This window comes from Salvelinus namaycush, chromosome 1 (genome assembly GCF_016432855.1).
Source record: "Salvelinus namaycush isolate Seneca chromosome 1, SaNama_1.0, whole genome shotgun sequence".
Lineage (NCBI taxonomy): Eukaryota > Metazoa > Chordata > Actinopteri > Salmoniformes > Salmonidae > Salvelinus > Salvelinus namaycush.
The window spans coordinates 51,849,543-51,921,631 of record NC_052307.1 but is presented as its reverse complement, the minus strand read 5'-3'; positions in this window follow the sequence as shown (position 1 = coordinate 51,921,631).

Here is a 72,089-nt window from a genome sequence, read left to right as displayed (position 1 = left end):
TGTAAACCCGGATAAAGCGGCGATAAAAGTTGGTAAATCCCAGGAAACGTTGCAGCTGCACTCTGGACAACCCATACCGCTCTCACCTTTCAGAGATCCATCTGTACATTACCTTCAGCGATGAAGTAACCAAGGCAGGGGATGGTGGAGCGATGGAATTCGCATTTCTCGGCTTTCACAAAAAGCAGGTTCTCCAGGAGGCGCTGGAGAACCTGTCAGACGTGGAGTACGTGTTCTTGGGCTGAGTGGGAGAAAACAAGGATGTCGTCGAGGTAGACGAAGATGAACCAGTTAAAGATGTCGCGGAGAACGTCATTAACCAGGGCTTGGAACACAGCATGCCATTTGCCGTTGGTAAGGCCAAATGACATGTCCAGATATTCGTAGTGACTCCGTGTTAAAGGCAGTCTTCCACGCATCCCCTTACCGTAACTGCACCAGGTGGTAGGCGTTCCACATTTCCAACTTGGAGAAAACAGTGGCAACCTTGAGCGGCTCGAAGGCCGAGGCGATGAGTGGTAGCTTGGTAGTTCTTCACCGTGATGTCATTGAGGCCCCGGTAGTCGATGCACAGGCGCAGGGTTTTGTCCTTCTTCTCCACAAAGAAGAACCCTGCGCCGGAGGCAGAAAGATAATCATAGGGTTGGTGCGGAGGAAACGAAGTGGCCCGGGCCTTACTGAAAACTTCCCAGAGGTCCTGGTACTCCGCAGGAATGGAGGAGAGATCCGGGGCAACTTCCAAGACAATAGAAAGACGTCCCACGGCAGGCTGTGCTGACTTAAGGCAATGGGTGTGGCAGAACGGGCTCCAGTCCATGATAATAGCAGCAGTCCAGTCTATGAGGTGATTGTGTCGCTGGAACCAAGAGAATCCCTATACCACGGGAACCTGAGGAGACGTAATTAGCATGAATTGGGTTGCTTTGCTGTGGTTCCCTGACACTCGTAGGTTGATGGGAGTTGTATTGTGGGTGACCCGGCATGTCCAGCGCTCTAACATCCATGGAAATGGAAAGGGGCTGAGTTGTGATGCCTAGCTCAGACGCCAGGGTAGCGTCCATAAAACTCTCATCGGCCCCAGAGTCGATGAGTACTCTGAGAGATTTTGACTGGTTCCCCAACAGCAGGATGGCATGGAAAGTGGTGCGTGTAAGGGGAGAGGAAAAGTTCTCCGGATGGTCCACCAGAGTACTCATGTCTACCGGTGAGGCTGATCTTTTAGTAGACAGGACACGAAATGACCAGCAGTCCCGCAATACAGGCAACTCTTCGTGTGAAGCAGGTGTAGACGTTCGGCTTGGGACAGCCTCGCTCTTCCTAGTTGCATCGACTCAGAAAGAGGTGAATCTGCAGACTTCGGAGACTCTTGGGGGAACGCTGGTAGCTACGAGTCCTCTCGGCCATGGAGACGTCGGGGACTTCCAGGGTGCCTCTGAGGCGAGGTGGAATTGGACCTCCTCTCCTTCCAACGCTCCCATAGCTGCCCATTGACCCGGAGGGTCAAGGCAATGAGCGAGTCGACATCCGTTGGTAGTTCCCGGGCTGCTAGCTTGTCCTTCACTTCCTCCAATAATCCGTGCAGGAACGTGTTGAACAGCGATTCCGGGTTCCAGACACTCTGAGCTGCCAACGTGCGGTAATCCGCCACATAGTCTGCCACACTACGGGAGTCTTGCCAAAGCTGGTGTAACTTCCGGGCAGCCTCTCTCCCAGACAATGGAGAATCAAAAAGCTTCTGCCACGAACTCCTCCAGATCGAAGCATACGGCCGACTGTTGTTCCCACACGGCCGTAGCTCAGGCGAAAGCCCTCCCGGACATCAGCGTGATTTTAGTTTATAAAATTTCTAACAACCAGATTTTTTTTGTCATTATGGAGTATTGTGTGTAGATTGATGAGGGCAAACATTATATTTAATCAATTTTAGAATAAGGCTGTAACGTAACAAAATGCACTGTACATTTTCAAGTAATATCAACCCACTTTCAATACCCACACATTACCTGCACTCATTGAAATGCATGCGTGAACACAGGCACAAACAGTACATACAAATGCACACAAACAGCATACACACACACTTTTACTTGTACTGTAAATAGTTCATGTTTGATATAGAGGTATGAGGTAACTTTATTGATGGCCATTTCATGCATTTATGTAACCTGCCTTCGGACAAATATAATCACTCACACACACACACAGGTCTCATAAGTTACTGCAAATGTTTGTGGGCTACACATCCCCCCACTTCTCTCCCATGCCACACACACACTTGGCTTTAATACACTAACTAGCAAGTCAGTCTACTTGTGTCTCATCACACAAACACAGACACTCACAGATAGACAGACACAGACAAGCACACTGTACACATTAAACACTCACAGCCAACTAAACTTGAATGGCAAGCACTTACCATTGGTGAGTTAATTAATTGTCACGATCGTCATAATGATTGGACCAAGGCGCAGCGTGCGTAGAATTCCACATGTTTAATAAAGAATAAACTCACCAAATACAACAGAAGAAAAATTAAACGTGACGTTCTGGGCTGCTCACAGGCAGCTAGACAAAAACATAGTCAATATCCCACAAAGCACAAAGGGGAAATGGCTGCCTAAATATGATCCCCAATCAGAGACAACGATAAACAGCTGCCTCTGATTGGGAACCATACCAGGCCAACATAGATATATAATTACCCAGATGACCCACCCTAGTCACACCCTGACCTAACCAACATAGAGAATAACAGGCTCTCTATGGTCAGGGCGTGACATTAATCTGGTCACGTCTCTTGACCATCTCCTCTGGGGTAAACAGCAAATAACAGGGCCATCCTTCGTTGGACTTGCAAGCGCACCTGAACTTGCGGGCCTTTTCAATTTCTTGTCCAGCATCACTGACATATTCCCCCTCGACCAGCTGAAGCACCGTAATTGACGGATCCACCATTAATGGGTGGTCTTCCTCAGTTACCTCCTCAAGTGTCTTGGCATCGACTTCGGCGAGCTCATCTGAGTCGGTGTCTGTGCTGTCTGCGGAGACACCGGTGTAGCCTTGATTTGATTTATTAGGATGCCAATGGCGACATCTAGTCTTCCTTGGGTCCGACATATAACGAAAAATACATTACAGACAAAAAGCTTTACGATTTACATCCATTTAAAAACATTAACATGCTGTGTGTGTGTGCAGACTCTCTCTGGCTCAGGTGTCAAAAAGTAGTCACAAACTGAATACTGAATCCATCGATGCAGTATAAACTAAGCTAGCTAGCTAGCTAAGGTGTAGGCAGTAGTGACAGAGTGACTGTTTATGATGGGTTTTTGACAGATCTGACAGTTGATTTAGTATACTGATTTCTAATATATAGTCAATGTATCTCTCTTTCATAAGCACTCATACACTACACAGTCAGTAAAATCAATGGAATACACTCAATCAATATGGTCTTGTTGGGTTTGTGATTACAGTGAGACACTCAGTCAGCAGTTCCTAAATCTACCACACATGATAGATCTACCACACATGTATGTATGCTTCAACATGGGTTCAGTGACACCAATGTTATTATTTATTATTTAGGCGTCATCCTTCTACACACCAGGCACACGTGAGGCAGGGACATAAATATTTCTGATTAATGTAGGCTCTGGAGTTGATTGGCCAGACACAATGGGGAGCAGTTGTGAGGTTGGTTCAGGGGATTTCCATAATCTAAAGGCTAATTATATTGTTGTTGTGGATGTCTGTCTCTCAGACGGCTCGATATGTGTGACGGAGACTAAGCGCTAAGCTATTGACTACGGAGGGAGAAGGTTAGCCCCATCAATCTGAACTATCTGCAGGCCTGGAGAGGAGAGAGCAAGAGAGCGAGGAAGACAGAGAAAGAGAGAGACATACCATGCAGCGAGCCTGACCACTGTACATGGGGCTGAAACACTTGCTGACTCAGCACTCCAAACCAAGGCAAAGAGCAGACAACAGTCTGAACTTAAAGGTTAGAGTTCACCCCCCCCCCCCCCCCCCCACACACACACACACACACACTGACCCAACTGCCCTCATGATTTATGCTGGGTGCTCTCCAAGTGGCATCTCTAACTGGTTGGTCAACCTGGTGCCTGTCCCTTTCTCTGTTGCTCTGGCAGCCTCACTGTTAAAACAGGCCTGCAGTCCAGCTTGGCCCCAGTTCATAGCACAGCCCCATTAAACCCACTCACGCTGCTCTGTACTCTGTCTGTCTACTTGCCAGCAGCTAAATGGGCTCCAAGTCAAACACTGCAAGGCCTTGAACACTGCGTGGTACTGATGTGCCTCACAGTGTGTAGAGGTTTAGATTAATAAATAAACCAGGTCCTTCCAGGGTTCTATCTGGATGTATTTAGAGGTTCAAGGGGGGTTGTTTGAAAAAGAGTAACATCAAATCCTGCCTAGATGAGTTTAGGAGGGTTGGCTAGATGGGCTGAGCTTCGCCTCTGTACGTTATTCTGTTCACACCACAATCCCAAACATTTACAATAAGTGGTACGATTTCCAATTAGGGTTTCACATTTCCCAAAATCTCATTGTCATGTTCAGAATGTGTCTGCGCCCTGACATAGTACAGCAGGGAGTAACTGACTGAATAGCACACTACTTTTTCACATCCTACTTTTCTGAAAGCATCCGGAAGCCTATACTCCCAATCCTGCTCCAAAACGTGCTCCCCACCTTTGCTCAGTGTGAAATTTGAAACAATTTCATCAAAGTGAAAAGGAAAAACCTCCCTCAGACTCCAGGGGAGGGCAAAATGCTGTTTTATGGGAGAAAGGAGAACCATGCAGGCTTGAAGAGCAAACAGCTCCTCTGTAAATGGCTTCTCACCAGAGAGAAGGGAACAGATTTAGTTCCCCTGCTCACCAATCCCTCTCAGTCTTACTGAGGAGGAGCGTTCTTCAGACGGAAGTTAATTAAATTATCGTTATCACTTCATCTCAGACGTGACTAAGCGTTCCAAATCATCCGTCCAGGGTGCTGGAGAGGTTTTTGGAAGACTGGAGGAGTGTTTGTTTTGGTCTAGATATCAGTGAGGGTCTCTCTCTCTCTCTCTCTCTGTGTGTGCGTGTGCGCGCTTGTGCATCCTTGCATAACTGTATGTGTCAGTCAGGTTGGAATTTGTTAAGAAGTGTCTAGAGACATCATTGAAGTGTGTGTGTGTGTGTGTGTGTGTGTGTGTGTGTGTGTGTGTGTGTGTGTGTGTGTGTGTGTGTGTGTGTGCCTGATGATTGGGTGACAGGTGACTCAAGGGGGATGTGTCTTCTTTGCCCAGGTGCTACAGGGCTTCAAGGTTGACAAGACAGGATTAGTATTCTAGAAATCTGTACTTCAAAAAACCCTCAAAGGTCTGACTGAGTCCCTGAGTGGCAACAGAGTCCCTGAGAGGCAACAGAAATGCCTCATAAACAGATTATTATTACTAACTATCCAGGGGCCTGCTCCAATGCTTTAACGTCCTCCCTTCTTCCTATTCTCTTGTCTCCTTTCCTTAATTTTCAATGATCTGAAAGCACAGGATAGGTGAAAGCAAATAGGTTCAGTGACACCAATGTTATTGCGGGCACCTACCTTTGTGTAGGGGGTTATTGCGGGCACCTACCTACATCAATGTGTAGGGACAGGGGGAAATAAAGAAAAGATGCTGATTTAGACTGTTGAGATACGCTCCTAAAGTTAGATAGTGGAGAAGTTCCCATATAATGCCCTTTCTTTACCTCCTTTTCCTTCATCAGCACACAGAGATAAAAGTATAGGGATATATTTGGGACTGGGCAGTTCTCTAGTGGTAAGGGTTTATAGGTTAATTTGATACTAAGTCATAGCTCACTGAAATGAAAACCTCAGTTTGCAGTGAGTTGTTGTTTGTATTCCACAGTGCCTTGATGTTTTAAACCACATTTGGAGTTTGTTTTCTCCCAAGTTTTCTCTAAAATGTTAATCGTGTCAAGAGACAGTCGGTCAGGGAGTTAGGTGGTCAAATATATAAAAATTAAAAGTACAAATATTGTTATTTTTCTTTGACTTCTATTCCATTGAGATGTACAGTACATGCATGTTGGAGAGCAACATACCTTAGTAGAGACAGCAGGTAGATCAGGGGTAGGCAAGCCTGGTCCTGGGGTGCTGCAGGCACTTCATGTTTTTGATTGAACCAACCTGGAAGACTAGGTGGGTTGAATTTAGGCAATCACTGAACTGATCAATTTGCTCAGTTGTTGGCCAGGTGTGGTGCCTAGTTGGAACAAAATCCTGCAATACCTGTGGCACCCGAGGAACAGGGTTGCCTACCCCTGACGTAAGTCATAAATTATTGTTAAGAGTGCTGTAGATCTCAATGAATAAAATATTGTTCCTATTATACTCCTACTGTATAACTCATCTTAAAGTTAGAATCTGCTGTTTAAACAATAACAAAGCGGTGACCCTGCCTCTGTTTTGGTAAAAAGCTGAGGGGTGGGCCTGGAGAAATGTAACCACTCTCAAATTCATAGACAGAGCTATGCAGGGACTGGTCATCCATGTTTTGAGGCTATACAGTGTTTACATTTACAAACATTGGAGTAAGACAAGCTGATATTTTGGGTTCTGATGGGGAATGACAGTTTATAAGTTACATTCTTCAAGAATCAAGGGCTATATATTATGAATTTGTAAATCCAAAAATGGATGTAACAAGTATTCATACCATTTGACTTAATCCACAGTTTGTTGTGTTACACCCCAAAATCAAAATGGATTAAATAAAATAAAAATCTCGTCTACACACAATACCCATTGTGAAAAAGTGAAAACATGTTTTTCTAAATTTTAGCAGATTTTTTGAAAATGAAATACAGAAATATCTAATTTACGTAAGTATTCATATCCCTGAGTCAATAATTTGTAGAAACACCTTTGGCAGTGATTACAGCTGTGAGTCTTTCTGGGTAAGATTCTAGGAGCTTTCTACACCTGGATTGTGCAACATATGGCTATTATTCTTTTCAAAATTCTTCAAGCTCTTTTAAATTGGTTGTTGACCATTGCTAGACAACCATTTTCTGGTCTTGACAAAGATTTTCAAGCAGATTTAAACTATAATCTTTGTAGTGACTGGGTGTATTGACAGAGTGGCTTGCGAAAGTATTCACACCCTTTGGCATTTTTCCTATTTTGTTGCCTTACATCCTGGAATTAAAAAAATGTGGGGGTTTGTATAATTTGATTTACACAACATGCCTACCACTTTGAAGATGCTAAATATTTTTTTATTGTGAAACAAACAAGAAATAAGACAAAAAAACTGAAAACTTGAGCATGCATAACTATTCACCCCCCCAAAGTCAATACTTCATAGAGCCACCTTTTGTAGCAATTACAGCTGCAAGTCTCTTGGGTTATGTCTCTATAAGCTTGGCACATCTAGCCACTGGGATTTTTGCCCATTCTTCAAGGCAAAACTGCTCCAGCTCCTTCAAGTTGGATGGGTTCCGCTGGCGTACAGCAATCTTTAAGTCATACCACAGATTCTCAATTGGAGTGAGGTCCGGGCTTTGACTAGGCCATTCCAAGACATTTAAATTATCCCCCTAAACCCATTGAGTCTTGCTTTATCAGTATGTTTAGGGTCATTGTCCTGCTGGAAGGTGAACCTCCGTCCCAGTCACAAATCTCTGGAAGACTGAAACAGGTTGCCCTCAATAATTTCCCTGTATTTAGCGCCATCCATCATTCCTTCAATTCTGACCAGTTTCCCAGTCCCTGCCAATGAAAACCATCCCCACTGCATGATGCTGCCACCACCATGCTTCACTGTGAGGATGGTGTTCTCAGGGAGATGAGAGGTGTTGGGTTTGCGCCAGACATTGCGTTTTCCTTGATGGCCAAAAAGCAACATTTTAGTCTCATCTAACCAGAGTACCTTCTTTCATATGTTTGGGGAGACTCCCAGACTGCCTTTTGGCAAACACCAAACTTGTTTGCTTATTTTGTTCTTTAAGCAATGTCTTTTTTCTGGCCACTCTTCCGTAAAGCCCAGCTCTGTGGAGTGTACGGCTTAGAGTGGTCCTATGGACAGATACTCCAATCTCCGCTGTGGAACTTTGCAGCTCCTTCAGGGTTATCTTTGGTCTCTTTGTTGCCTCTCTGATTAATGCCCTCCTTGCCTGGTCCGTGCATTTTGGTGGGCGGCCCTTTCTTGGCAGGTTTGTTGTTTTTAATAATGGATTTAATGGTGCTCCGTGGGATGTTTAAAGTTTTGGATATTTTTTATAACCCAACCCTGATCTGTACTTCTCCACACCTTTGTCTCTGACCTGTTTGGAGAGCTCCTTGCTGCTTGCTTGGTGGTGCCCCTTGCTTAGTGGTGTTGCAGACTCTAGGGCCTTTCAGAACAGGTGTGTATATATACTGAGATCATGTGACACTTAGATTGCACAGAGATGGACTTTATTTAACTAATTATGTGACTTCTGAAGGTAATTGGTTGCACCAGATCTTATTTAGGGGCTTCATAGCAAAGGGGGTGAATACATATGCATGTACCACTTTTCCGTTTTTTATTTTTATTTATAAGTAATTTTGCCATTTCACTTCACCAATTTGGACTATTTAAAATGCCAAGGGGGTGAATACTTTTGCAAGGCACTGTACACCATCCAAAGTGTAATTAATAACTTCAACATGCTCAAAGGGATATTCAATGTCTGCTTTAAATTTGTACCCATCTACCAAAAGGTGCCTTCTATGCGAGGCTTGAAAACCTCCCTGGTCTTTGTGGTTGAATCTGTGTTTGAAATTCACTGTTCGACCAAAGGAGTTTACAGATTATAATGTTTTACAGGCATGTGACTCTGTAGGAGCATTTCTCTTCATATACAATTTGACAAGTGATAATATTGTCACCCATTGTCAATTTAATATTGTCTTTAAGCTAACTCTATTATTATGTGTGTGAAATTATACTGAACTCATAAAAACATAAACGCAACATGCAACAATTTCAAAGATTTTACTGAGTTACTGTTCATTTAAGAAAATCAGTCAACTGGAATAAATTAATTAGGCCCGAATCTACGGATTTCACATGACTGGGAAAACAGATATGTATATGTTGGTCAAAGACACCTTAAAACAAAGTTAGGCGCGTGGATCAGAAAATCAGTCAGCATCTGGTGTGACAACCATTTGCCTCATGCAGCGCGACACATCTTGTCACGCCCTGACCTTAGAGATCCTTTTTATCTAGTTTTGTCTCTTTTATGTCAGGGTGTGATTTGGGGTGGGCATTCTATGTTTTGTTTTTCTATGATTTTCTATTTCTATGTTTTGGCCGGGTATGGTTCTCAATCAGGGACAGTGTTGTGCGGTAAAGCACACAGTGTCTCCGGTGCGCATGCACAGCCCGGTGCGCTCGGAGCCAGCTCTCCGTAAGGACCACGCTAGAGTGGGCATCCAGCCAGGGCAGGCTGTGGCAGCTCAGCGCGCTTGGTCTCCGGTGCGCCGTTTCGGCCCAGGGTATCCTGCGCCGGCTCTGCGCACTGTGTCTCCGGTGCGCTGTGACTGCTCAGTGCGTCCTATGCCTGCGCTCCGCCCGTGCCGGGCTAAAGTGGGCATTCAACCAAGAGGAGAGGTGCAAGTGGTAAGCACAGGATCTCCAGTGCTCCCCCACAGCCTAGTTCGACCTGTGCCTGCGCTCTGGAGGTGCCGGGCTAAAGTGGGCATTCAACCGGGAAGAGTGGTGCCAGGGATACGCACCAGATCTCCAGTGCTCCCCCACAGCCCGGTTCATCCAGTGCCTCCTCCAAGGACCAGGCCTCCAGTAGGTCTCCCCAGCCTGGTTCATCCTGTGCCTCCTCCATGGACCAGACCTCCAGTAGGTCTCCCCAGCCTGGTTCATCCCGTGCCTCCTCCACGGACCAGGCGTCCAGCGACGGTCCCCAGTCCGGAGCCTCCAGCGACGGTCTCCAGTCCGGAGCCTCCAGCGACGGTCTCCTGTCCGGAGCCTCCAGCGACGGTCTCCTGTCCGGAGCCTCCAGCGACGGTCTCCAGTCCGGAGCCTCCAGCGACGGTCTCTTGTCCGGAGCCTCCAGCGACGGTCCCCAGTCCGGGGCCCGCAACGAGGGTGCCCAGTCCGGGGCCCGCAACGAGGGTGCCCAGTCCGGGGCCCGCAACGAGGGTGCCCAGTCCGGGGCCCGCAACGAGGGTGCCCAGTCCGGGGCCCGCTACGAGGGTCCCCCGTCCGGGGCCCGCAACGAAGGTCCCCAGTCCGGGGCCCGCTACGAGGGTCCCCAGTCCGGGGCCCGCAACGAGGGTGCCCAGTCCGGGGCCAGCAACGAGGGTGCCCAGTCCGAGGCCCGCAACGAGGGTGCCCAGTCCGGGGCCCGCAACGAGGGTGCCCAGTCCGGGGCCAGCAACGAGGGTCCCCAGTCCGGGGCCCGCTACGAGGGTCCCACGTCCGGGGCACGCAACGAGGGTCCCCAGTCCGGGGCCCGCAACGAGGGTCCCCTCACCAGAGGTGCCACCAAGTGGGGTGAGCCAGTGGTGGAGCGGGGTCTGCGTCCCGCACCTGAGCCGTCACCGCGGATGGATGCCCACCCAGACCCTCCCTTATAGGTTTAGGTTTTGCGGCCGGAGTCCACACCTTTGGGGGGGGGGTACTGTCATGCCCTGACCTAGAGATCCTTTTTATGTCTCTTTTTGGTTTGGTCAGGGTGTGATTTGGGATGGGCATTCTATGTTTTGTTTTTCTATGATTATTTAATTCTATGTTTTGGCCGGGTATGGTTCTCAATCAGGGACAGCTGTCTATCGTTGTCTCTGATTGGGAACCATACTTAGGTAGCCCTTTTTCCCACCTGGTTTTGTGGGAAGTTGACTTTGTTTAGAGCACATAGCCTTTGAGCTTCACGGTTTGTTTTTGTAGTGTTTATTGTTTTTGTTCTTTTTCCCTAATAAAAGAAAATGTACCCTCACCACGCTGCACCTTGGTCCTCTCCTTTCAATGGCCGTGACACATCTCCTGCACAGTTATTTCAGTCAAAGGCTTCATGCCAATAGGGAGGACATGGGCACTTGCCCCCTCAGATTTGTCCATATATACAGTATCAGTCAAAAGTTTGGACACACCTACTCATTCAAAGCTTTTTCTTTATTTTGACTATTTTCTACATTGTAGAATAATAGTGAAGACATCAAAACTATGAAATAACACATATGAAATCATATAGTTACCAAAAAAAGGTTAAACAAATCCAAATATATTTTATATTTGAGATTGTTCAAAGTTGCCACCCTTTGCCTTGATGACAGCTTTCCACACTCTTGGCATTCTCCCAACCAGCTTCATGAGGTAGTCACCTGCAATGCATTTCAATTAACAGGATTTGCCTTTTTAAATGTTAATTTGTGGAATTGCTTTCCTTCTTAATGCGTTTGAGTCAATCAGTTGTGTTGTGAAAAGGTAGGGGTGGTATACAGAATTTAGCCCTATTTGGTAAAAGACCAAGTCCATATTATGGCAAGAACAGCTCACAGAAGCAAAGAGAAATGACAGTCCATCATTACTTTAAGACATGAAGGTCAATCAATACGGAACATTTCAAGAACTTTGAAAGTTTCTTCAAGTGCAGTCACAAGAACTGTCTCTCATGAGGACCGCTACAGGAAAGGAAGACCCAGAGCTACCTCTGATGCAGATGATAAGTTCAATAGAGTTACCAGCTTCAGAAATTGCAGCCCAAATAAATTCTTCACAGAGTTCAAGATCCTTGATGAAAACCAGATCCAGAGCGCTCAGGACCTCAGACTGGGGCGAAGGTTCAACTTCCAAAAGGACAGCAACCGTAAGCACACAGCCAAGACAACGCAGGAGTGGCTTCGGGTTAAGTCTCTGAATGTCTTGGAGTGTCCCAGCCAGAGCCCAGACTTGAACCCCATCGAACATCTCTGGAGAGACCTGAAAATAGCTGTGCAGCGACGATCCGCATCCAACCTAACAGATCTTGAGAGGATCTGCAGAGAAGAATGATAAACTCCCCATATACAGGTGTGTCACGCTTGTAGTGTCATACCCAAGAAGACTCAAGTCTGTAATCACTACCAAAGCTGGTTCAAAAATGTACTGAGTAAAGGGTCTGAATAGTTATGTAAATGTGATATTTCTGTTTTGTATTTTTAATACATTTGCAAACATTTTTTAAAAACTTGTTTTTGCTTTGTCATTATGGGGTATTGTGTGTAGATTGATGAGAGGAAATATATTTGTAATCAATTTTAGAATAAGGCTGTAACGTAACAAAATGTGGAAAAAGTCAAGTGGTCTGAATACTTTCCGAATACACTGTATGTGTTTGTGTTGTGTCGGTCTTTGTGTGTGTGTTGTGTGTGTGTACATATGTAGTGTATGTGAATTTGCATGTGTTTTGTGTGGGAATGTCAATGTAGTGTGCGTGAGTGAGTGTGTATATGGTTTGTATATATAGTCTAGTGAGTGTGTGTAGGGTCAGTGCAAGATAGAGTCTGTGCAAATAGTTTGGGTTCCATTATTTGGCTATTTAGCAGTCTTATGGCTTGGGTGTAGAAGCTGTCTCAGAGCCTGTGAGTCCGATAGCCGATGCTCCGGTACCGTTTGCCAGACGGTAGCATAGTGAACAGTCTATGGCTTGGGTGGCTTGAGTCTTTGACAAATTCTTGGGTCTTCCTCTGACACCGCCTGATATAGAGGTCCTGGATGGCAGGGAACTCGACCCCAGTGATGTACACGGCTGTCCGCACCAATGAGTAAACTGCCGACAACGAGCACCAGAGAGGGGGAGCGGGAGTAGACGTGACAGTACCCCCGCCCTGACGCACGGCTCCAGCTGCAGGACGCCGACCAGAGGGACAGTCCCGAGGACCAGGAGCAGGCCGGTCTCTTCTGCTGAGGTGCGGGAACCTGTAGACCCAGCTGAGGCATGGGAACCTGTAGAGCCAGCTAAGGCGAGGGAACCTGTAAAGCCATCTGAGGTATGGAAGCCTGACGAGCTAGCTGAAGCTTGAGAACCTGTCGAGCCAGCTGAGGCATCCCCAGTTGCTTCGGCAGCCGCCCTTGGACCCGACGTCACCAGTAAAAAAGCACAAAAAATCCCTGTTGCTTCCCTTTGTTGAGGCGTTATTCTGTAGCATGTACGCTAATAATCGGGAAACAAGTGCAGATAGTGAATTTAATAAATAAATGAACATGGAACAGAACAAGAAACACGAGTAGCGTATGGACATGAAACATATAAACAGAAACAAAAACACCTGGGGAAAGAACCAAAGGGAGTAACAGATATAGGAGAGGTAATCAGGAAGGTGATGGAGTCCAGGTGAGTCTCATGAGGCGCAGGTGTGTGTAACAATGGTGGCAGGTGTGCGTAATAATGAGTAATCTGGGTGTGCCAGAGAGTGCCAGAGAGGGGGAGTGGGAGTAGACATAACAGTTGTGTGTGGACCATGTTAAGTCCTTAGTGTTGTGGACGCCAAGGAACTTGAACCTCTCGACCCGCTCCACAACAGCTATGTTGATGTGGATGGGGGCGTGCTCCTCCTTCTTTTTCCTATAGTCCATGATCAGGTCCTTGGTCTTACTGACGTTGAGGGAGAGGTTCAAGTCCTGGCACTACACAGGTAAGTCTCTGACCTCCTCCCTGTATGCAGACTCATCGTCATTAGTGATCATGCTGCAGGCCTACCACCGTCGTGTCGTCAGCTAAATTGATGATGGTGTTGGAGTCGTGCGTGGCCGTGGGTGAACAGGGGACTAAGCACACACCCCTAAGGGGCCCCTTTGTTGAGGGGCCCCCGTGTTGAGGGTCAACCTGATGGAGGTGTTGTTGCCTACCCCCCCCACCTGGGGCCGGCCCGTCAGGAAGTCCAGGATCCAGTTGCTGATGGAGGGGTCCAGGTCCCTAGCTTAGTAATTAGCTTGGAGGGGAGTATGGTGTTAAACGCTGAGCTGTAGTCTATGAACAGCATTTTCACATAGTTATTTCCCCTCTTGTCCAGGTGGGAGATGGCAGTGTGAAGTGCAATTAAGATTGGGTCGTCTGTGGATCTGTTGGGGCGGTATGCGAATTGGATTGGGTCTAGGGTGTCTGGAATGATGGTGTTGATGTGTCTCATGACCAGCCTTTCAAAGCACTTTATAATTACAGACGTGAGTGCTTCCGGAGCGATAGTCATTTAGGCAGGTTACCTTGGAGCTCTTGGGAACAGAGACAATGGTGGTCACAGGGATTACAGACTGGGATAAGAAAAGTACTGTATAAATGATCATACGTTAAGACAGATTGACTACCAGATACTTCAGGAGTAACTTTGATATTCCCTCTACCCATATAAATAACAAAAAAAGGAATATCTTAAAAACAATTGGGGGGTTTATGCTGTCATGCCATTGACTACCATTAATGTTATGGTAAATAAGTTACATAAGGGGGTTTTCTCTCCAAGTTAAACCAGAAAGGACAACCAAATATTACTAAAAGTATTATTTTCATAATCATAGGCCTATTAGAAATATAACACTTTTTTTTCTTCTTCATCTTGATTTATGCTTGGGTCTCACAGGGTTAATGCTGAGAAGCATCACGTTCCAATTGTTTAAGTCTTTTGGTATGAATCAACTCGGGATCGAACCCCCATCCTTCCAATTGCAGGGTAGACACTGATTTAGCCCACAGACATTAACCAACAATAATTGGTCTGAAAGCAAATATTTATGCAACCACAGTTCAAATTAATACACCCTTAAGGGGATTGAACACAATTCAATAACATTGATAGAGACCCCTAATTAAACACACCAGCCACAGTAGGTGTTATTGACTATAATATTGGGTGCTAAGCCAGCAGTAACAATAAAAAACAATTAATACATATTAATGTCTCACGCTGAATCAAGCCAGATCAATAACAGGATTGTTGTAACGATCGTCGTATCGAGGAGAAGGAGAAGACCAAGATGCAGCGTTGTAAGTGTTCGTCATTTTAATAAACTGAACTGAACACTACAATACAAAAAGAACAAACAAACAACCGAAACAGTCCCGTATGGTGCAAACACTAACACAGGAAACAACCACCCACAAAAGACAATAGAAAACAGGCTACCTAAATATGGCTCCCAATCAGAGACAACGACTGACACCTAACTCTGATTGAGAACCATACTAGGCCAAACACATAGAAATATAACAACAGAACAAAACATAGAAAAACAACATAGAATGCCCACCCCAACTCACGCCCTGACCAACTAAAATAAAGACATAAAAAAGGAACTAAGGTCAGAACGTGACAATTGTGAAATGATTGTTGACCTAGAGCTATATGTGTACGTATCAAAATTTGGAAAAAGTTAAGGGGTCTGAATACTTTCTGAAGGCACTGTATGTCCAATAGCAGATGGTAGCAAGTGTCCATGTTGGATTGTTAGATAAAAGTAATCACCTATCCTGGTCAAGACCTAATAGTGTTCCTCTCTTTCTACATTTGTTTCCTTGTAATGACTGATGACTGAGACATCGGGTGGATCTCCACCACATTGAATTGCATGACTCAGGTGCCAAAGAAAAAGGGTATTGAATTTTTATGATTTTCTGTAGAACTCCACTTATGGCCTATGACCCATCCTGGTAGAATGCAGGCTTGCCACACACATGTTCACACGTGGGTTTCATTTATTCTGCAAGGACTGTGTGTATGATGTTGTTGTTCTATACATCACTTACAACCTTCGTGTGGCCATGACCTAAGATGGTTTGTTATCATACTGTCCGCCTCACCCCTTACATACATCACCATGGCTGAGTCATTACCGTAGCAACATGTTGTGCATTCTATGGTGTCTCCTGGTGGTCATTAGCTGGACTCTGATACGCTATTTAGTATTTACTCTTCCTGGGGTCCAAACAGGAATAAAACAATTACAATATAACAAAACAACAGGCTACATCATAAATAAAACAATAACTCATACAATACATTATTACATTATTATACAATGGGTGTCTAATCCTGGAGGCTGATTGGTTAAAACAGCATTCCAGACAGTGTCTAGTCCACAAGTTACCACCGGCTAAGGCTATGACGTTGAAATGCCTATTTACTCTGTTCCATCTCACTGTGCAATCCACTGTCTCATCAGCCCAGCCAGGCAATGTATAAACTTGATCTCCACTGTAAAAAGCATCTAGACATTATCTCCAATTGGTTTTCAATAGTGGAGATTTGTATAAAACTTGTGGTCTGTCTCTCTGACATTTCAATATTGAAATTCCATCTCCAGCTGTCCCTTAGCAAAGAACGTGTAGGGGACGGGAGTCGGGACGAGAAAGACAGTCAGGCAGCTTTTCTCAGCAAGTCGAAATCATGAATCAGCATCATTTTCATGGACATATAATAAGACATGTCAATGGCAAACAGTTCAAACTAAACACAATGCAGCTAGTTTGCAGTCTTTCAATCTTCAGTTTGAAGCGATTGTATTAGCTGTGTTGTTGGCTAGCTCGTTTGCACATTTCCTATGCCAGGTGAAATCCCGCATCATTAGCTCATTCTTATGAATGTATCCAAATAAGTGTCACTTAAAAACAGCTTAAACAAATGCAAATGCAGCCACTTTGCTGTTATTCTGGATGCACTGTTTGACGTGACTGTAAATTAGCCGTGGTTGGCTAACTAGCAAACAAGGGATAAGAACGTTGTCAGCCAGTATGTCAATAGAACATTTAGAATGAACGAATCAAAATGAAATGAATCAAAATACAGTTTTTAATGAAAATATGTCGACTTCATCTCAGGCCTAACAACACCCTTGCCAATATATCCTCCAAACACCGGCTTCGAGGGCACTATCACTTTTATACAACGGGTTGCCAACATATTCACATAATGATTGACATATTTTCATTACAAACTTTATTTTGATTAATTTATTCATACTATTTCAACCTTCCACGAGATATAGTCCTGACACAAATCTAGGGTTGCTATCCAGGGTTGCTACCCGGGCATTATCACTTAAATACTCTATTATTACAAATTACAATATTAAATATACAATAGAGTGTGTGTGTTAGAGTGTGTGTGCGTATGCATATGTGTGTGTGTGTCTCTCTTCACAGTCCACGTTGTGCCGCGAGGTGTTGTTTTTATTCATATTTTACTGCTCGTTTGAGTTACTTGATGTGGGCCATGGCTATATGTAGTAGTGTGTGTTTCCCAGAGTCTATTCTGGATATGGGGACTGTGAAGAGACATGGCATGTCTTGTGGGGTATGTATGGGTAGGGTCAGAGAGTGGTGGAGGAGAGACATGGGGGCAGTGAAACTGGGGAAAAGGTAACTAGGCAACAGGATAGATAATAGACAGTAGCAGCAGCGTGTGTGTGTGTGTGTGTGTGTGTGTGTGTGTGTGTGTGTGTGTGTGTGTGTGTGTGTGTGTGTGTGTGTGTGTGTGTGTGTGTGTGTGTGTGTGTGTGTGTGTGTGTGTGTGTGTGTGTGTGTGTGTGTGGACGTGTTTAACTATTCTTGTGGGGACCAGAAGTCCCTACAAGAATAGTAAACAAAGTAAAAATTGACCAACTGGGGACATTTTGTTAGTCCCCACAAGGTCAAATGCTATTTCTAGGGGGTTTAGGGTTAAGGTTAGAATTAGTGTTAGGGTTAGAATTAAGTTAAATATTAAGGTTAGGAGCTAGGGTTAGTTGTAGGGTTAGGGTTAAGAGCTAGGGATAGGTTTAGGGTTAGGATAAAGTTTAGGTTTTTGGGTTAGGGTTAGGGTAAGAGTACGGGTTAGGATTAGGGTTAGGTTTAGGGTTAGGGAAAATAGGATTTTGAATGGGACTGAATTGTATGTCCCCACAAGGTTAGCTGTACAAGACATTTAGCATTCTTTTAGTAATCTTATGGCTCAGGGGTAGAAGCTGTTTAGGGTCCTGTTAGTTCCAGACTGTGCACTGGTATCGCTTGCCAAGAACAGTCTATGCCTTGGGTGTCTTTGACCATTTTTAGGGCCTTCTTCTGACACCGCCTGGTGTATAGGTCGTGGATTGCAGGGGCTCGGCACCAGTGATGTACTGGGCTGTACTCACCACCCTCTGTAGCACCTTGCCTTGCAGCTGCCATACCAAGCGGTGATGAAGCCAATCAATATGCTCTCAATGGTGCAGCTTCCCCCTTTATAGCCTCCTGAGGTGAAAGTGGTGCTGACGTGCCCTCTTCACAGCTCTGTGCGTGTTCGTTAATTCCTTAGTGATGTGGACACCGATGAACTTGAAGCTCTGGACCCCCTCCACTACAGCCGTTGAAGGAGAGGTTGTGGTCCTGGCACCCCACTGACAGATCTCTGACCTCCTCCCTATAGAGTGCCTCATCGTCGTCGGTGACCACCGTGTCATCAGCAAACTTTATGGTGTTGGAGTCGTGGAGTCGGCCATGTAGTCGTGGGTTACCCAGGAGGGGACTAAGCAAACACCCTCACCTTTTGATCTGTTGGGGTGGTATGCGAATTGGAGTGGGTCCAGGGTGTCTGGGATGATGTTGTTGATGTGAGCCATGACCAGCCTTTCAAAGAATTTCATGGCTATAGATGTGAGTGCTACAAGGCAATACTCATTTGGGCAGGTTACCTTGGTGTTCTTGGGCAAGGGGACTATGGTGATCTGTTTGAAATAAGTTGGTATTACAAACGGGGTCAGAGGTTGAAAATGTCAGTGAAGACAGTTGCCAGCTGGTCGGTGCATACTGTGAGTATGCGTCCTGGTATTCCGTCTGGCCCATGCAGCCTTGTGAATGTTAACCTGTTTAAAGGTCTTACTCATATCGGCTATGGAGAGCGAGATCACAGTCGTCTGGAACAGCTGTTGCATGGTTCAGTGTTGTATGCCTCGAAGCGAGCATAGAAGGCCTTTAGCTCATCTGGTAGACTCGCGTCACTGGGCAGCTCGAGGCTGGGTTTCCCTTTGTAATCCGTGATAGTTTGCCAAGGCAGCAGCTACTCTTCCTGGGGTCCAGTACAGTTGAGGCAGTTATACAATTTTAAAAACAATACAACACATTTCACAACACATCAAGTGTGTGCCCTCAGGCCCCTACTCCACTACCAATATCTACAACACAAAATCCATGTGTACGTATAGTGTGTATGTTATAGTGTGTGTGTATGCATGTGTCTGTGCCTGTGTTTGTGTTGCTTCAAAGTCCCCACTGTACCATATGGTGTATTTTTTATCTATTTTTAAATCAGATTTTACTGCTTGCATGAGTTACTTGATGTGAAATAAAGTTCCATGGTTCTATGTAGTACTGTGCGCCTCCAATAGTCTGTTCTGGACTTGGGGACTGTGAAGAGACCTCTGGGTGTCCGAGTAGTGCAAACAGATAGCTCGGCGCATTCAACATGTCAATACCTTTCACACATACAGGTAGTGATTGAGCCACGAGAGATTGACATGTATAATAACGTTAGCTCTCTGTGTACATCCACGGGCCAGCCATGCTGCCTTGTTCTGAGCCAATTGCAATTTTCCTAAGTCCCTCTTTGTTGCACCTGACCACATAACTGAACAGGTGTTACAAAACTAGGGCCTATAGGGCCTGCCTTGTTGATAGTGATATTTTTGTCTTTGTTTACGAGTAGGCCCAGGCAAAATTGCATATGAATGGACAGAGGCTTATTTGGATTTCCAACTGAAATCAAAATCTTGATTCTCCCTGAAAAGGCCTATCTGAGATGATAAAAGTGTGATTGCATTGTTATCTCTGCCAGGTAATTTCCTGTCCAAAGTCAGCAGCGTGACTTTTCTCAAACAACCTCCTTTTTTAAAATCAGTGCTGGGTTTTTACCAGCTGGGCTAGTTACAGGCGAGCTTGGGATATGTTTGCATAAAACCACCCAATCGTGTCCCCTTAGACAGAATCCTATCAAACCACCAAACACGGATGGCTTGTGAACACACATCTAACATGCAGGGTTTTAATATTGCGTGTGCAACACTTATGAAACACCCTCTGGTTCCATTGGAGGTGCGTTCAGAGCACTCATGTTTATTTATTGTATTTTTATTTCAACCTTTATTTAACTAGGCAAGTCAGTTTAAGAACAAATTCTTATTTACAATGACGGCCTACCCCGGCCAAACCCTAACCCAAACGACGCTGGGCCAATTGTGCGCCGCCCTATGGGACTCCCAATCACAGCCGGTTTTGATACAGCCCAGGATCGAACTAGGGTCTGTAGTGACACCTCTAGCACTGAGATGCAGTGCCTCAGACCGCTGGATCACTCGGTAGCCCTAACCCTTTATTGCAGTCTGATGTGTTTAATGTGTGTTAGCTGGCATGTTTAACAGGCATGTAGTGCTTTTACACCAATGTGTGTGGTGTGTAACACCTTTTAGGCATGTCATGGTTTCACTTTGAGGTCTGTCCGATTTCAATCAGGTGTTTGTGTGTGTGTGTGTGTGTGTGTGTGTGTGTGTGTGTGTGTGTGTGTGTGTGTGTGTGTGTGTGTGTGTGTGTGTGTGTGTGTGTGTGTGTGTGTGTGTGTGTGTGTGTGTGTTAGTATGCATGTATGTTTGTGTAATCACTTGTCCTATTCCATATATGCATGTGTTTACACAGGCAGCCCAATTCTGATATTTATTTTACTAATTGGACAAATCAGATGAGCTTGGAAAAATATCTGATGTGAAAAGATCTGATGTGATTGGTCAAAAGACCAATTAGTGGAAAACAAGATCAGAATTGGACTGCCTGTGTCAGTCACAAGAGATCTGAGGGTTGTTATTATTATGGTGAATATAAACCATACCTTCCCTCTATCTGTGGAACAAAGACCTGCACAATCATACAGAGAGACAGACTCTTCTGTATGTGTGGGATGAAACAGAGTGTGTGTGTGTGTGTGTCATAGGCACATATAGTACAGTACCAGTCGAAAGTTTGGACACACCTACTAATTCAAGAGTTTTTCTTTATTTTTACTATTTTCTACATTGTAGAATAGTAGTGAGGTCATCAAAACTATGAAATAACACATATGGAATCATGTAGTAACCAAAAAACTGTTAAACAAATCCAAATATATTTATGTTTTTGATTCTTCAAGGTAGCCACCCTTTGCCTTGATGACAGCTTTGCACACTCTTGGCATTTCTCTCAACCAGCTTCATGAGGTAGTCACAGTTTTGATGTCCTCACTATTATTCTAAAATGTTGAAAATTGTAAAAATAAATATAAACCCTTTAATGGGTAGGTATGTCCAAACTTTTGACTGGTACTGTATATATATATATATATATATATATATATACACACACACACACACACACACACACACACACACACACACACACACACACACACACACACACACACACACACACACACACACAGTCTTGTACAGCTAACCTTGTGGGGACATACAATTCAGTCCCATTCAAAATCCTATTTTCCCTAACCCCTAACCCTAACCCTAATCCTAACCCGTACTCTTACCCTAACCCTAACCTTAACCCTAACCCTAACCCTAACCCAAAAACCTAAACTTTATCCTAACCCTAAACCTAACCCTAGCTCCTAACCCTAACCCTACAACTAACCCTAGCTCCTAACCTTAATATTTAACTTAATTCTAACCCTAACACTAATTCTAACCTTAACCCTAAACCCCCTAGAAATAGCATTTGACCTTGTGGGGACTAACAAAATGTCCCCAGCTGGTCAACTTTTTGCTCGTTTACTATTCTTGTAGGGACTTCTGGTCCCCACAAGAATAGTTAAACACGTCCACACACACACACACACACACACACAGAAACACACACACATACATAGTACAAAGCGCGTGGGCGCACGCACAGTGCCTAGTTATGAGTCAGTCAAACACTATAAAAATAACTGTCACACCGTGATCTGTTTCACCTGTCTTTGTGATTGTCTCCACCCCCCTCCGGGTGTCACCCATCTTCCCCATTACCCCTGTGTATTTATACCTGTGTTCTCTGTTTGTCTGTTGCCAGTTCGTTTTGTTCGTAAAACCTACCAGTGCTTGTTTCCCTGCTCCTGTTTTCTAGTCCTTCCCGGTTTTGACCGTTCTGCCTGACCTGACCCTGACTGACGTTTTGTACCTTACTCTATCTTTTCTCCTCCTGTCCTCATCCCCTCCATCTACCGCCCTCATCTCCTCGTCTCTCTCTCCTCCAGCCCTCTCCTCCTGCCCTCCTCTCTATCTATTACTCCTCCTCATTTCCGTCTCACTCCTCTGCCTTCCTCATCTCTTTTGACATCTAGAAGTTGAATTGTTTTCCAGCATGAGATTTGAGTAAAGACACCTACAACATTGAAACAGAATCAGAATCTAACCAAAACCCACATTAATTGATCAGTCCATGTGAGCAATAGCGACTTGTTTTATTATTCATTCATCAATGTTGTTGGTTTCCTTATCCATATTGTTTACTCATTTACTGCGGCTATGTTGTTTGATAGGGTTGCGGGTCGACAATGCCTCAATACATAGTAACAACTTTATGAAATATACATTTGTTTATTACAGAACATTCAGAAAGTATTCAGACCCCTTGATTTTTTTGTAATTGTTTTTACATTACAGCCTTCTTATAAAATGTATTCAATTGTTTTATTTCCTCATCAATGTACACACAATACCCCACAATGACAAAGATAAAACAAGTTTTTGGAAATTTTAGCAAATGTATATAAAAAAAAAACTGGAAATATCACATTTACATACAGTGGGGAGAAGAAGTATTTGATACACTGACGATTTTGCAGGTTTTCCTACTTACAAAGCATGTAGAGGTCTGTAATTTTTATCATAGGTACACTTCAACTGTGAGAGACGGAATCTAAAACAATAATCCAGAAAATCACATTGTATGATTTTTAAGTAATTAATTTGCATTTTATTGCATGACATAAGTATTTGATACAACAGAAAAGCAAAACTTAATATTTGGTACAGAAACCTTTGTTTGCAATTACAGAGATCATACGTTTCCTGTAGTTCTTGACCAGGTTTGCACACACTGCAGCAGGGATTTTGGCCCACTCCTCCATACAGACCTTCTCCAGATCCTTCAGGTTTCGGGGCTGTCGCTGGGCAATACGGACTTTCAGCTCCCTCCAAAGATTTTCTATTGGGTTCAGGTCTGGAGACTTGCTAGGCCACTCCAGGACCTTGAGATGCTTTACTCCTTAGTTGCCCTGGCTGTGTGTTTTGGGTCGTTGTCATGCTGGAAGACCCAGCCACGAGCCATCTTCAATGCTCTTACTGAGGGAAGGAGGTTGTTGGCCAAGATCTCGCGATACATGGCCCCATCCATCCTCCCCTCAATACGGTGCAGTCGTCCTGTCCCCTTTGCAGAAAGCATCCCCAAAGAATGATGTTTCCACCTCCATGCTTCACGGTTGGGATGGTGTTCTTGGGGTTGTACTCATTCTTCTTCTTCCTCCAAACACGGCGAGTGGAGTTTAGACCAAAAAGCTCTATTTTTGTCTCATCAGACCACATGACCTTCTCCCATTCCTCCTCTGGATCAGCCAGATGGTCATTGGCAAACTTCAGACGGGCCTGGACATGCGCTGGCTTGAGCAGGGGGATCTTGCTGCACGATTTTAATCCATGACGGCGTAGTGTGTTACTAATGGTTTTCTTTGAGACTGTGGTCCCAGCTCTCTTCAGGTCATTGACCAGGTCCTGCCGTGTAGTTCTGGGCTGATCCCTCACCTTCCGCATGATCATTGATGCCCCACGAGGTGAGATCTTGCATGGAGCCCCAGACCGAGGGGGCTCGTCATTGACCGTCATCTTGAACTTCTTCCATTTTCTAATAATTGCGCCAACAGTTGTTGCCTTCTCACCAAGCTGCTTGCCTATTGTCCTGTAGCCCATCCCAGCCTTGTGCAGGTCTACAATTTTAGCCCTGATGTCCTTACACAGCTCTCTGGTCTTGGCCATTGTGGAGAGGTTGGAGTCTGTTTGATTGAGTGTGTGGACAGGTGTCTTTTATACAGGTAACAAGTTCAAACAGGTGCAGTTAATACAGGTAATGAGTGGAGAACAGGAGGGCTTCTTAAAGAAAAACTAACAGGTCTGTGAGAGCTGGAATTCTTACTGGTTGGTAGGTTATCAAATACTTATGTCATGCAATAAAATGCAAATTAATTACTTAAAGATCATACAATGTGATTTTCTGGATTTTTGTTTTAGATTCCGTCTCTCACAGTTGAAGTGTACCTATGATAAAAAATTACAGACGTCTACATGCTTTGTAAGTAGGAAAACCTGCAAAATCGTCAGTGTATCAAATACTTGTTCTCCCCACTGTAAGTATTCAGACCCTTTACTCAGTACTTTGTTGAAGCACCTTTGGCAGTGATTAAAGACTTGAGTCTTCGTGTTTATGACGCTACAAGCTTGGCACACCTGTATTTGGGGAGTTTCTCCCATTCTTCTCTGCAAATCCTCTCAAGCTCTTGCAGGTTGGGTGGGGAGTGTCGCTGCACAGCTATTTTCAGGTCTCTCCAGAGATGTTCGATCGGGTTCAAGTCCGGGCTCTGGCTGGGCCACTCAAGGACATTCATAGACTTGTCCCGAAGCCACTCCTGCGTAGTCTTGGCTGTGTGCTTATGGTCGTTGTCCTGTTGGAAGGTGAACCTTCACCCCAGTCTGAGGTCCTGAGCGCTCTGGATCAGGTTTTCATCAAGGATCTCTCTGTACTTTGCTCCGTTCATCTTTCCCTCGATCCTGACTAGTCTCCCAGTCCCTGCTACCATCGGGTTCTTGGTCACGTCCCTGACCAAGGCCCTTCTACCCCGATTGCTCAGTTTGGCCGGGCGGCCAGCTCTAGGAAGAGTCTGGTTCCAAACCTCTTCCATTTAGGAATGATGGAGGCCACTGTGTTTTTGGGGAGCTTCAATGCTGCAGCAATTTTTGTGACATTTCCCCAGATCACTACCTTGACACAATCCTATCTCGGAGCTCTACGGACAATCCCTTCGACCTCATGGCTTGGTTTTTGCTCTGACATGCACTGTCAACTGTGGGACATTATATACACAGGTGTGTGCCTTTACAAATCAAGTCCAATCATGTGAATTTACCACAAGTGGACTCTGAATACTTATGTAAATAATGTATTTTTGTAATTATTCTTTTCTACATTTGCAAAAATGTCTAAATACCTGTTTTCAATTTGTCATTATGGGGTATTGTGTGTAGATTGCTGAGGATTATTTATTGTTTTAATCCATTTTAGAATAGGGCTGTAAAGTAACAAAACTGAATAAGTCAAGTGGTCTCATTACTTTCTGAAGGCACTGTACATTGTTCTCTCCAACTAGTCTTCTGTCATTTTTTCTCGCTCTGCCTCTTTCACACTCACACACACACACACACACACACACACACACACACACACACACACACACACACACACACACACACACACACACACACACACACACACACACACACACACACACACACACACACTTTTCAGCAGTTTCAGTGATTCATCCTGGCAAAGTAATTCGTATTGGTTACGGTTGCTTCTGCATTCTGTGTGTTTTTTCTTACGGTGTACTGTAGGTGTAAATGAGACAGGTTGAGGGGTGCCATCAGGCAACACTGCTGAGTGTGTCAGATACTTTTGAAATCTTTGGCAAAAAGTGATACTAAATTGCTGTAATAGTTGATGGTTTTGTAATGTATGGAGAGAAAAAAAGATAGAGAGGGGAGGAAGACTGAGGATGAATGTGTGTGTAGATATATGTGTTTTTGTGTTGTGGAAAGTCACTTCCACTAACATCCTGAACCCTCTAAACTCCCTCTCCTCATTGCGCTGAGTCGATGTGTGTCGTTTCCAACCACCCATCTCTGTGTCTCATCACATTCTCCTAACTAATACAGAGAAGTGGCAGAGTGAAAGAGATTAATATAATGTTGTCGTTGCCATCAATATCCTGTCCCGTCTCTTAACTCCTCTGTGTGGCAATATCCAAATGCATCTGTTGCAGTTTTGCTGAGATGAGATTACATTTGGTGGTAATGGGATGCCATTCTGTAAGCAGAGATAAATTACCATCTGTTTCACTCCTACTTTCTTTCTCTTCTCATTATGGGGTTGGCAGGTTGCCTAGTGGTTAGAGCGTTGGGCCAGTAACCAAAAGGTTGCTGGATCAAATCCCTGAGTTGACAAGGTGAAAATCTGTTGTTCTGCCCCTGAACAAGGCAGTTAACCAACTGTTCCTTGGTAGGCCATCATTGTACATAAGAATTTGTTCTTAAATGACTTGCCTAGTTAACCAACTGTTCCCCGGTAGGCCGTTGTCTCACCATATTTCCCCCGTCTCTCCATCCTCTCTTTTTCTTGTGTATACCGTCGATCTTTTTCTCTTCTTCCATTCTGTCTCTCTCTCTCTCTCACCCTTTCCCTCTTTCACTTGCTCTGTCTCTCACCTCCTCCCTTCCCCTCTCTCTCATCTGTCTCTCCTTTTTCATCACGTAACACCCCATAACTCCACTGTGCATTGCTGTGAAAAATTGCATTCCACCTGATGCAATCTCTAGTTGCAGTAGTTTGTATTGGACATCGTGTTGTTTTGGATAATGTGATGACGCAGCCATCTACAATGCTATGGTTTGTGTGTGTGTGTTCTTTTGGATGAGTAAAACTGAGCCCCATGTCATACAGGGACACAGTGGTGGGCTGCAGTATACTGTACCACTGCTCCGCTCAAGAGCAGAAAGACACCTACGTTACCCAGACTGCCTGTGGGCTGTGTAGGCAGCAGCGCTGTTTGATAATGCACGATTTAATTAATTTATAAACTTTTATTCTCATTTAACAACAATAACAGATTCTCTGGAGATTGTCAACACAGTAGCACATTATTTCCCCCTAAGAGGCATTAGAAGAAGACAAAAAGGAGTTTTACCAATTGAACAACATCTAGTGCAGGATAAATCAATGTTAGACTTTACATAGTTGGCCATAAATGGATGTAGCATTTTATTTTATGGGTTGGCTACTAACCCAGTGCTTTATACTTCAATACAGATAATAATACGATTAGGCTATATTTTTACATTAAAAATCAAGTCTGTGAAATTTCCAGTCATTCCAATTAAGACTTGTAAATGTGGAAATATGGATTAGTAAAAAAAACACCTGAACATAAAGTCAAAACGAAGGGCTTTTTTATTAACCTACTTGTTACGTTCTGACCTTAGTTTATTTTTTATGTCTTTGTGTTAGGTTGGTCAGGGTGTGAGTTGGGGTGGGCAGTCTATGTTCTTTTTTCTATGTTGTTTGTTTTCTATGTGTTTGGCCTGGTGTGGTTCCCAATCAGAGGCAGCTGTTTATCGTTGTCTCTGATTGGGAGCCATATTTAGGTAGCCTGTTTACCATTGTGTGTTGTGGGTGGTTGTTTCCGTTTCAGTGTTTTCACCATTCGGGACTGTTTCGGTTTTCATTTTGATTCTCGTGTTCTTTTTGTATTTTGTATTCATTCTATTAAAAGTTATTATGGATACGTACCACGCTGCACATTGGTCCGATGTTTCCTACTCCTCAGACGAAGAGGACGAAAGCCGTTACACTACTCTGTTGTTTATGTTATTGTTTTTAAAGGGATAGTTGACCCAAATTACAAAATTACATATTGTTCAGGTTTCCTGGATATTATGAAAGGTGTCCCGTGATTCTGGATCCTGTACTTTTTACTGTTTACATTAACAATATTGACTTGTCTTTAAAATACTGTAACCTGCACTTGTATGCAGATGATACTGTTGTGTATGCTATTGCCGCCACGGTTGACCAGACTCTATCTGAACTACAGTCTGCCTTCATTGTATTACAGAAAAACTTTATTGACCTGAAATTAGTATTGAATATAGGTAAAAACTAAGTATATGTTGATCTCTAGGGCACATAAAAATAAATCTGATGAGTTAAGCATATGTATTGGATGGTGTCAAATGCCGACCGCATTATCTACCAAGAGAATTCTCTTTGATTATAATCACAGCCGTGTATATCCCTCCTCCAAGCAGACACCTTGACAGCCCTGAAAGAACTTCATTAGACTCTATGTAAACTGGAAACGATATATCCTGAGGCTGCATTTATTATAGCTGGGGATTTTAACAAAGCTAATCTGAAAACAATGCTCCCTAAATTTTATCAGCATATCGAATGCGCGACCCGGGCTGGCAGCATTCTGGATCATTGCTACTCTAACTTCCGCGACTCATACAAAGCCCTCCCTCGCCCTCCTTTCAGCAAATCTGAGCACGACTGTCAGGTTCTCCCAAGGAGAGGTGGGTGTGGAGTCAGGCGCAGGAGAGTGAGAATTGCAGGAAGGGAGTTTCCGACACAGGACCACAACAGCAGCCACAAAAAAAACAGGAACGCAGTCCAGAAAAAACACCTGTTCAACAGAAAACCAAACGCAACCCAAACAAATGACAGATACACAAACAATCCCGCACAAAACCTAGAGGGTAGGGCGAGATTAAATACCCCACAATTAACCTAAACTCGACACAGATGAACAACAAGATAGACAAAACTAAACGAAAAGGAAAAGGGAGCGGTGGCAGCCAGTAGACCGGCGACGACGACCGCCGAGCGCCTCCCGAACAGGGAGAGGAGCCACCTTCGGTGGAAGTCGTGACAACGACTCCATTTTGTTGCTCCCAGCCTATAGACAGAAACTAAAACAGGAAACGCCCGTGAGTAGAGGTACTCAGGTCTGTTCAACGTTGGTATGACCAATCGGATTCCACGCTTCAAGATTGCTTCGATCACGTGGACTGTGATATGTTCCGGATAGCCTCAGACAACAACATTGATCTATACGCTAATTCGGTGAGTGAGTTTATTAGCAAGTGCATCGGTGATGTTGTAACCATGGTGACTATTAAAACCTTACCCAACCAGAAACTGTGGATTGATGGTAGCATTCTCGCAAAACTGAAAGCATGAATCACTGCTTTTAATCATTTTTATTTTTTTATTTATCCTTTCACCGTTATTTAACCAGGTAGGCTAGTTGAGAACAAGTTCTCATTTACAACTGCGACCTGACCAAGATAAAGCAAACCTTATACACACTTGTGATCAGCTTTTAGTTTTCTTGCACTTTATTTGTAGAACAATCTTCAAAATGTTCTTAATTAAATGTCATGTTTTGGTGCCTCTAGGGTAATTCAGAAGGCTGATTGAGGACCGTATTACTGATGAATGTGTTTGTTTTTCATGTCCATTCTTTCTGCTTACATTTCGTATTTATATTGATGTCTGTATTTTCTGTAATTTCTGTAATTTATTTAATTCAGGGCTCATCTGTAAAAGAGACCTTGGTCTCAGTATGACTCCCTGATAATTAAAAAATATCCCTACCCTGTAAGCAGGAAAATGCTACTATCGGTATGAATTGGATTTGTACCACAAATGCTAAATGTTAGCATGTGGAAACAGTTCCAGGGAAACTAAACCAAAGCATGGATTGCTGTCATACCGTGTCCATAGACTGCTTGCAGGTAAGGAAACCAATGTGTTTCACAAACATCCTTTTTGAATTTAAAAGTAATCCTAGAGTTAATCATCTAGTTTTACAAAATATATTAGTTTTTTTGCTGGTAACATAACGGATTACAGTTACAGTTTTTTGGTAATTAGTTACATGTAATCCGTTACTCCCCAACCCTGATGACTTAATTACATTTTATTTTAATTTAGCAACTGTTATTGTGTACCTTCACTCTTGTTAGTTCCATCTTTGGTCTTTAATGAACTATAAAGCTACTGTTCATATGAGAACAAACGTATGTCTGGACAATGTCAGCAATTACAGTGCACCTTAACTCTCTTTTGTGTCAAACAATCTTCTATTTTTTCTTAATTGATCAAGTTATATTATTATCTAAAAACTGTTTATGTGAGAAAAACACCCAGCTTGTCTAGAAACGGTCAGCAGTTGTGTCCCTTCACTCTCTTTCGTTCCCTGCCATCCTTCGTTTTCAGTGAACTAATCAAGTTTTACTTCCATAAAACAGCTGTATGAAAACCAAAAACTTCTCTAAGCATGCCAGAATGCCAACGGTTACAGCCCAGCTCCATGGAACTGCACTCGTTTCACTGTCTTTACTCAGAGCTGTGAGAGTGAGCTAATCTAACATAGTGGGATTATGATGGGAGCAGCTGTAGGTGTTTCTCTTTCTGCTAACTAGGAGCCGGGAGCGATCAGAGTTCTCCTGCTGCCCACTCCACAGAAACAGGCCTTTTATCTGCTTGCCTGAGTGTGATATTCTCTGATGTAATCCAAAGCCAACATCACAATGGAGCTAAGCACTGTACTGTGAGGACACCGTTTGGAGATGTGTGTGTGTGTTCAAGGTGTGTGTGTGTATTTTAGGTTGTGCGTAAGTTACAGTAAATGTGTGTTCAGTTCACTGCTAATGTGTTGAATCACTCCCCTAGCTTCCTCCTCCTCCTCCTGCAGGTGTACCCCGTCCCCCCTTGTCTCCCTCTTGCCCCCCTGTCTGGTGGGACGTCCCGGTCGAGCAAACCGGTCCAGATGGGCTGGTTGGGTAGAGGACAATGTCCACTGACCCTGTCCCTCACTCCTGTCCCTCTCCACTGGAGGTGTGACAGAGACTCTGGAGGGTCAGAGATCTTAGCAGGGAAACGAGGATAAAACTTAATTGTTTGCACTAAGATAAGTCTTTTAATCTTATGATTTAATGCAGTACACATGCTCATGTCCAAAGTTATTCAGATAGTCACAAGCTTTTTCATAAAAATTGTTATCAGTTAGTGAAAAGAGGTATACTTCCAGTAATGGATTGGTTATCTCCAAACTCTGAGGCCATAAGAGGACTGTGCAATACATTATATTTTACTAAAATTATAAATGCAGTCACAAGACTCAATCCCCAAGACATCTCTAAGTCAACACTTATTGATGTTATTCTAACAAACAATCCGCATAAATACTCGGCCGTTGGTATTTTCGCTAACGATTTAAGTGATCATCGTGCAGTTGCTTGTATTAGAGACACCAACATCCCCAAAGTGCCCTATCGGTTCATAGTCAAACAACATTTTACGCAGTTCTGTGAGCAGGCATTCATGCATGAACTTTATGCATACAACTGGGATAGGATTGCACTTATTCCAGATATTGAAGAGGCATTCTTCTATTTTTAGTCTATGTTTTCTGCTATCTGTGACAAACACGCCCCTCTTATAAGTACCGGGTAAACGGTAGAGACAATCCCTGGTTTACAGGGGAATTATCTGATTTTATCCATAAACAAAATACACAATGGGCCAAAGCCAGAAAGGGTAATTCTCAGGCTGAATGGCAGTTATTCAGGGCACTGAGAAATAAGTGCACCTTGTTAATACAGAAATGCAAATCTAGCTTCTATTACGAATCTACCAAGGAAAACCTCAATAACCCGACAAAATTATGGAAAACGATTAAATCCATGAATGCTAACACAAACTCCTCTGGTCTTCTGCTGAAATTGACCTCAAATTGAATGGACTGACAAGAATAAACTGCTTGACATGTTTAATGAGCATTTTCCTAAAGCTGGGCATTTAGTTGATAATGAACTCCCTCCTAACATCTCAAATGAGCCTGTGAATGAAACTGACGCATGCCGGCCTATGCTTCATCCATTTCATTTTGCCGAGATTGAGCTTTCAGAAGTTGTAAAGGAACTCAAATCTATTGATATTAAGAAAGCAGCTGGCCCGGATGAATTAAACCCATATTTTCTCAAAATTGGTGCAGAGATCATTGCTGCCCCTCTCACTCACATTAAATCTTTAATTGGCGAGTAATACCATTCCAAAAGTCTGGAAAGCAGCCTATGGTCATGCCTTTACATAAAGGTGGAGATCCGTCCCAGTTGGATAACTATCATCCCATATCTAACCTGTCTGCAGTGGCAAAAGTTTTGGAAAATCTTGTGAACTCTCAATTGAAAGACTTTCTTTATAATAACTAGGTTATATCTCAGTTACAGTTGGGTTTTAGAGCCAAGCATAGTACAATGACTGCTATAAGTAAGGTTGTAGGTGATATTCTAGATGCTCAAGACAAGAATAATCACTGTGTTTCACTTTTTATTAACTTATCGAAGGCCTTCAACACTGTTGACCATGCCCTGCTGTTGAATAGACCAAAAAAGGTTGGTTTAAGTGTTGATGCATTGGATTGGTTCCAAAACTACCTTTCTGACAGAACACAGTGTGTAGCTCAGGAGGGTATGAAATCTGTGTATAAATTAAAATAAAATAAAAATGGCAGATACTAACAGTTTGTTACTGTTACCTGTTCTGGTGTTTTTCTTTCTTTTGACAGTATTTTCTATTAACAGGCAGGCGCACACACCGTATAATCACCTAGCAGGATTTGTTAATCTAGGTAGCTATTTATGAATTTACTTAATTTGCACACAGAGATAAACACTGGATATGGCCCACGAAATAAAATATTTTGTTACTTTTGCCAAGAAATTAAATTAAATTAACTGGTGTTACATGCCACACACAAATAATTTAATAATTTAAGTTATGGAAATGTTTATTTTTCTCATCTATTTCTGCATCTGTACAGTGAAAGTGAATGCTCTCCTGGCTGTTAGTGAACGCTGTTACGAGTGTCGCAATATTTTTTTTCTACAAAAATGAAAATACGAAGCAGACAAATAATCTTTGGTCCTTTAAAAACCTACTGTATGTAAAGTATTGTGTGCTATAGCTTGGAAAATAAATACATGTGATTCTGGATGACAACATTGTCACGCCCTGGCCATAGAGAGGTTTTTATTCTCTATTTTGGTTAGGCCAGGTTGTGACTAGGGTGGGCATTCTAGTTTCTTTATTTCTATGTTTTGTATTTCTATGTTTTGGCCTGGTATGGTTCTCAATCAGGGACAGCTGTCTATCGTTGTCTCTGATTGGGAATCATACTTAGGCAGCCTTTTTTCCTTTGGTGTTTGTGGGTAGTTGACTTTGTTAGTGGCACTATAGCCCTAGTATGCTTCACGGTCGTTTCTTTGTTTCTTGTTTTGTTGGCAACATTCTAAATAAAATAAAATCTACGTTCACCACGCTGCACCTTGGTCCGGTCATTTCCACCTAGACGACGGCCGCGACAAACATAATGATATTTGTTTTCAACATTAGGACTGTTTTGCTAACAAAGAAAAATCAGCTTCGTGTTTTGTTTCCTTGCCACGTCACTAACGAGTATCGCAATACTGGTATTGTCCCAACTCTAGTTGATACTGTATCTCCAATCTATGCAGTCTCGCTGACAAACAGAGTATGAAGGTCACAGCAAACAACAGTGGCTTTTGTGAGGAGAGAAAAGGACAGTTAAACAGAAGACAACGTCACTGACTCAGGGTAAAACATCCAGACAGAGTCACATGAACACAAAGCATTTAGACTTCCTGAATATTTCACATTATACGTAGCTCTGGAGCCCAGTTCACACGTAGGTGTTCGCAGAATGATAGGCTTTTGAATTTTCTCCGCAATTTGAAAAAATCTAATTGGATTAATGTGATACACTATGTCTCGTCCGCGTTAAATAATTTATTCAAGTTGCTTTGTTTCAACTGGGACCATATAGAAAGGTTTTCATCTGAAGTTTTATCTGGTCTGTGTGTTAGTATAGGCCACAGGAGTTTGATGGTACCTTAATTGGGAGGACAGGCTCGTGGTAATGGCTGGAGCGGAATAAGTAGCATGGTATCAACTACATCAAACACAGGGTTTCCGTGTGTTTGATGCCATTCCATCCATTCCAGCCATTATTATGAGCAGTGAGTCGGTGGGGGGGTAGTGGGATGCATGCCAGTAAAGCCACTATACAACACAACACTAAACAATACATTAATTGCACTATAACCGGTGACAAACGGTGCCCACACACTGTTAGGGCCTACACAAAGCAGTCCCAACAGCAGTCCCAACATCTTATCACTGCTACACCTGGCTATCAGCAGAACCTTGTCTGGCAGCAAAACAGTTCATTCAGCCTCATTTACTGCCTTTAAAAAAACATAACTGATATGCAGTGGTGGAAAAAGTACCCAATTGTCATACTTGAGTAAAAGTAAAGATACCTTAATTTAATAGAAAATGACTCAAGTAAAAGTGAAAGTCATCCAGTAAAATACTACTTGAGTAAAAGTCTAAAAGTGTTTGATTTTAAATATACTTAAGTATCAAAAGTAAATGTAATTGCTAAAATATACTTAAGTATCAAAAGTAAAAGTATAACTCATTTGAAAGTCCTTATATTCAGTAAACCAGACTGCACCATTTTCAAGTTTTTTTGTATTATTTGCGGATAGCAGGAGCATGCTCCAACACTCTGACATCATTTACAAATGAAGCATTTGTGTTTAGTGAGTCCGTCAGATCAGGCTCGGTAGAGATGCCAGGAATGTTATCTTGATAAGTGCGTGAATTGGACCATCTTCCTATCCTACTAAGCATTCAAAATGTAACTAGTACTTTTGGGTGTAAGAGAAAATGTATGGAGTAAAAAGTACATTATTTCCTTTAGAAATGTAGTAAAGTAAAAGTTATAAAAAATATAAATAGTAAAGTAAAGTACAGATACCCCCAAAAAATACTTTAGTACTTCAAAGTATTTTTATTTAAGTACTTTACACCACTGCTGATATGACTGACTTGCTTAAACAAATGTGGTTTCTAATGACAACTGAGATGTACAAACTATGGCGTAAGGGGACGACAAGCGGATAACAGGCAATCCGTAATTTCGATTAAGACATTAATGAGCGAGTTAGGACGGACGTACTCTACCAGTCAAAAGTTTTAGAATACCTACTTATTCAAGGGTGTGCAAAGCTGTCATCAAGGCAAAGGGTGGCTATTTGAAGAATATCAAATATAAAATGTATTTTGTTTTGTTTAACACTTTTTTGGTTACTACAGTACATGATTACATATGTGTTAATTGATAGTTTTGATGTCTTCACTATTATTCTACAATGTAGAAAATAGTAAAAATAAAGAAAAACCCTTGAATGAGTAGGTTTTCTAAAACTTTCGACCAGTAGTGTAGTCAATATAACTTTTGTTTAGCACTTTTGAAATGTACAGCGACAGAATTCAGAACATGGGCCGTTCTTACAGTGTTCTCCCCTGTACACCAAGTCAGAACCGTTGGATAAATAAAGGGAGCATATAAGCAGACAATGAAAGCTCTTACAACTTTTGATGATTATATTTTTCTAAAACAGATTATAGGATACATGTGCACCACCAGAACAGTAGCCGAAATTAAGAGGGGTAAATAGACCAAATTATTAGGGTGAGGCACATGAGCTACTAACAGCTTACTACACAACATATACTTAGTATTTATTTCTTAGCTACGGTATACATATCTCCCTGACATATTACATCATTTATGAAATAGCATACAATACATTATTGGACTCACAGTGGTCCTTCATGGGCAAATTTTGTCATCAAAGTCTGGCATTCTCTGGAATTATGGTGCTTTCAAGACAACTTGGAACTCTGAAAAAAAACAAGGTCGAATCATGATGACGTCATTGGTCTTCAGGTTGTAGCTCTAGAAAGAGGCCCGAGTTCCCGACTTACAATTCGGAGTTGGATGATCGTTCAAAACCAATTTCCCAGTGGGAGCTCGTTTTATCCGGAATTCCCAGTTGTCTTGAACTCACTGAAGTCAAGTTTTCGCAGTTCCGAGTTAACAGTTGTTTTGAGCGAGGCACAAATCATGCTTCATTGACAGCACGGCCAATGTTGAATGTTTATCATTTTTAAAGAGAAAAGAGCCCTTTAATCGCAAATTTGGGACCACACAGCCACTGCCACTGATTCCTTCCAAATCAATCATTGTTGAATTTGCGATTTCCAACTTGCGTAATGTTTCTGTCCAATGGCCGATGAGGACCGGTACGTTTTATTTATGATTTCTCTCCATTATTTCTCTTCATATGACAAGGATTAAAAAGGATTTGCCAGTAGATTGTCGACTTAATTCATAGTGATGACTGCTAGTTAAGATTTTGAAAGTATGATGTTGACATGATCAGTCCAATCTAAGCTACTGTACATAACGTGGTTTGACGTCATTTTATCTGTGGCCAATGACCTTGAGTCTTCTTGGATGGGCACTTCTAATGTAACTCTATGGCAGCACCCAAGGGGCTAGAATTTTCTATGTCTAACCTTATACTTGGCGGTGACAAAGTGTCCCCACGAGTGACAGAACACTGAGCCAATCACGGCACAAAGCTCCATATTTTCTGCTGGCTTGCCCCACCACCACAGAAAGCACTGAGCTAGGCTGAAACACCTGCATTTTGAAGCAGCCTTACTTAAGAAAACAAAAAAAGAGACCATGTCTGTATGCAGCTTTATTAACTCAATGATATATATTTTTTTACATTGTTTGCAAACTGATATGTGAAATGTCTTAATGCCAAAATAACACGGTGGGGTGGGGCTCAAAACAATGTGGGTCTCAAAACATGAATGACGGATCCCCACTGATTATGAGCCGTCCTCCCCTCAGCAGCCTCCTGTGGTATAGTCCCACCCTTAGACCAACCTCTGATTTTCTAAAGACAAGGCATACTCAATCAATGCCTAATGATCAGCTTCACTCAGTAAACCTGTGATGGAGACTGGATCAGACACTCTAAATCAATCCTCTTTGAACACTTGATTAGGCATAGACTAGCTGGTTCTAATTGCACAGTTGCACAAGTAAATCCGTTATTTTCTACCCTATGCCCGATTAGTGCACTACTTTTGACCAGAGCTATGTAGGAGCTACGGTTAAAAAGTAATTAACTATAGTGAATAGGATTACACTTGAGACTCAGCCTCAGTCCCACTCCTACTGTATGTTGGCCCTTGACAATGTGTCTGCTTCCCTTCCCCTCCACCTCTAGGGCACAGTGAGACAGCGTGGCTGCTGCTGGGAGGCGGTAGTCTAGTGGGCAGTTGGCATAATCAGCACATACTGGATCACAATGTCTGCAGAGTCTGAGACGCACTGAGAGGAGAGAAAATAAGAAAGACCACAGTGGGGAGTGGAGGAACCACTTTCACTGTTGTATAATGCAATAGGGCAATGCTCACATAATACCCAACACACATGGGTAGGAGAAGAAGGCATCACCTTCAGCTATTCACAGTGTGGTTAGAGCAGTCAGAAGCATTGTGTGTGTGTGGGTGGAATGCATGGGCGAGAAGGGGAGAGAGAGAGAGAGAGGGAGAGAGATGGGGGAGAAAGAGGAGAGAGAGAGAGAGTGAACAAGACAGAATGAGAAATCGAGAGTGAAAGTCAGAAATGGAATGGGAGAGAGTTTTCATGTGTTGAATGTGATTTACCGGAAATTCCCCCACAGGGACCTGATAGTCGTAAGCCTTAGGAAGATTGTCTAGGTTTCAGCTGTCTGGTTGTTGCTGTTTTCTATAGCAGGCACATCCACTATTCTCTCGAATAACCTTTTTTTACTACATCTCCATATTAACTGTGTATAACCTGTCTCAATTAGGATCTACACAAATCCCTGGAATTGTGACAGCAGAAACGCTCTCCCTTTCTCTCCCTCTCTTTCCTTTTGTCTGGGACACCTCTCCTTTGCCAGGCTATGGGGAGGAGATGGAGAGAATGAAAAAGGAGAAGACAATGAAAAGGTTTACAGAGAGGGATGAAGGGATGAAGAAAGATTATTTGTGCTGGTAAGCAATCAGTCCTCGGGGCAAAGGTCAAAGGTCAGGCAGGAACTGATGAGTGTGAGAATGAACTGATAGAGGCCCTGGACTGTGGACTGAGAAATGTAGGTGGAGCTAGGTAGAGATGTTTGTATAATCAACACAATTTCTCACTACATCTAGCGGGAGGATTCCCAGGGCTTTAGCTGGTCTCATTGTTTTTGTGATTGCTCAAGGACATCTACAGCAACCTAGCCTAGGTATTTATCCCACTGGGCAAAAACTGGTTGAATCCACGTTGTTTCCACACCATTTCAACAAAATAATCCAATGAGATTACGTTGAATCAACGTGGAAAACTGATTGAATTTGCAAAAAGTCATCACCATATGGAAATTGTTCATTTGTTTTCCGCACCCAACTTTTAACCTAAATCCAATGACACGATGACATTTTTTGTTGATCAAATTGAATTCGCATTAGTTGACAACTCAACCAAATATAAAACTAGACGTTGAACTGACGTTTGTGCCCGGTGGGAGGTTATAGCCTAAGCGCTAACAACTTGTTATTGTCTTGCTGAGGGCAATGTGTGGAATGTAAAATCGGTGAGGTGTACCCGCCTGCTTTGGGTTTGTAGTTTATTTGGGTTTGTAGTTTATTTGGGTTTGTAGTTTATTTGGGTTTGTAGTTTATTTGGGTTTGTAGAGGAAACCCACCTGTCTAGGAGGGAATGCAATGTATCAATTCTTATCTGACACCAAGTATTGAATAGATATATTTTACTATGGCAGTTTCATTTGTGTGTGTGCATTCTTTTTCTATCTCCTTCCACACTCTCACACACATTCTCATCCCTCCGCCACCTCTTTCCTCTCCCCCTCTTCAACTTTCCTGCTTCCTCAGTGAAGCCGCGTCGGTAGGACTTGATAATCTCCCAATCTCCACGGACATTACAGACCCTCGCCGGAAGGCAGGTGCCTTAATTTCCAGTAACCAGCGGTTATTACTGAATAGATCTTCTTAAAATGGAGTAGGTAATGGCCTGTGGTGCTTTGGGTGCTCGTCTAAGCTGCCTATTAGAGCCTAATGTGATTTACCCCACTGTGAAAAGAGAGAGATGGAAAAAGAGAGGGTGTGAGAGAGGATGAAACAGGGGATGAGGAGAGGATATGCGTGTGAGTGAGTGAGTGAGTGAGAGAGAGAGAGAGAGAGAGAGAGAGAGAGAGAGAGAGAGAGAGAGAGAGAGAGAGAGAGAGAGAGAGAGAGAGAGAGAGAGAGAGAGAGAGAGAGAGAGAGAGAGAGAGAGAGAGAGAGAGAGAGAGAGAGAGCAACAGCAACATCATGGTATAGTATAATGGAGGAATGGGGAAAGGTGCAGGAACTAGAGTGGAGTCCTTGGTTTAAACGTCATGGCTCTGCAGCCAGATTTCTCAGAGTAGCCAAGGAAGCTTACTGCACAAAGCTCATGTTCTGAGAGCCAATGCACTTAACGGTGTTCAAGCTCTATAGCGAGAGTTCCAAGCTAACCATTTTCGGTCACCGAGTAGATTCCTTTTAAATCTGTAACTCACAACTGAAAGGAGAAGATCTGTAAACACTGAAATAAGACAAGGAGCAAGCACCTCCAGTCATGCGTCATATCTGCAGAACAAGTTTCTACCTGTTGTAATGTAATGTACTGTATGTGTCTTGTTGGGCCAGGGCCACAAAGACATTTTGAAATGGACAGTGACAAATACACTATGCGTTTTGATCTGTTTTCATCCGTCTCTGTGTGGCTGCGGTGTTTGCCGTTTGCATGTTTTTGTCAGAGGTCACCTTGAGCTGGTCTTCCTGTGGCTCCCCCCTCCTTCTATCCCTTCTTCTCTCCCTCCCTCCATCCCTCCCACATACTGGCTAATCCTGTCTTTTAATTAACAGGAATCAGCTCGTTATCCAGTAATTAAAGGTCTTCCACCTGTAGGGCATAGTAATCCATTAACAGGCCAGAAATGTTTACGAGATCGCACAGAGGGAGAGATTTTTCCTGCTTAGCTCAAATTAACCTATGAGGCAGTGAGATATCTGTGAACTGAGCTTTTGCTCTGAATAGTACAATCTGTAGTATGTCTGGGTATGTCAGAGTATTTGGATCTACTGTTGGACAGTGGTAACACCAAATTGAATCAATTTTATGCGAACTTATTATGACAGATTTTCTTCATTTATTTGTGTTATTCAAACACTTTTGAATTGAGAAATAATCATTAAAAATGATTGTCAGATTGTAACCATGTTTCAACACAACTGGAACGAATACCTATATTATATCAGTTCAGGCTATTTTACTTCATTCGTCCAACTTGATGAAAAAAGCACCACATCACGTTCAAAGTGTTTATTTCCAAATAACAATGGCATAACAGAGATTTCAGTAGGGAACATTAATGCTCCCATCTGCCTCTTGCACTTCTGTGAGCTTTTTTTAGTAGCTTCAGAACTGACAGCTATCATGAATAAAGTTGTAGTAGTAGATTAGTCTTCGTGGGGGGCATCTCAGAGCATCTGCTCTTTTCTATCCATGGCTTCTGGCTTGGGTTGGCCACCGCTGCATAGGGGGAGGAATGAAGTGAAGTGGGCAGGGCATTTGAAGCAGTAAGGAATGTAAGGATTTTTTTTTATTGTGAAACAAACAAGAAATAACTGAAAACTTGAGCGAACATAACTACTCACCCCCCCAAAGTCAATACTTTGTAGAGCCACCTTTTGCAGCAATTACAGCCGCAAGTCTCTTGGGGTATGTCTCTATAAGCTTGGCACATCTAGCCACTGGGATTTTTGCCCATTCCTCAAGGCAAAACTGCTCCAGCTCCTTCAAGTTGGATGGGTTCCGCTGGTGTACTGCAATATTTAAGTCATACCACAGATTCTCAATTGGATTGAGGTCTGGGCTTTGACTAGGCCATTTCAAGACATTTAAATGTTTCCCCTTAAACCACTTGAGTGTTGCTGAAGCAGTATGCTTAGGGTCATTGTCCTGCTGGAAGGTGAACCTCCGTCCCAGTCTCAAATCTCTGGAAGACTGAAACAGGTTTCCCTCAATAATTTCCCTGTATTTTGAACCATCCATCATTCCTTAAATTCTGACCAGTTTCCCAGTCCCTGCCGATGAAAAACCTTCCCACAGCATGATGCTGCCACCACCATGCTTCACTGTGGGGATGGCATCTCGGGGTGATGAGAGGTGTTAATTTGCGCCAGACATAGCGTTTTCCTTGATGGCCAAAAAGCTCAATTTTTGTCTCATCTGACCAGAGTACCTTCTTCCATATGTTTGGGGAATCTCCAACTTGCCTTTTGGCGAAAACCAAATGTGTTTGCATATTTTTTTCTTTAAGCAATGGCTTTTTTTCTGGTCACTCTTCCATAAAGCCCAGCTCTGTGGAGTGTACGGCTTAAAGTGGTCCTATGGATAGATACTCCGATCTCCGCTGTGGAGCTTTGTAGCTCATTCAGGGTTATCTTTCGTCTCTTTTTTGCCTCTCTGATTAATGCCCTCCTTGCCTGGTCCTTGAGTTTAGGTGGGCGGCCCTCTCTGGGCAGGTTTGTTGTGGTGCCATATTCTTTCAATTTTTAATAACAGATTGAATGGTGCTCCATGGGATGTTCAAAGTTTATGATATTTTTTTATAACCCAACCCTGATCTGTACTTCCCCACAACTTTATTCCCTGACCTGTTTGGCGAGATCCTTTGTCTTTGTGGTGCCGCTTGCTTGGTGGTACCCCTTGCTTAGCGGTGTTGCAGACTCTGGGACCTTTCAGAACAGGTGCGTATATATACTGAGATCATGTGACACTTAGATTGCACAGAGATTGACTTTATTTAACTAATTATGTGACTTCTGAAGGTAATTGGTTGCACCAGATCTTACTTAGGGGCTTCATAGCAAAGGCAGTAAATACATACAGTTGAAGTCGGAGGTTTACAGACACCTTAGCCACATACATATAAACTCAGTTTTTCACAATTCCTGACATTTAATCCTAGTAAAAATTCCCTGTCTTAGGTCAGTTGGGATCACCACTTTATATTAAGAATGTGAAATGTCAGAATAATAGTAGAGAGAATTATTTATTTCAGCTTTTATATCTTTCATCACATACCCAGTGGGTCAGAAGTTTACTTACACTCAACTAGAATTTGGTAGTATTGCTTTTAAATTGCTTAACTTCTCTAGGATAGGGGGCAGCATTTTCACGTTTGAATGAAAAGCATACCCAAATTCAACAATTTTATTGATTATTTACGTTAAAAAATACCTAAAGTTGTATTACAAAAGTAGTTTGAAATGTTTAGGCAAAGTTTACAGGTAACTTTTGAGATATTTTGTAGTCACGTTGCACAAGTTGGAACCGGTGTTTTTCTGGATCAAACGCGCCAAATAAATTGACATTTTGGATATATATCGATGGAATTAATTGAACAAAAGGACCATTTGTGATGTTTATGGGACATATTGAGGTGCCAACAACAGAAGCTCGTCAAAGGTAAGGCATGAATTCTATTTTTATTTCTGCGTTTGTGTCGCACCTGCAGGGTTGAAATATGCTTCTCTCTCTGTTTACTCTGTTGCTATCCTCAGATAATAGCATCGTTTGCTTTTGCCGAAAAGCCTGTTTGAATTCTGACATGTTGGCTGGATTCACAACAAGTGTAGCTTTCATTTGATATCCTTCATGTGTGATTTAATGAAAGTTTGATCTTTATAGTAATTTATTTGAATTTGGCGCTCTGCATTTTCTCTGGCTTTTGACCAAGTGAGACAGTAGCGTCCTGCCTAAACTCAGATTTTTGGATATAAATATGAACTTTACCGAATAAAACATACATGTATTGTGTAACATGAAGTCCTATGAGTGTCATCTGATGAAGATCATCAAAGGTTAATGATTAATTTTATCTCTATTTCTGCTTTTTGTTACTCCTCTCTTTGGCTGGAAAAATGGCTGTGTTTTTCTGTGACTTGGCTCTGACCTAACATAATCGTTTGGTGTGCTTTCGTCGTAGAGCCTATTTGAATTCTGACATGTTGGCTGGATTCACAACAAGTGTAGCTTTAATTTGGTATCTTTCATTTGTGATTTCATGAAGGTTTGATTTTTATAGTAATTTATTTGAATTTGGCGCTCTGCATTTTTACTGGCTTTTGGCCAAGTGGGACGTTAGCGTCCCACATATCCCAGAGAAGTTAACTTGGGTCAAACCTTTCAGGTAGCATTCCACAAGCTTCCCACAATACGTTGGGTGAATTTTGGCCCATTTCTCCTGACAGAGCTGGTGTAACAAAGTCAGTTTTGTAGGCCTCCTTGCTCGCACACGCTTTTTCAGTTCTGCCCACAAATTTTCTGTAGGACTGAGGTCAGGGCTTTGTGATGGCCACTCAAATACCTGGACTTTGTTGTCCTTAAGCCATTTTGCCACAACTTTGGAAGTATGTTTTGTCCATTTGGAAGACCCATTTGCGACCAAGCTTTAACTTCCTGACTGATGTCTTGAGATTTTGCTTCAATATATGCACATCATTTTCCGATCTCATGATGCCATCTATATTGTGAAGTGCACCAGTCCCTCCTGCAGCAAGGACCCCCACAACATGATGTTGCTACCCCCGTGCTTCAAGGTTGGGATGATGTTCTTTGGCTTGCAAGCATCCCCCTTTTTCTTCCAAACATAACGATGGTCATTATGGCCAAACAGTTCTGTTTTTGTTTCATCAGACCAGAGGACATTTCACCAAAAAATACGATATTTTTCCCCATGTGCAGTTGGAAACCGTAGTCTGGCTTTTTTTATGGTGGTTTTGGAGCAGTGGCTTCTTTCTTGCTGAGCGGCCTTTCAGGTTATGTCGATAAAGGACTTGTTTTACTGTGGATATAGATACTTTTGTACCTGTTTCCTCCAGCATCTTCACAAGGTCCTTTGCTGTTGTTCTGGGATTGATTTGCACTTTTCGCACCAAAGTACGTTCATCTCGAGGAGACAGAACGCGTCTCCTTCCTGAGCAGTATGACGGCTGCATGGTCCCATGGTGTTTATACTTGCGACTATTGTTTGTACAGATGAACGTTGTACCTTCAGCCGTTTGGAAATTGCTCCCAAGGATGAACCAGACTTGTGGAGGTCTACAATTTTTTTCTGAGGTCTTGGCTGATATCTTTTGATTTTCCCAGCAAAGAGGTACTGAGTTTGAAGGTAGGCCTTGAAATACATCCACAGGTACACCTCCAATTGACTCAGAAGCTTTTTCCAAGCTGTTTAATTGCACAGTCAACTTAGTGTATGTACACTGCTAACCCACTGGAATTGTGATACAGTGAACTATAAGTGAAATAATCTGTCTGGAAACAATTGTTGTAAAAATTACTTGTCACGTTAACAAAGTAGATGTCCTAAACGACTTGCCAAAACTATGGTTTGTTAACAAGACATTTGTGGAGTGGTTGAAAAATGAGTTTTAATGACTGCAACATAAGTGTATGTAAGTTTCCAAATTCAACTGTATATATTCTACTGGAAAAATTCTGTTATAAATTATTTTGTCTTAGTTAAAAATAAATTGTCCTCCAGTAAACTTGGATAAAATTTCCAATATCCCTGTCCATGTGGATATTCTGTAAGAGTTATGTGAAGGCCAATTAGATGATGATCTGATCGCATTCTGTCTCCTTTTAAAACTTTTTTAACCTTTGATGCAATAGAGAAAGAGACAAGAAAGTAGTCAAGACGACTAGCTTGATTAAGTCTCCTCGGTGTACATTACCGTTCAAAAGTTTGGGCTCACTTAGAAATGTCCTTGTTTTTGATAGAAAAGCATATTTTTTGTCCATTACAATAACATCAAATTGAAAAGAAATACAATGTAGACATTGTTAATGTTGTAAATGACTATTGTAGCTGGAAAAGGATGATTTTCTATGGAAAATCTACAGAGGCGTACAGAGTCCCATTATCAGCAACCATCACTTCTGTGTTCCAATGACACGTTGTGTTAGCTAATCGAAGTTTATCATTTTAAAAGGCTAGTTCATCATTAGAAAACCCTTTTGCAATTATTTTAGCACAGCTGAAAACTGTTGTTCTGATTAAAGAAGCAATAAAAACAATTTTATTGCTTCTTTAGGGTTTTCTAATGATCAATTAGACATTAGGTCTGGGTTTTTTAGTCTCCAAATATCTATTATTTCTAATGTGTCCATAATATTTGTGATTTCCTCAAGGGCACGGTGATGATAGAGTGTTTTCCTTTACTGTCCATTGAGGTACTTAACACTGTTTTATAATCTCCCACCATAATGATTTGATCATTTGTTGCCTGGAAATTCAATACATTGGTATAAATATTTTCGACGAAGTATGGATCATCCTGATTTGGACCATATAAGTTAATGAGCCAAATCTCTTTTTCGTCGACTTTCATATTCAAAAAGATCCACCTTCCTTGCGAACCATTCTTGACTATTTGCACATTCAGATCAACATTTTTGTTAATTAATAATATCACACCTTTTGAGTTCCTATGTCCATGACCAAAAATTATTTCACCACCCCATTCCTTTTTCCATGCAACTTAATCTAACGATGTAGAGTGAGTTTCCTGTAAACACTATATGTTATATTCCTTTTCTTTTAGCCACGTAAAGACTGATCTTCTTTTTTTATAATCTGCTAAACAGTTACAATTAGAACTGGATATACTTATTTCACCCCTTGCCGTAACTAGATAATATTCTCAGTATAAATTGACCATAATTAGTGCATGTAAAGTTACTCTCATAAGAGGTATTAAGACGGTCAAAATTTGCAATATTTGTTTTATTCCCCTGCCTGTTTGCCTGTGAGCCAAAGCCACATAAGTTAGAAAATTGGGTGAAGATATTATGTGTGTAGTAAATCTGAGTAGGTTGATATGTATGATATTGGACGTGATTTAGTGAGTGTGTATGATGTCTGGAATAGAGTAAGACTATAATTCTGATGTCCAAATAAATAATAACCCAGCCAATTTCCATAGATGAGTGTCTATGTGTATAACATGAAGTGTGTATAGCCTTTGTATTCAGGATGATAATTGTAATCCATATCGCATCACCATCATAGTTGCATCATAATTACCGTTAATGTAATTTTCATAGAAAAACACATCCCAGCATTTCCATAGTAATTGACGTTTCACATGATCACGAAAGAGACCTTGCATTAATTACTATAGAGACGGCTTCACTACAGTACAAATGTTTACAGTACCATTTGTTATTATTCCACAACGTCCCTGTTCTGATATCTTCCCCTTGCTTGTTGTAAACATAGATACACATGTAGACAAAGACATGGAAAAGATAGACAAACAAAAAACATATTAAATGATAGAAAAGTTCTTGACGATGGAGAAAGAGGGGAGAGAAGAGAAGAGGAGAGAAAGAGACAGAGATCAAGTGTGTATGTATAAGTCCGTACGTGCAAGTGACCATGTAATTGAGTGCGTGTGTGTTCATATCAACTTCATAGTGTTCACATATTTGTACAGTTCCCATTCTTTTATGTTTTCATAACCTGACATCACCGTAGAATTTAATACAGCCATGGTGTTATGGAGCTGTCTCAGAAGAGCTGTCCATCTATAAAGAGTTTGTCCACAATGAGAAAGTGATGACACTTACCCCTCTCCCTCTGTTGTCTCTGTACAGGATACAGTCTCTTGCGACGTTCGTTTATCTCCCGTGGAAATTGGTCATTGAGACCGGATTTGGACCCTTTTAGATCCCTTCCTCTGCTTTTGATCAGCTCCTTCTGTTGGTAGTGTTCAAATTTTATGATGATAGGTCTGGGACCCTTGGTCTTGTCGCTCCGAGCTCCAAGTCTGTGTACTCGGTGGAAAGCCACCTTGTTTACAGTCTCTATGGGAAGTTCCAAGCGGATTGCATGAACTCTCTGATCACCCCCTCTGGATTATTGGATGCGTCTTCAGGAATCCCAGAAAATATAAGATTTTCACGCATGCTACGGCTTTGTATGTCTAGTAGCAACTCCCTCGTCACCCTGTTTTCCCTGAGTAGAGAAAACATGTTGGAATCGAGGGTTTTTATCTTGGCTGTGAGTGCCTTGTTTTCTCCTTGGAGCGTGAGAATTTCACTCTGGCTAAACTCCAAACTCCCCCTCAGCCCTGCTACCTCCTCACACAACTTTTCAAGTGTTGAATGGATTCCAGCAAAAGCACTAGCCTCTAGTTCAACAGTAAGTAAATTGTCTGTGTCTGTAGATGAATCTGCCTTTCTTTTTTTTTGCCGGGTTAGAGTTCTTTTGTGAGGTATCTTTCCACGATGGAGTATGTTGTTTCTCCATAGCATAAAGCTGTTGATACGCGTCGATTTCCCTCAGGATTTCCTTAGTATCCAGGTTGGCTCTGAACTACAACCAGGTGTTTACAAATGTTTTGAACGATGCGTCTATTCCATGACGACCAAAGATGTTTTCCCGAGTTACGCTCGCACCCGAGAACGCTCGCATCAGGGCACTATGGTGTTATAGAGTTTGAACGTGCCAAGAATTCCGGATGGACCACGCCTAAGTGGAAGTGAGTCAAACAGGTACTCAGGTAAACAGCCAATTCTTATTTACAATGATGGCCTACCCCGGCCAAACCTTCCCCTAACCCGGCCAAACCTTCACCTAACCCGGCCAAACCTTCACCTAACCCGGTCAATGCTGGGCCAATTGTGCGCCGTCCTATGGGACTCCCAATCACGGCCGGTTGTGAAACAGCCCAGGATCGAACCAGGGTCTGTAGTCACACCTCTAGCACTGCAAAGTTACAGAAACACACATATCATAACCCCAAGACATGCTAACTTCACACCATTACAATAACAGGTGAGGTTAGCATTGATATTTGCGCATCTTTCTCGCTCATAATTTTCTTAGAATGAGCCATTCATTTCTATTGGGCACAAAATAATCTGAAACACAGCCAAATCAAACAGCAAATGCATCCAACAAATGTGTAGAGTCACAAGCTTGATGTACTCATTGTGTGCAATGAATATGATGCCAAATAGTTAACTTTTGACTACTTTGGGACAAAGTAGTGAATTAGTCCCAATATTTTTAGTCCCCTAAAATGGGGGGACTATGTACAAAAGGTTCTGTAATTTCTAAATGGTTCACCCGATATGGGTGAAAATACCTTCATATTGAAGCTGACCGTTTGAAATTTAACCTCACAGCTTTAACGTTGTTTCCTTTCAAATCCAAAAGTGCTAGAGTACAGAGCCAAAACAACAACATAATTATCAGTAACCAGGTTTCCATCCAACCTTTTTGTGCGAGTAAAGTACAGTACATGTCGGATAAAACATTTCATAACAGGCCAGTTGGAAACAAAACAAACTGACAAAAGACTATTATATTCAGAGCGACTTCAGTCAGTGCATTCAGGTAGATAAACAACCACATGTAAAACGTTTCTGTAACCGTTACTGAGAATGTCACTGTACTTAAAGTGATCTGTTGGTTGGGAACTTTCTTCAGTCAATGGGCACTTGGACCTGTTGGGACAGAAATGCATTCACAAAGCAAAAGACAACCAGTCACTGAAGAAAACAATAGAAGAAGTGATACACTACAAAGACATTCCTCTCTCCACCATACTGAGCACCATACTTTTTCTCTTTATCTGTCTATGAACAGTCTTTCTCTCCCACTCTCTATCTCTCTTTCTCGACCCTCCAGGGCTCCTGCATGTGGTCCGGACTCCCAATCGTCAGTTGATTCGTACGGTTTACGTTTCCAGTCCCGTCCTCCCAGACAGAGAATCAGGCAGCGATTAGTCTCCCCTGAGTCAGACTTGAAGGACGAACCGCCGATCTTGTCCTCGTTAACTCTCCATTAGCTGCACTATAATGGGGTTTTAATGAAAGGGGCGACAGACTGCCATGCTCAACTTAACCTCTGGCTCAGAGGAGACAGATGTCTGTCAGTTGCCATCCTACCCTATATGCCCTCCAGAGGGGTATACTACAAAGCAGCCTCAATGAGTTAGCCAGCTAACTTGGCCAAATATTATGAAATAACAGTCACATTGTTTAGAAAGAGAAGATTGAAATGGGCATGGTGTACTTGACTTAACAACCAAAAAAAACATATCTATATTTAGCTTCCATAATGAACCACAACATCTGTAGTTATTTATGGTTGTTTATCAAAGTTAGCTGGCCAACTCATTAACTCATCCTGCTTTGTAGTATATGTAGTATATGTAGTATATACCCCCCGGCCCTTCTTGGGAAGACAGATTTACAGCATCCTACACACACTCACCCTTTCTCAGATAGAGGCAACATACCATCAAAGCTTCATCATATACTACCAGATTAAAAGTTCCTCTCACTTTTTGTAATTGTCAACGTTAGGCGAGTGTAACGGATGTGAAATGGCTAGCTAGTTAGCGGTGGTGCGCTCTAATAGCCTTTCAATCGGTGACGTCACTTGCTCTGAGACCTTGAAGTAGTGGTTCCCCTTGCTCTGCAAGGGCCGTGGCTTTTGTGGAGCGATGGGTAACGATGCTTCGTGGGTGACTGTTGTTGATGTGTGCAGAGGGTCCCTGGTTCGCGCCCGGGTCGGGGCGAGGGGACGGACTAAAGTTATACTGTTACACGAGGAAGAAAGCAAGTCTGATTACACACAATTTCTGAAATACCAATATAAAAATACCAGCCAACAACCTTAGTCACACTTACCAGAGGAAAGAGCATTCCAATAAGTCTAGTAAAAAATATGAATGCAAATCATTAATTTTCCACATACGGTACACTCGGCCCTCTCATCCTTTTAGATTTTCAAATGTCTTCCTCTATGACTGAATGACCAAATTCATTTCGGAGGCTTGAATATGGAAAGGTGACAGAGACCGAGACCTAGGAGGGCAGAAGCGGTCAACTGATCTTTCGGTGAAAACTACGGCGCAGTGCGTCAAATCTCATTACCAGAGTCAAACAGACCTTCACACAAATTACCAAAGATGGTTTGCTAATAAGAGCAGCTAATAAGATACTTTTATTTGAGCAAATTACAAACTGACTGCTCATAGTGAAGTCAAACGGTGGATATTCTGTTAGCTAGAAGATGACAGATCACAGATAATCCCCGAAGAAAAGAGAGATCACTGGGCACGGTCGTCAGTCAGTTCAACGTCTATTTTGATTTACATTTGGTTGAGTTGTCAACGGACATGAATTCAACATTAAATCAACCAAAAACGTAATCTTGACATTGGATCTAGGTAAAATATTTTTTCACCGTTTTCCACGTTGATTAATTGTCATCACGCAGATTTGTTGTTGAAATGACATGGGAAAAAACGATTGATTCAACCAGTTTTTGCCCAGTGGGGAAGATGTAAGACTGATGTGCAGAAGTCAAGGCTAGCATCGACTTTTAGAGAAGGGTTTGATAATGAAAGTGTTTGGGAGCAGGTGGGGCAAGAGTCAAGGTTTGAAAGATGGTTCAGTCAAATGTTGAGCTACTGTAGAGTTACAAAGTAAAGAACGACTATCCATGATCTGCTTGGAGAAAACTTTCAACACTTCAGGAGTCTAAGAGCTTTAGCTGAAATCTTCTTTTGCGGTAAATAATTACTGTCCATAAGCGTGAGAGGCTATTGTTCACCGGATTAAGCTGTGCACGCCATATGTCTCTTCCTCAGCATTCTGTACCATCGTATAACGCTATTGTGATCCTGACTGATTAAATCTCCCTGCATCTGAACCGATTTCCCCAGACCCCAGCCTGATAATAGACACGGCTATTGATTTCTATGAACTGTTGTTAATTCTACACTTTTGTTTTGGAAGGAGTGAAGCCTAGGCTGGCTAATTGCCACCTCTAAAAAGGTCATTTTTAATTAATGTTGTGACTCCACAATGTGAGTGTGATTATTGCAGAGCCCATCTTGGCATACTAAACACAAGAAAATGTTATGGGGGATTGTGTAGCAGTCCTGGATAAGGATTTTTTAAAGCTTTCGAGGGTTTAATTAGTTCGATAGAAACATGCAGGCATTTCAAACATTGGGGAAGGCAAATCGATCGAACTAGACGTGCAATAATAGTACAACGTTTGTGCTGAAACTTTTTACCCTTATTTTACCAGGTAAGTTGACTGAGAACACATTCTCATTTACAGCAACAACATGGGAAATAGTTACTATGGAGAGGAGGGGATGATTAGGTGGCCATGATGGCATGAGGGCATGAGGGGAATTTTAGCCAGGACACCCCAGCTCTTACGATAAGTGCCTTGGGATCTTTAGTGACCAAAGAGAGTCAAGACACCACTTACAGTTTCTTCCGATTGCTTACACCCTGAAAGTGAATGCTTAGACAAAAGCATCAAAACCTTAACTTTTGTAATCACGCCTTAAAATAAAGGCACCAAAAGTTCAAACACATTTTCTGCTTTGCAATTTGTTTGCAATTCTGCAACACACTTGCAAAACACTACACACTGTTTCTTACATTAGACACTTCGTTCAAGAATGAAATCTCTTGCAATCATTGGGGAAATACTTCTATTCAAAATACACCTGAAATTGGCAACATCCACACGAAAACAGTTACACTGAACACCAATTCGTTTTTTTGTAACCTTTATTTAACTAGGCAAGTCAGTTAAGAACAAATTCTTATTTTCAATGACGGCTTAGGAACAGTGGGTTAACTGCCTTGTTCAGGGACAGAACGGCAAATTTTTACCTTGTCAGCTCGGGGATTTGATCTTGCAACCTTTCAGTTACCAGTCCAATGCTCCAACCACGAGGCTACCTGCCTTAGCATTACAAATAGACCTCAGGTAAGCTCACCTCTTTTGTGAGAACTTTGCAAACATGGAGGCAGTGAGAGCCAGAGGAAGAGGTAGAGGAAGAGAAAGGGAGGACGAGAAGAGGAGGACGAGGACAAGAACAAAGAAGGGGACCAGGCAATAGACGGACACATATTTCTGATGACATTAGGGCCACTTTGGTGGACCATGTCATAAATCATGGCCTGACGATGAGGGAGGCTGGGCAGAGAGTCCAGCCCAACCTGAGTCGCTACACGGTAGCATCCATAATACGAACATTTAGACTGGAGAACAGGTGTGTCTTCAACTTTATACACTAGACTGTACCTATTTAATTGTTGCCCATCATTCTGCATCACAGTACAATACAATGTAGTCCTACAGTATTAGGTCTATGCTCCTCATTGAACAAAAAAAATAGGTATAGTGTTGTGAAGTACATGTAATACAGTTTTGATGTTACTGTGTACAGTATGACAGTACAGTATGTAAAAAATAACCTAACCAATGACATCATATTCTTGCATTTTCTACAGAACTGCCAGACGACCTCCTGAGGGTGGAAGGCAACGTTTGTTCACCCATGAACAGGAACTGGCCATTGTCAATCTAGTGTTGGCAAACAACACCATCCGCCGACATCAACTACGAGAGCAAATCATCGCAGATCACGCCACGTTCCATAACATCAACCGTGTCGGTATGTCGACATTCTGCCACATCTTGCATCAACACCAACTTACGATGAAGCAGCTGTCCAGAGTTCCATTTGAGAGGAACAACGTTGGAGTCAAAGACCTTCGCTATGACTATGTGCAAGTAAGTGTCACTGTACTATACTGTAATACAGTAATGGCAGTAGATTGGGTCCTATTGGTACTGCGTTGATACATTCAGACAAAGCAGTATGTGCCCCCATTCTGGGGGTGGGGGTGGGTGGGGGGGGGGGGCACCTGTCTGTGGGGGCACCTGCCTTGCCTGTAGCTTGTAGTTTTGACTGAATGTGTCTGAAATATCACTTTGGGTGCCGTCATTAGTCTGCAAGGAGTTCTCCATCACCACGCCACCATAGGTCCCTACAATACTGTACACATAATCATATTTCTGCATGCACTACATAATGCAGTTGTACAGGACGGACCAGAGCAGCCCGGGTTTGTTGTCATCTGGGATAATGTTAGTTTCCACTGGGCTGCTCTGGTCAGGGGCTGGTTCACCAACCACAATAACGTCACAGTTGTATACTTGCTCCCTTACTCCCCATTTCTCAATCCGATTGAGGAATTATTTTCGGCTTGGTGTTGGAAAGTGTATGACCGCGCCAACCACATGCCCGCATGCCTCTTCTGCAAGCAATGGAAGAGGCATGCGGAGACATTGAGGTGGGGTCAGTCCAGGGTGATATTTCCCCCATTGCCTAGCCAGGGATGACATTGCTTGTGATGTGGATGAGGTGATGTGGCCGGACCCTAACAGAAGACGGGGTCCATAAACCATCCGCCCCATCCCTTACGATACTATTTTTTGTTTACCATTGCACTGTAATTTTACTGTAATTATTTTTGTTTCCATGAGTTTACAGTAACACATTGAATTGATTACTGTACTGTAATTATACTTTTCTTTGTGTTTTTTTGTTGTTGTAAAAACCTGCAATGGCAAAAAAATAAGCTGTATATATTAGTTTCTGAAGCCTTTCTATTTTTGTGTTCATTGAAATGTGAGTAGATGTACTGTATTGGAGCAATCTTTCACAGAAGCCTGTATGAGAAAATTAAAAAGGTATGCAAAGTACACTTTTTTTTTTAAAGACAGCAGTGTTTTGTATGAAGTACATCAGTGTGTTGCTGCTGCTTTGAAAGAGTAATTCAAATGGTGCATGTGTGTATCATTTTGTTGCAAAAATACCATTTTGAAAAAGGATTGTTAGGTTTTGAGGATTGTTAGGTTCATTTAGACATAGAAGTGTTGTGTCTCATTTGGCTTGTATGTAGAGTTTTGACACAATGAGCCAAATTCCGCAACAAGTGTGTAAGCAATCGCAAAAAACTATAACATTCCATCTGAACGACAGCAGCTTACATAGGGCAATGTCCCCAATCACTGAAGAGTGCCTACAACTGGAACTCCAACACCACTTCCAGCAGCACCTGGTCTCCCATCCAGGGACCGACCCTGCTTAGCTTCAGAGGCAAGCCAGCAGGTGTGTGTGTGTGTGTGTGGTCATTGAATTCACATTAAAATGCACTGATTAGACCCCAACCCCCCATAGAGGCTTGAAGGGCAGAGATTGTTGATTAATATTGACCGACATTGCTGGTAGCATGTTCTAACATGTCACCAGAGACCTCTGACAGGCCTGGATACACAGGCATATTAAACACAACCCCCGCTGAGACACACACATGAACACACACACAAACAAACTGAATGAAAGTGTGCATACACAAAACACTGTATGAAAGCTCATACACGCACACACACACACAGACAAAATGTAGGGCCCTGACCTTACTCTTAGGCAACAGGCGCCAGATCCACTAAGCATTTGCACCAAGGCAAACTTTAACAACTGCTATCACTCCTCTCAGGCCTCCCTTTTCATCCTCTCTCTCTCGCCTACATGTATGTAACAGCGGGGACAGCTGAGTGGTGAACTCTCACACATCTCGACACCAGTGGGAGCTGGTGGGGGGGAGCTATAGGAGGACGGGCTCATTATATGGATGGAATAAATGGAATGGTTTCCATATGTTTGATGTGTTCGATACTGTTCCATTCCAATGAGCTCGTCCTCCTATAGCTATTCCCACTAGCCTCCTCTGCTCGACAATGTTTGAAAAGAAAGCAGGACAGACCGAAGTCCCTGGCTCATACGGTCCTTATACTGTACATGCTGTATATAATGAAAGGGTGTTACAATCCCAAAGCTGTATGCTGAGACAGACATCAATAATATGTGTCCTGAGGTGATCAATGTGGCTTTGGATTGTCTTTGAGACACACACACGAAAGCGGCATTCTTCTCATGGACCTGGGGCTTCATTTATAAAATGGACTTACCATCAATTTTGATCTTAAGTATGACTTACGCAGAAAATCACGTATAAGTAGTTATTTATAAAACCTTACTTTGACGTGGAAAGGATCTTATCTCTACGCAAAGTCTTGACTTGACGTACATGTAAGTGATTTTCCTGCTGGTTATGTAGGGGTATTGCAGTTCGGGACGCATACTGTATGCGTCCAAGCCTGTGGTGAACTTTGCATTAGCTTCATGAACAATTTGTTAGGAATGATCAATTAAAGGTGTAAAGGAATTAATTGCCAGACTCAAGGTGTTTTGTATTAAAACAGGATGCGATGTTCTCTAAATAGTGTGTCAAATTAGAAAAAAGTAACCATGGCTGTTCTGGCGTTCTTTGAAGATATTGTAAACCGTGTTTTTAGAAGGGAGAGAGTTTTCAGAGACCGGAATGACTTTTTTTGCGAATTATGTTCCATGGCTTATAAATCGCTATCGTCTCCCAAGAAATGTTCTGTTAGATTTGTGAGCGGATTTAGCCCCTAATCTGGAAAGGAAGACACGCTGTAATCATGCCATACCCATATCTGTCCAAGTACTGTCCGCTCTGGGATTCCTCGCTACTGGGACATTCCAGAGGGAAATGAGTGACAGGTCGGGTATATCACAGCCATCATTCAGCCGCATCCTGCCACAAGTCATCGAGGCGATTCTACACGTATTGTCCAACGAGATACATTCGTTTCCCATTTACAGCCGATGAACAGGCGCATGTCAAAGCCGAGTTTGTCCGCTCATTTAATTTTCATAGGTGCAGTTGACTGCACGCATTTTGCCTTACGCACATCGTCGGTAGATGAACATGTATATGTTAACAGGAAGAATTTCCATTCATTGAATGTTCAGATCATCTGCGATGCCCGTATGCAACTACTCAATGTATGCTCCAAGTGGCCAGGGTCTATGCACGACTCATTCATTCTGCAGCACAGCAGAGTAGGCCTGCGTCAAGAAGCTGGTGAGAGTGGAGGCGGGTGGCTTCTCGGTGAGTTCTTTTTTTTCAGGGTATAATAGCCTATTAACCGTGCAAAATAATGTAACACAATAGTTTTACCCTATTAGGTGGCTATCCACTGAAAGCGTGGCTTTTCACTCCCTTTGCCGATCCCCGAACAGCAGAGGAGATGCGCTACAATTTGGCGCACGGCAGAACACGGTCGGTGGTGGAGCGCACCATCGGACTGCTGAAGGGCAGGTGGTGTTGCCTTGATGCATCCGGTGGAAAACTCCTCTACAAGCCAGAGAAGATAACTTCATTTAATAAAAATAGAACATTTAAATTTAGTTTTAAAATGTGTCAACTTAAAACAACATATACCAAGATTATGTATTTAGCATTTTATTGAAATTGCACACCCAAAGGTTCCGGCCAAATAGCTGAAAACAGTTTTTAATTTGGCCCTACGGTTACTGAGATGTCAACTTGAAGCTTGTTCATTTTGTAGCAATGATAGTGTAAACGATTGGAATCAGTTGTTTCCTATCGTTTCTACTAGCATTGCAACAAAATGCAAACAGATTTCAAGGGGACATCTCAGTAACTGTAGTGCCCATTAGTAGTGCAAGTTTGTTTGACAAGAACATCGGGGTGTGCAATTTCATATCTAAATATAAAATATTGGCCTGTTTTAAGAAGGAATGGTTTCCCTCCCCAATCAAAGGTGACACGCATAATACTGGCATGTGGTGTACTCCACAACATAGCCCTGAGGCATGGTATTGAAATGGATGCGGAGATTAGAATGGACCCCCAAGAGCCTCTTAACCCACCACCCAATGGAGCACCTGCCCCGACTGATGCAGTGAGAAGGAGGCGGCAGCTCATACAGATTGGTGGTAAGAAAACGAATGCCAGACAATATACAAAGCATAGGCTTTTTATTCACGTTGTGGAAAACGTTCAACAATTGCATCATGTAAATGAATCAAAACCCTGCGTATTCTTCCGAGTTCAGTCACAATCTACCCAACCAATGTGTTCAGCTCATTCTGGGTTTGCAGCACTGAGGCGGTCAACGCGCGAACTGTAGACGTGGACACAGACGTGGATGAACCCTCGACACCTGTGGCCAAACATTCACCCTCACCCCTGGCACCTGCGGGTCTGCGACGCTTGGGAACTGGGGCGTCACGGACTTCATCCTGGTGCACGGACGCAGACGTGGATGGCCCTCGACACCTGTGGCCAAACCTTCCCCCTCACTCCTGGCACCTGCTGCTTTGGGAGCCTCACACACTTTATCCCTGGGTGGAGGGCGCATGGGGTGCAACGCAGCTTCCCCCGTTTTTATGTGAATAAAATAATAAAATAAATCAATGCATGTCTTGTATATGAAGTTACTGACAACCATGTTTCACATTCTCTCAATTACTTACCGTGATCCAGTGATGCAGTGGTGGGGGTTTCGCGCACCGATTTCACCGTTTCCCATGTTACTGCTAAACAATGTAAAAGTTGGATTAAACCATATGAAACATAAAAATAGAGCAAAAAAAGCTAAATAGAAGAGACACACCTTTTTTTAAACATTCACTGTCGCGGTCGGAGCATGTGCCAGTGTATGCGCTTTCCCCAATGATTGCTCCGATGCGCTGGTCCATTTGGGAGACCCCTGGCGTGCCAGGTTTTTCACACCAGCCACAGTTCTGTCTTGCTGCCCCACCTCGTTCACTGCAGCGGCGACACACTCCCAAGCTACCTGTTCGGCTTTGTTTGTCAACCCACTATTTAGTCCACCGAATAATACGTGTTGCCTGTCTTCAATCTCCTCTACCATCGCCGTGATCTCGTCTTCCAAAAAGTTAACTTTTCTCTTTTGGTCCATGGCTATTCCTGACTAAACCCTCATTTGTGCTAATATTCTATAATGGGAAATCGCTGATTGTAAGGCACATTCAGGTGCCCTCAATTTTAAGTTAATTTGAGATTTATAGATCCCAGGTGCGTAAGTTACAAATGGGCTTATTAGAACCTGCGTGAGCAAGGTTTTTTATGCTCAGTATCTTTTATGAATCGAGCGTAAGCACATCGTTGGAAATTATTTTACGACTAAGTTTAAGTATAAATCTAAGATTTTTTTAAATAAATGAGGCCCCTGCTCTCTTCACTCGTCTTCTGTCTGTCGTCATGGTAACAGAAAAGTGCACCCCACATTTACCTTTCATCAGTATTTATGGATCCAAAGGACCCGACAGAGAGACACAGAGGAGAAACAGACTTAACAAGGGAGGGTTTGTGTGTGTGCACTTGTGTGCATGCAAGTGCTTGTGTGTGTGAGTGTGTTACAGTGGCCCATTGTAAGTTTCTAGTTGATTAGGCCAAAGTCATTGGTGGAGAACAGCCTGCCCTGCAGAACCATTGAAGTGAAAGGTTAGGAGGAGGTGAGTTATTTTACAGATGAAAGGTTTAAGATAATTGTAGCAGAAAGAGGAGGAGAAGAGAGGGAGAGAGAGTGAAAGACAGACAGGATGATGAGGGAGAACATTTCATATTGGGAGAGTTAGAAATATAGGGTTAGAGCGGAAGAGATATCGTGGGAAATAGTATTGTAGCCGATGTGAAATGGCTAGCTAGTTAGCGGTGTGCGCTTGTAGTGTTCAATCGGGGATGTCAACCGCTCTGGTTGTTTCCCTTGTTTTGCAAGGGCTGCAGCTTTTGTGTAATGAAAGGTAATACTTTGTGGAGACAACACTGTTATAGTAGGAGATATGAAAACAGATAAACCAACAAAGAACAGAGGCGATGCAAACAAATAGACTTGAGGGTGTGGAGGAGAGACGAAAAGAGTGATGATGAAAATAGAGGGAAATAAAAGATGAAGATTTTTTTTTTTTTAAAGGCAGTAGTATTGAGGCAGAATGCAGTAAAATAAAGAGACATTCATGTTATTATGTTTGATCGAACCTGTAATGTTCTGGGGCAAATCCACCTTACTGTATGTAATTATATTCTATTCTATTTCTATTCTAAGTATATTTTGAACGTTTTTGGAACTCACAGCATAGTGTAATTGGTGACACAGGCAAACAAATGCTCGCAACTCCACAGACACACACGTGCACACACACACACAGGAAAAGAGGAGAGGATAGATGAGAAGAGATTATAGAGGATAAGAGAGAAAAACGTGGAAGAAAGGGGAGAAAAGAGGGGACAGAAGAGGAGTACACGATAGACAAATGATATAAAAAAAAAGAGGTTGAGGAGAGACTTGACAAGATGGTAGACAAGTCGTGGAGGAGAGAGCGGCGACAACAGAGGCCTGTTAAGGACTAAGAGAAGTGAGTACCTGTGAAAAAGAAATGAAGAGAGTAAAGGGACAGAGTGAGGAGACTGTAGATCAGCAATAACTGTGGTGATAATGAATCAGAATGACAAAGTGGCAGAGACTAATTGAAACATGCTCTTGGAGACCGCCACTGTCTAATCTGTGGATTCAGACCAACTGTCTATCTAGAGCATTTTCTATAGTGGATTTAACACGTTCATGTGCTACAGCTGCCTCCGTGCCTTGAGTCCTCTGTCATGTAATTTGTGTTAATGGTTACACACATACTGGCACGTTAACTTTCAAAATAATATGTGAATTAGATGGAGGTGGAGCCTTGTTACCTCTATACACAGAAGTGTGCCATAGAGAAAGAAAGATGCCACCATCTGTGTTCACTATACACTGTGTGGTAGTGTGTTTGTGTATCCCATACAGTAATATTTCTCTTTCCATCTCTGTGGGTGAGTGACATTGTTATAGGGGTATTAGAGGGAGTTAGCATATCCAGCATCTGTTGCCAGCCATGAGGGGACTGCACTCTGGTCTCAGATCATTTCCCAGAAGATCACGCACACACAAACACACCAAACTTTAGGAATGATGAGGGGCCTGTTATAGCCCATCACTTCTTTATTGCTTCGCCTCACATCTGTTCCTGCCAGAAGTGTATTACGGATGTTAGCAAAGGAGAAAGAGAGAGAGAGAGAGAAATAGAAATATCAGGTATTATGCTTTTTCATAGCATCTAAGCATCCTTTTCCGCAAACTGGAGAATACTGAAAGGAAGGAGTAGCTTCAATTAGAATTGACTCTTTCTTGTTTTGCTTCAGGTGACTTCCTTGATTTATTACGGATTCATTCATTCATATCTTCTTATACAGTGCCTTGCAAAAGTATTCATCCCCATTGCCGTTTTTCCTATTTTGTTGCATTACAAGCTGTAATTTTTATTTGGATGTCATGTAATGGACATACACAAATTACTTAGATGCTATGAAAAAGCATAATACCTGAGTGTTGAGTTTGTACTGTGTGTTAGTTTCTGAGAGTAGAGAGGAGAATAAAGTTGTCAAGTTCAATCGAATTGGGAGTTAATGATCTTCAGCAATGCTCGTCGCCATGCCGCAAGATTTGTGAGCTCTCTCATTGGTAAGAAATGTCTTCCCCTGATGCATTTGTTTTATTATAGTGCTGTTAACCACTGCGATTGGTCACATCTGACCCTCAGACACCGACCATACACAGACACATAAACAGACACAACTCACATGCTTTGAATAATGAAACTTTCAGAGCTTTCCCACCGTATGTTCTAAGCTCATCAACAGTCTTGAGTCACCCTGATGATGGTCTCCTAGATAACACAGCCCTCTAATTCACACACCTTTGTTGTTTCATTCTGTTTCCAAACATTATCTCCTGTTTTTGTGCCTACTGAACATGTACCTACTGAACATGACCCAACAAAACAGAGGTGATCCAGACCTGAGATGAAAATCTAAGAATAGGTCTGAGAAGGACAGACACGCATACACACACACACACACACACACACACACACACACACACACACACACACACACACACACACACACACACACACACACACACACACACACACACACACACACACACACACACACACACACACACACACACACGTGTCATTTCAGTCACAACACGTTTGCCTGCCAATTTGCGGCTGTCTCCATGGAATGGGAGGATCTAATTGGTTGAGAAAGCCCAGAAGCGGAGGGATGAGTCAAAAAAAATTGGGAGATGGAGGAGTGGAAGAGGAGATGGAGGGAATATAGTAGAACATTGGATTGTTGATATTTAAAGGTCAGTTCTTTGTCATATTACTGTATGTGCTTGAACTCTAGGTGAAATGTAGTCTATGTACAGCATTTACTATGTATGCAGACAAATTCCAGCCTCCTCTATGGCCTTACATTTGAATGCTAAAGTCTGATTTAACTCAGAAAGTAAAAGCTCTCAGCTAGTGCATCTCACTCCTTTAGTGGCTTGCAGTATATCTATTTGCAGAGAACATACAATAGACAGGGAGAGTTGTCCTTACGGACGGTTCGCTGACCACCACAGATGAGCTCACTCCCTGCCTGTATCATTACACTACGATCAGACCTGGCTGAAGACAATGATCAGCTATATGCAACAAATTTTCCACCAACATGTTTCTGTGACAATGCACCACACAACCAATAAACTAAGCATATCAACTTTTGGCACTTAAAATCATGGTTTGCATTTTCAACATCACAATAAATGGACTATGTCAATCTCGACAAACAGAAAATACATCCCTCCCTACCTCGTACAGTAGGCTTACCCAGTATCGAGGGCTTGGCTCGACAATCTCCAATTTAAACTTTTTGGTGTTTTGTAACAGATGTCTCTTTCTATTCATCGATTGGCTGCTGCACAGTTTGGATGGATTTATTGATTGATTTTATTTGTCAGTTAAAAAAATACATATATACAGTACTCAAATATTTTTTTTAAATGACCGGGATTGCACAATAAAGTCGGGGGACTTATTTCCATTGTTGTCCCTATTTTTTTTTTTACATGAATTCATTTACAATTACACATTTCAGAGATATAAATGTAAAAAATGCTCAACCTCCAGATGAGAATGAGGGGGAAGTTTAAGTATATTTCTTACAAGATTGTTTGGCTGGTAGCTTAGATGTTTGGGGCTGCTGGTGAACCACGATGTGCAGGCATAATCAAAGTGACACTGGACTAGCACACTTACCAGAGTCTTTAGGGTGTCTATAGCTAGGTTTCCATCCAGTTGGCGACAGATTGTCATGTGAATATTCCAAGATCTTCATTAAAATAATGTGCCATTTCAGAGTTCATTTAGAAAAATTTGGCACAGGACAACATGACAGGGAAAATTTTAATTTACCTGACATTTTAGAAAATGTATGGACATTCATATGCATTCAGATGCACCCTGGCCCAGCCAGTGCCATCAATAAACAAAGAATGTTGTCCAAATGAGCCACATTTAGGTGTCATTAAAAACAGCCTATAACAAATTACAAAAACACTATTCCTTGTGTTTTGAGATGTAGCATATGCAAAACTTTATAGCCTATTTTTTGGTGATTGTTAAAAACATATATCTTTTTCTAAAACAATAATTGTCCACCTCAAGGTTCAGCTGTCAGAGATTTGAGCACTAAATGTATCAGGGCATTGCATGCAAAGGCCTATAGGCTTATAAATCAGTCTGGCTTTAGACCTAGATATAGCTCTAATACCACCACAATGCTTGTTGTGAATGATATTGCAAACGCCTTGGATAATAGAAGAAGTTGTGCTGCCATGTGTATTGACCTATCCAAAGCTTTTGACACGGTTGATCATGGAACTCTGAAAAGGTTAACTTTTCTCAATAGGGGAGCGCTGTTTTCACTTTGTAAAAAATCGTGCCCAAATTAAACTACCTCGTACTCTATTCTAGCTCGTACAATATGCATATTATTATTACTATTGGATAGAAAACACTCTCAAGTTTCTAAAACCGTTTGAATTATATCTGTGAGTAAAACAGAACTCATTTTGCAGCAAACTGAAAAATCTGAAATCGAGGCTCTGTTCCAGGGCCTTCCTATTAATTTGCCTGAAATCTATGGATATACATGCACTTCATACGCCTTCCACTAGATGTCAACAGGCAGTGGGAGGTGGAATGGGGTGTCTAGCTTGATCTGAGGTCGAACAAGAGCTTTTTGAATGACGTGTCTGGAAATGTCATTGTCTTCGAAGGCGCGAGAAGGAACCCCAGATTGCCTTCTGAAAAGCTTTCGGTATACACGGTAGATATCTCCGGCTCTGATTTTATTTGATAAAAACATCATAAAGTAGTTTTTTTCAACCGAGTTGTATCAGTTTATTGAACGTTTATTGTGAGTTTTGGAATTTTCTTTTCTTTGCGTCAGGTGAAGTTGGGCACGTTTGCGCCACATGGCTAGCTATGGTTGCTAATTTGACAGGAGAAGAGGACATTCTAAAACCAAACAACGATTATTCTGGACCAAGGACTCCTTGTACAAGATTCTGATGGAAGCTCAGCAAAAGTAGGAACCATTTATGATGTTATTTCGTATTTCTGTGGAAAATGTTTAGTTCTATTTTCCGCCCTTATTGCGGGAGCTGTCTCGCTATAACGTAAGCTGTTTGTTATGGTAAAGTTATTTTTAAAAATCTAACACGGCGATTGCATTAAGAACTAGTGTATCTTTCATTTGCTGTCCAACATGTATTTTTTAGTAAAGTTTATGATGAGTTATTTGGTCAGATTAGGTGAGTGTCAGAAATATATCCGGACAATCTGGGAAAAAGTTGCTACATTTTCACAATGTATAACCACGGTTTTCAGCTCAAAATATGCACATTTTCGAACAAAACATAAGTGTATTGTATAACCTGATGTTATAGGACTGTCATCTGATGAAGTTGGTCAAGGTTAGTGATTAATTTTATATCTTTTGCTGTTTTTTTGCGATCGCTACCTTTGCGGTGAATGAATGCGGTTGTGTGCTTGGCTATTGTGGTAAGCTAATATAATATAAAAATCGGAAATATTGTCTGGATTCACAAGATGTTTATCTTTCATTTGCTGTACACCATGTATTTTTCAGAAATGTTTTATGATGAGTATTTAGGTATTTCACGTTGCTCTCTGTAATTATTGGCTGGCTGCTTTGGTGATATTTTTGATGGTAGCTGCAATGTAAAACTATGATTTATACCTCAAATATGCACATTTTCGAACAAAACATAGATTTATTGTATAACATGTTATAAGACTCTCATCTGATGAAGTTGTTTCTTGGTTAGTGACTAATTATATCTCTATTTGGTCGGTTTTGTGATAGCTACCTATGCGGTAAAAAAATGGTGAAAATATGCGGTTGAGTCTTTTGCTATTGTGGTTAGCTAATAGAAATACATATTGTGTTTTCGCTGTAAAACATTTTAAAAATCGGAAATGATGGCTGGATTCACAAGATGTGTATCTTTCATTTGCTCTATTGGACTTGTGATTTCATGATATTTATATGCTAGTATTTACTTGTGGCGCTATGCTAGGCTATGCTAGTCAGCTTTTTACTGATGAGGATGCTCCCGGATCCGGGATGGTGATGAAGTAGAAGTTAAATCAGCTGTCTTCGATTGGACGTTTGGCGTCTGATGTTTGCTTATGGTTCAATAATTATCTCCATGAAAGAACCCAAGCCATCATGGCGGATGGTATCAAATCTGAGTTTCTAGAGCTTCAAAAAGGTGTCCCACAAGGCTCGGTAATAGCTCCGCTATTGTTTACTATCTATATTAATAACATCAATGATAATATGATAAATGTTTTTATTAATTTATACGCTGATGATACTGTGTTATACTCCATTGCACCTACTATTGGCCAAGCATTTTCACATTTGAAATCTGACTTTCTGGTACTGCAGCAGACACTTTCTGATTTTAAGTTGGTGCTAACAAAACAAAATATATACTTTTCTCGAGACTACATAATTTAAATCTCAATGACTATGAAATGACTAGCCTAAATGGTATAAGGGTTGAACTAGTTCCTTATTATAAATATCTTGGTACATGGCTAGATGACAAGTTGTCTTTCAAAACACACATCTGAGCTGGTAAGAAAGTAAAAGTTTAAGATTGTTTAATTTTACAGAAACAAAGAAAATGATTCAGACCACCTTTATATGTGTGTATTGGATTATGGGGACATTATTTACATGCATGCTGCATCGTCCACACTTAAACCCTTGGATGCTGTATATCATTGTGCCCTGAGGTTCATTACTGGCTCTGGTTTTAAAACTCACCACTGTTCCTTATATCTAGAAGTAGGCCTCTTTAACCGCCAGAAGAGAACAGCATTTTATTTAATGTTTTTATGAAGCCTTATTGCAAAAACGTCCAATGTATCTGACATCTCTAATCTCTTATAGAATTACAAAATATAAAACTAGGTCAATGAATTACATTACACTTCAGATCCCCCCACTTTCTACACAGATCGTAGAATGCACCTTCAGTTACGCTGCACAAAACATATCGAACAATTTACAAAAAACTCTAATTGATGTTCTTGTGCCTCTTGGGCAATTCTAAAAATTGATTTCTGATCTTTTAAATGTTAATTGTGATTGTTAATTGTGATGTATTTTGTCTGTGTATTTGTGCATATATGTTTTTTTCTTTGTATTGAAAACAGGGCTCTACTGCAAATGAGACCTTGGTCGCAGTTGATCCCCTGTAGAAATAAAAGATTTTCCCACACTTCACTACTGGGGCTATTTAAAGACCTCTCACTGCAAGAGGACAGCAATAGTAGACCACGGAGCCTTTCTTTAATGATCACACATCTGCAGAGAGAGCGAGAATGAGAGCAAGAGAGAGCGAGAGAGAGGAAATGAAAGAGTTTTTTTGTTCACTCTGACAGGGTGTTAAGCATCCAGATAAAAAAAGGATGAATTGAAAAAATATAGTGGCCAGAGGGAAGCAGGGGAAGACAGGTCTGAATAAATGACTAGAGGAGAGAACAGTAATTGGGAATGATAAACCATGGGTGGATGTAGATTTTTAAAAATGATTAATACTGTGTGTGGGGGGGGGGGGGGGGGGGTGCAGCGTGCTCTACTGTATGTTACAGGCATGTAGTCATAAGTCATTGCTTTTCAAGGTGTGTGTGTGTGTGTGTGTGTGTGTGTGTGTGTGTGTGTGTGTGGTATTTGACAGCCCTGTAGACAAAGAGGCAATTGGTTTTTCTTGATGTGGAAACCACGTGTGAGTATGTCCATTGGTGCACTTGTGTGTGTATGTGTCACATTGTTGTCTATACCTATACTTTTCGTGCATCTGTGAATGTATGTGAGTGTTCAAATAAAGCTTCTAACTAAGACTATCCAGTCAACATGGTATCACAGTTTCACTTCAGAATCAGACTTTTCAGGTGGGGGATAAACGTCTATGTATGAAGTGAAAGTAAATGTAAAGTTCAGGCATTAACTTCCGAGTGGTTAAAACTTCTTGAGCCTATGGGGGGTGCTATTTCGACTTTGGAAAAATGTGTTCCCAAATTAAACTGCCTCGTACTCAATTCTTGCTCGTACAATATGCATATTATTATTACTATTGGATAGAAAACACTCTCTAGTTTCTAAAACTGTTTGAATTATTTCTCTGAGTGAAACAGAACTCATTCTGCAGCACTTTTCCTGTCAGGGAGTGAGATTTCAGAAATCGAGGTCCCTGTTCTGAGGTCAGTTTATAAGTCCCCATGTAAGCCATCGGGCTACATGCACTGCATACGTCTTCCTCTAGATGTCAGTAAGCGGGGAGAATTTGAATGGAGTGGATTGCGCAATCTGGGACCTTATATAAGACCCTGGAGCGGAAGTACCGTTCTTTTCAACGTTGCGCCTGGCGCAGTAGGGACATCAGAGTGGCCTCCTGCCAAGCTTTCGTTTTGCCAGTTCTATATCTCCGGTCATGTTTTTATTCGTTATAGTTGTTAAAGACATCATAAGGTAGTTAATTTAAACCGACTTATAGCAATTTATATCAGTTTATTGCAATTTTCTGGCATTTCTTTGTGACGCGCTTTCAAGAGTTGGACACCTTTCCGGCACATGCCGAACGTTAGCGGCTATTTCGACAGGACAAGAGGACAGCTTTCAACCAAAAGACGATTGTTCTGGACAAAGGACACCTTTCCCAAGATTCTGATGAGAGTTCATCGAAAAGTAAGAACTATTTATGCTGATAATTCATTGTTCTGTTGAAAAATGTCAAATGCATAAGACGCCATTTCTTGCAGTGTAGCCTTGCGTTATCGCACCCTGTATTGCGCAGTAACGTTAATTTAAAAAATGTAATTCAGCGATTGCATTAAGAACTAATTTGTCTTTCAATTGCTGTCCAACCTGTATTTTTTTTGTCAAGTTTATGAATAGTTTTCGATAAGAATAGGTGTCTTTCCAAGATGGCGCCGGACAGATTGCTTGAGTATTTGGACACTATTTTCATTGTATAAGCACGATTTGTGCCGCTAAATATGCACATTTTCGAACAAACTCTATATGCATTGTGTAATATGATGTTACAGGACTGTCATCTGAAGAATTCTGAGAAGGTTAGTGAAAATTAATATATTTTGGTGGTGAATACGTTATCGCTATGTTTGGCTGGAATCAATGCTGTTGTGTGGTTTGCTACTGTGCTAAGCTAATATAACGCTATATTGTGTTTTCGCTGTAAAACACTTAGAAAATCTGAAATATTGTCTGGATTCACAAGATCTGTGTCTTTCAATTGCTGTACGCTGTGTATTTTTAAGAAATGTTTTATGATGAGTAATTAGGTAATACACGTTGCTCTCTGTAGTTATTCTAGTCGAGTTGTGATGGTGGCTGCAATGGTAAACTATGATTTATACCTGAAATGTGCACATTTTTCTAACAAAACATATGCTATACAATAAATATGTTATCAGACTGTCATCTGATGAATTTGTTTCTTGGTTAGTGGCTATTTATATCTTTATTTGGTCGAATTTGTGATAGCTACTGATGGAGTAAAAAACTGGTGGAGTAAAAAAAATGGTGTCTTTTGCTAACGTGGTTAGCTAATAGATTTACATATTGTGTCTTCCCTGTAAAACATTTTAAAAATCAGAAATGATGTCTGGATTCACAAGATGTGTATCTTTCATCTGGTGTCTTGGACTTGTGATTTAATGATATTTAGATGCTAGTATTTACTTGTGACGCTATGCTAGGCTATGCTAGTAGCTTTTCTACTGATGGGGGTGCTCCCGGATCCGGGTTTGGGAGGTGTTAGAGGTTAAGGGTTAAGGTTTGGGAAAATGCTTAAAACAACAACAACAAAAAACTGGATAGGACAGTATTCCTCCTGAGGTCTATTTAAAATGTTGATCGGAATGATTAATCAAGCCGTTCACAAAGGTTAATTTGGCAGAGATGTGAATACAGCACAAATTTAGCTTTTATTAAAAACAGTTAAGGATGCTACCCAGCGTTCTCACTATCACCGATTTAAAAAAAGTCTATATTTGATAAACACAGATATTAAACTGTTTTCTAAAATGTTGTTCTCTCGAGACTTACCCAAATTGGTTCAAAAGTATCAAAGCAGGTTTGTTAAAAAGTGTTTATCCTTCGATGCTTCATCAGAAACAACAGCTCCTTGGGCTGCATTATCTTGCGATGCACAAAAGCTTTTGATAGACTAGAATGGTCATATCTCTGGTGTAAAAGGAACAACTAACTAAAGATCAGCAGTAAAATGACAATAGCGAGACTATATACAGGGGGTACCGGTACAGAGTCAATGTGCGGGGGCACTGGTTAGTCGAGGTAATTGAGGTAATATGTACATGTAGGTAGAGTTATTAAAGTGACTATGCATAGATAATAACAGAGAGTAGCAGCGGCGTAAAAGAGGGGAGGGGGGGCAATGCAAATAGTCTGGGTAGCCATTTGATTAGATGTTCAGGAGTCTTATGGCTTGGGGGTAGAAGCTGTTTAGAAGCCTCTTGGACCTAGACTTGGTGCTCCGGGACTGCTTGCCGTGCGGTAGCAGAGAGAACAGTCTATGACTAGGGTGGCTGGAGTCTTTGACAATTTTTAGGGCCTTCCTCTGACACCAGCTGGTACAGAGGTCCTGGATGGCAGGAAGCTTGGCCCCACGCACTACCCTCTGTAGTGCCTACGTTTACTGACACCGGCCATATTCAACGGGTGTTGAGCGTTTGTAAATGTATCAGTTATTCTGCGCTCTGGCACACTAAGACGAGAGTCTTTTGTTAAGACATGTAGGTAAACAATGAACCATAAACCCAGCTGATGACGTTAATACCCTGCATGAATCTGCAGGTAGCTAACCAACCAGGTTCCATGTTAGCTAGCTAACATAAGGCTATAACTAGTGGCTTTGAGATACGAAATATAAGATCATACATGTAACATTAGTTACCGAGCCATTTAGCTAACGTTAGCTACCTAGCTAATAGTACACATTAACTTGAAAAGACTATGTCAAAATTAGAAATGTGTCAAATGTGGCGAATTTACTAGCTAGTACATCTATCATCAGTTGTTGCAGTGATATTCTATTGAAATGAATACTTGCATCGTGGAGTCTTTTGTTAACACATGTAGCTAGCTAGCTATAGGGCTAGCTAAACATTACTTGACATTACTACCCTGCATGAATTTGCAGGTAGCTAACCAACCAGGTTCAATGTTAGCCAGCTAACATTAGCCTGTAACTAGTCAAGCAAATGTGTCTGAGATACAAAGAATAAGATCATACACATGACGTTACCTAGCTAGCCAGCCAGCTAATATTAGCTAGCTAACAGTACACTTTAACTTGAAATGAAAACATTTCCAATCAAAATTAGAAACGTCTAATATCTGAGAATGTGGTTAGCTAGACTCTCTTACCCGCAATATCATGGTTGGACGCGTCTCCTGTCGGATGCCATGGTTGCCCTTAGTTTGAAGATGTAATCCGGAGACAGGGGTTTTCTCCATCTCCTTAGCTATCATACTCAAATTCCACTTATTTCAAAACTCGGTCCTCCAGACAGTGGAGGGCATACACATCACTTTAGCTAGCGAGCCAGCCAGCTAACGTTAGATTTAACTTGACATTAGGGTGATCCAGTTTTGCTACGCAATACATTTCTTTTAAAGCCACGTTAGACAGGATTACCTAGACATACTGACCAGCTCAAATAGACAGAATCATGCTATATAGCAGACCAATCCAAACTCGTCTCTCGGCATGTCAAGCCCACTCATTATCTTAGCCAATCATGGGTAGCGGGAAGGTTGCTGACTTTTTCTTTGGCTAAACCAACTTGGCTCATAATTTAACAATTGTATTTGTATTTACAGATGGCATACAAGTTTGTTATTAAGGCACATGAAAGTTCACATGTTCGAGAAGGCATTTCTGGCAAAAAAAATGCATTTTGATTTTTAAAAAAAAGTTTATGTTCAAACGGCTCTCCTGTGAAGTAGTGACCCACGACATAAGCCTAGTTTCCTGAAACGGGTCACATATGCCAATCCCTCAGCCATAGTTATAACAGGCAAAATCTGCTCTGCTCCGTTCAGAATCACTAGAAGCAGAAGCCAAGGCGATCCAATTTCGGCTTCGCTATTCTTATTATCCATGGAACCCCTGTTCCAGACAATTCGTCAATCGAAGAAAATAACACCAATTTCCCTAAAAATCTACTGATCACTTCATTCATTATATGCAGACAATATTTTATTATATCTAGACAATGTATGTCAATCGCATTGAAGATCATAGATAAACTCATCTTCATCTCAAGCTATAAAATGTATCTAACCTAACCAAATCAGCCCTACTGTCTCTCAAGATCCAAATGGAGCACTTCATCTCTATTTATGTGTAACGGTTGTTCTCCTCCTCTTCAACCGAAAAGGAGGAGTAGTGATGGAACCAAGGCGCAGCGGGTTGTGAACACATAATTTATTTAAAGACAAGACGAAAAAACACGAACTTCACTATAACTAACAAAACAACAAACGGAGTAGACAGACCTGGACGACGAACTTACATTAAACACGAAGAACGCACGAACAGGGAAAAATAGACTACACAAAATGACGATGTACAAAACAAACCGAACAGTCCCGTATGGTGCGACAAACACTGACACAGGAGACAACCACCCACAACGAACACTGTGAAACAACCTACCTAAATATGACTCTCAATTAGAGGAACGCCAAACACCTGCCTCTAATTAAGAGCCATACCAGGCAACCCTTAAACCAACATAGAAACAGAAAACATAGAATGCCCACCCAAACTCACGTCCTGACCAACTAACACATACAACAAACTAACAGAAATAGGTCAGGAACGTGACATTATGGAATCCCAATCGTTTCCCATTTTAAATATTTGGGAGTAGATGTATTTCCTTCCTTTGATAAAACAATTGCCAGAAACTTTAATTAACGGAGCGCTCAAATCAATTCCATCCGGCCTCAGTAGATGGAATAATATCCCAGTTGCTTTAACCCGCAGACAATCTAATGTCAAAATGAACATATTGCCACGGCTGAATTTCTGTTGTTCAATGCTTCCGGCTATTGGGATAAAATGCATTGTGCGGTTTCAAGATGTATATGGCAAGGTAAATGATCCTGGATAAAATTAATACGTTTACAATAAGGGAAAGACTTTGGAGGACTATCCATACCAAACAGTAAATTGTATTTCCTGGTACTAGCATTTCCCTAGTGCCTGGAAAGCCTAAATAAGTTCAGGAGTAAAGAATTGCTTAACAAATTGCTTAACAAGTCACATAATAAAGACTCACCCTGTGTTCAATAATAGTGTTTAACATTTTGAATGACTACCTCATCTATGTACCCCACACATTCAATTATCTGTAAGGTCCCTCAGTCGAGCAGCGAATTTCAAACACAGATTCAAACACAAAGACCAGGGAGATTTTCCAATGCCTTGCAAAGAAGGGCACCTATTGGTAGATGGGTACAAATTAAAAAAAAGCAGCCATTGAATATCCCTTTGAGCATGTTGAAGTTATTAATTACACTTTGTATCATGTATCATTACATCCAGTCACTTCAAAGTTGCAGTGTTCCTTTCTAACTAAGTTGCCAAAGAGGAAGGAAACCGCTCAGGGATTTCACCATGAGACCAATGGTGACTTTAAAACATTTACAAAGATGAATGACTGTGATAGGAGAGAACTGATGATGGATCAACAACATTGTAGTTACTCCACAATACATACCTAATTGACAGAGTGAAAAGAAGGAGGCTTGTACAGAATAAAATATTCCAAAACGTGCATCCTTTTTGCAACAAGGCACTAAAGTAATACTGCAAAAAAATGTGGCAAAGCAACACA